The sequence below is a fragment of the Pristis pectinata genome, chromosome 11 (assembly GCF_009764475.1).
Source record: "Pristis pectinata isolate sPriPec2 chromosome 11, sPriPec2.1.pri, whole genome shotgun sequence".
In the NCBI taxonomy this organism is placed as follows: domain Eukaryota; kingdom Metazoa; phylum Chordata; class Chondrichthyes; order Rhinopristiformes; family Pristidae; genus Pristis; species Pristis pectinata.
Window position 1 is genome coordinate 3642167 of NC_067415.1, and position 55455 is coordinate 3697621.

General features: G+C 47.2%; 2 protein-coding genes across 2 annotated transcripts; both read left to right on the top strand.

Annotated features, from left to right (window-relative positions):
- The first annotated feature begins 13361 nt into the window (after positions 1-13361).
- On the top strand, positions 13362-14306 carry LOC127576116 (olfactory receptor 52E2-like). The gene has a single exon (XM_052026501.1). The coding sequence runs from the start codon at positions 13362-13364 to the stop codon at positions 14304-14306; it is 945 nt and encodes a 314-aa protein (XP_051882461.1).
- Positions 14307-34625: 20319 nt separating this feature from the next.
- On the top strand, positions 34626-43813 carry LOC127575721 (BTB/POZ domain-containing protein KCTD14-like). The gene is made up of 2 exons (XM_052025721.1): positions 34626-34762; positions 40905-43813. Exons 1-2 carry the CDS (start codon positions 34706-34708, stop codon positions 41574-41576), a joined length of 729 nt encoding a protein of 242 aa, XP_051881681.1. The 5' UTR covers positions 34626-34705; the 3' UTR covers positions 41577-43813.
- Positions 43814-55455: the final 11642 nt, after the last annotated feature.

Genomic DNA, 55455 nt, shown 5'->3' on the forward strand with positions numbered 1-55455 from the left:
CCTCGCTAAGTGCGAACTATGACTGTGAGATTCAGGACGGGATCCAGCGCAGATCATTCCTGGAGGAGACTGCTCTGGAAAGCCTTCACTGAGTGTGTCCCATGCCAGAACATGATCCACTATCGTGACGTCACTCCTCCTCTCTGGATGTGGCATTTCACAGCACTTCAAGAGTCTGGAGGAGTAGCGCCAACAATGATCATTTTTGTTCAGCTTAGAGGCACAGTAGTGTAGCGGTTAGCATAACGCTATTACAGCGCCAGCGACCCAGGTTCAATTCCGGTCACTGTCTGTAAGGAGTTTGTACGTTCTCCCTGTGTCTGTGTGGGTTTCCTCCGGGTGCTCCAGTTTCCTCCCACATTCCAAAGACGTACAGGTTAGGAAGTTGTGGCCATGTTATGTTGGCGCCGGAAGCATGGCGACACTTGCAGGCTGCCCTCAGAACACTACATAAAAGATGCATTTCACTGTGTGTTTCGATGTACATGTGACTAATAAAGATATTGTAGCGGCTAGCTACACACTACAAAATGAAGACAGAGAGTCGCTGGTTCAAAATCAGAAGTCGAATGAACGACAGGGGCGCAGTACACCTTTAATATCCCAAAACTTCCCGCACTACAGTTCCTGCGCTGACGTCACGTGCAGGCTTTCCTAGCCCGATGATGGGGAAGAAGGAGGGCCCCGCGCCATCTTGGACCGGGGCCTCCGACGACGTTCGCAATGTCGGGAGCCGGCTCGATTCCGGTGAGGTGAGTTGCTACAATATCTTCTCTCTATCTTCTTCTTCATAGAGTAATACAGCTCAGAAACGGGCCATTCGGCCCAACTTGTCCATGCCGACCAAAATGTCTACTTGAGCTGGTCCCATTTGCCCACGTTTGGCCCATATCCCTCTATCCCTGTACCTGTCCAAATCTCTTCTAAACATTGTAATTGTACCTGCCTGAACCACTTCCTCTGGCAGCTTGGTTCCATACACCCACCACCCTCTGCGTGAAGAAGTTGCCCTTCAGGTCCCTTTTAAATCTTTCCCCTCTCACCTTAAATCTATGCCCTTAAATTTAGACTCAAGGAAGATCCTCAGGAAGGATCCTTGGCATCAAGCAGGAGGACCACAGCACTGATGGCAGTGCCCTCGTTGAGGTCAGTATCACCTACACCGAGACAATGATCCCATCCGCCAGCGGGCAGAGTGAGTGGGTGCCACACTGTCATCAGAACACAAAAGCGGAGGAGGATGAAGGGTTTGTAAAATCACGAGGGGCATCAATAAGGTGGATGGTCACGGTCTTTTCCCCAGGGTAGGGGAGTCTAAAACTAGAGGGCACAGAGGGGAAAGATTTAAGTGGGACCTGAAGGGCAACTTCTTCACGCAGAGGGTGGTGGGTGTATGGAACAAGCTACCAGAGGAAGTGGTTCAGGCAGGTACAATTACAATGTTTAGGAGAGATTTGGACAGGTACAGGGATAGAGGGATATGGGCCAAACGTGGGCAAGTGGGACCAGCTCAAGTAGACATTTTGGTCGGCATGGACAAGATGGGCCGAAGGGCCTGTTTCCGAGCTGTATTACTCTATGACTCTGAGCTGAAAAGAAAAATGATCAGTTGTTGTAAAAAGAAAATCTGATTCCCTACATCTTCCAGGGAAGGAAACTTATTACCTTGACTATATGTGACTCCAGGCTCACACCAAATGGCTGACTCTTGGAAAAGCTTGACAGTAAATTGATAAACTGGTTCATTATTGTACTGAGATACAGTCAGAAACTTGTCTTGCATACCGTTCATACAGAACATTGTATTACAATAATCCATTGAGGTAGTACAAGGGAAAACAATAACAGAATGCAGAATAAAGTGTTACAGTTACAGAGAAAGTGCAGTGCAGGCAGACAATAAGGTGCAAGGTCACAAGGAGGTAGATTGGGAGGTCAAGAGTCCATTTTATCATACTGGGGGACTGTTCAATAGTCTTATAACAGCGGGATAGAAGCTGTCCTTGAGCCTGGTGGTACGTTCTTTCAGGCTTTTGAATCTTCTGCCCGATGGGAGAGGGGAGAAGAGAGAATGTCCGGGGTGGGTGGGGTCTTTGATTTTGTTGGCTGCTTTACTGAGGCAGAGAGAAGTGTAGACGGAATCCGAGGAGGGGAGGCTGGTGTCTGTGATGCGCTGGGCTGCGTCCACAACTCTCTGTAGTTTCTCGCGGTCCCGGGCAGAGCAGTTGCCGTGCCAAACAGTGATGCATCCAGATAGGATGCTTTCTATGGTGACTTCATAAAAATTGATGAGCGTCAAAAGGTTCAGGCCAATTAGGAATTGGCAATAAATGCTGGTCTGCCGTTTCCCCAATCCCTTCACTCACTCTCCTGGTCTGGATTCAATTTCCTCTCCATGGCTAGTTAGGAACATCTCCCTCCTCCGATCAGCTGTCTCCACACCATTGGTCCATCGCGACCGCTCTCTCTTCAACCCTCGTTCTCTGCCTCACCCCTGGTTATATTCCCCAGTGTACTGTTGAATTCGCTGTCCGCGGCTCCGAGAACTGATGTCAGAAGCTTTCAGTGCGTTTGAACCCAGTCCGTGTCACGGTCAGGAAGCGGAACGGCTCTGCCTACCGCTTGGACAACAACCACTAACGTGAAGCAGCCCCGGCTTTAAACCGGATTAATCGCTCCAAGTCACGGTTTGAAGGTGAGATTACTGTTTGCCCAAGTGTGCGTAAAAACAGGAAATTGGTCTAAACATGCCTTAGAAAAGTAGCAATGAGAACATTTCTGTTGCATCACTTTCTCTGTGAAGACGTTGTCTGTGTTAAAGGAATTGTCGAAGATTTAACAGATCTTTTGTTTTAAAATGTATTTATGTTAAAAAAATATATACAAAATAGTTTCGGGAACGGAGTGTGAGAAGTTGCTTTCAACAAAGCAGCTGACAAACCGGTTACTTCGTTTTAACTGAGTGAATGTTGCAGGTGTTAAGTATTAGTCAATATCTCTGCAGTTCATATTTAGCACAGAGCCGTGAGTGTAACCTGGACTCGACCAGCAGACACTGAGTTCCACGCTGGAGCAGATCTATAGAACGTAGAATGGTACAGAACCGGACAGGCCATTCGGCCCACAATGTTGTGCCAAGCTAGATGCCAATTTATACTAAATGTCCTCCTCCTGTGTATCATCCAGACCCCTCCATTCCCTTCAAATTCATCTATCTAAAAGCCTCTTAAACTCCACCAAACTGCCTGCTTCTGCTACTACCCCTGGTAACCCATTTACTCCTTTAACCCAGTTAACCCATGATTTATAGAACATAGAACACTACAGCACAGTACAGGCCCTTTGGCCCGCAATGTTGTGCCGACATTGAACACTCTACACAAAAGATGCATACCACTGTGTGTTTTGATGTACATGTGACTGATAAAGAGATCTTATCTTATAAGATCTATTCAACCCTTCCCTCCCGCATAGCCCTCCATTTCTCTACCATTCATGCGTCTATCTAAGAGTCTTTTAAATGCCCCTAATGTATCTGCCTCCAACACCTCTGCCGGCAGCGTGTTCCACGCACCCACTACTCTCTGTGTAAAAAATAACTTACCCCTGACATCCCCCTTATACCTTCCTCCAATCACCTTAAAATTATGTCCCCTTGTGTTAGCCATTGTCGCCCTGGGACAAACATTACTCCTGGATAGTTTGTTAATTCCCCTACTGATTCATTTCACTACTGGTTAATCTCACTATTTCTAACCAAATAACTAATGCCATATGAATATTATTTTTGTCAGTTTGGCTCAAGTTTTGGAGCTGGGGGTTTTGTTCTGGTTCATTGACTCTGGCCTTTATCACCACCTCCTGTGTGTTCACTTATCATCTTCCAGCCTCTGTCTCTACCTGCACACTCCCCTGCCCCCACCGGGTTCCATCTACCCATCATCTCCCTCCTCTCCTGCTTCCACTTATCAGCGACTGGCTGCATCCTCTCCGGATGCATCACGGCTTGGTACGGCAACTGCTCTGCCCAGGACCGCAAGAAACTGCAGAGAGTTGTGGACACAGCTCAGCGCATCACGGACACCAGCCTCCCCTCCATGGACTCTGTCTACACTTCTCGTTGCCTTGGTGAAGCAGCCAACATAATCAAAGACCCCCACCCACCCGGGTCATTCTCTCTTCTCCCCCCTCCCATCAGTCAGAAGATACAGGAGCCGGAGGGCACGCCCACCAGGCTCAAGGACAGATTCTATCCCACGGTGATAAGATTATTGAACGGTTCCCTTGTACGATGAGATGGACTCTTGACCTCACAATCTATTGTCTACCTGCAATGCACTTCCTCTGTAGCTGTGACACTTTACTCTGTATTCTGTTATTGTTTTACCTTGTACTACCTGAATGCACTGTGTAATGAATTGACCTGTACCATTGGTATGCAAGACAAGTTTTTCACTGGACCTCGATATAAGTGACAATAATAAACCGATACCAATCCCAATACCTCTGCCTCACCCCTCCCTCTCACCTCACACATGGTCCATGTCTCTCTGTTCCCTGCCTGTTCATGCATTTATCTGTAAATCTCTTAAACAAAGACGTTCGGGTCAGTGGGTTACTTGGATGCTGTAAGTTGCCCCCTGGTGTGCGGGTGAGGGGTAGAATCTGGGGGGAGTTGACGGGAATGTGGGGAGAATAAAATGGGATTGGTGTGAATGGGTGCTCGATGGTCAGCACGGAATTGATGGGCTGAAGGGCCTGTTTCCATGCTGTGCCTCTCTGTGACAATAATATTGAGAAGATAGGAGCAGGAGTAGGCCATTCAGCCCTTCGACATGGCTCTGCCATTCACCTAGACCATGGCTAATCTTCTGATTTAGCGCCACTTTCCTGCACTATCCCCATATCCCTCGAGATCCAGAAATCCATTGACTTTTCCACTGACTGTGCCTCCACAGTCCTTCAGAGAAATCCAAAGATTTGCCAGCCTCTGGTGAAGAAACATCTCCGTCCTACATGGCCTAACCCTTTTCCTGACACAGTGATCCCTGGTCCCAGGCCCTCAGCTGGAGGAAACACCCTCCCTGTATCCAGCCTGTTGAACCCTGGAAGAACTTTGTAAGTTTCATTGAAATTTCTACTCATTCTTCTAACTCTTGAGCATACAGTCCCAGGAGGTAATGTTGCAGCTCCATAGAACTCTGGTTGGACCACACTTGGAGTATTGTGTTCAGTTCTGGTCACCTCATTATAGGAAGGATGTGGAAGCTTTAGAGAGGGTGCAGAAGAGATTTACCAGGATGTTGCCTGGATTGGAGAACATGTCTTATGGGGATAGGTTGAGTGAGCTGGGGCTTTTCTCTTTGGAGAGAAGGAGGATAAGAGGTGATTTGATAGAGGTGTACAAGATGATAAGAGGCATAGATCGAGTGGACAGTCAGAGACTTTTTCCTGGGGCGAAAATGGCTAACACAAGGGGGCATAATTTTAAGGTGACTGGAGGAAGATATAAGGAGGATGATAGGGGTAAGTTTTTTTTACACAGAGAGTGGTGGGTGCCTGGAACGCACTGCCGGCAGAGGTGGTAGAGGCAGATACATTAGGGACATTTAAGAGACTCTTAGATAGGCACATGAATGATAGAGAAATGGAGGGCTATGTGGGAGAGAAGGGTTAGATAGATCTTAGAGCAGGACAAAATGTTGGCACAATGTTGTGGGCCAAAGGGCCTGTACTGTGCTGTAATGTTCTATGTTCTATTAGTCCACTCAATCGCTCCTTGTGTGGAAAACCCACCAACCCAGGAACCATGGAAACACTATGGACTAAACCAAGGAGTAGAATAAGAAACCAAGGTCTAGGATATAAAAGCAAGGATGTACTGCTGAGGCTTTATAAGGTGTTGGTCAGACCGCATTTGGAATATTGTGAGCAATTTTGGGCCCCGTATCTAAGGAAGGATGTGCTGGCCCTGGAGAGGGTCCAGAGGAGGTTCACAAGAACGATCCTGGGAAAAACTTAACGGATGAGGAGCGTTTGATGTCTCTGAACCTGTACTTGATGGAGTTCAGGAGGAGGGATCTCATTGAAACCTACCAGATACTGAAAGGCCTGGATAGAGTGGATGTGGAGAGGATGTTTCCATCAGTGGGAGAGTCCAGGATCCAAGGGCACAACCTCAGAATAAAGGGACGTCCCTTTAGAACTGAGATGAGGAGGAATTTCTTCAGCCAGAGGGCGGTGAATTTGTGGAATTCGTTGCCACAGAGAGCTTTGGAGGCCATCATTGGGTGTATTTAAGGCAGAGATTGGTAGGTTTCTTGATTGGTAAGGGGGTTAAAAGTTACGGGGAGAAGGCAGAAGAATGGGGTTTAAAAAGAAAAATCAGCCATGATTGAATGGCAGAGCAGACTCGATGGGCCGAATGGCCTAATTCTGTTCCTATGGTGTTATGGACACGAGGGACTGCAGATGCTGGAATCTGGAGCAAAAACAAACTGCTGGAGGAACTCCGCAGGTCGAGCAGCATCCGTGGGGGGAAACAAACAGTCGGCAGTCTGGACCAGATGCAGGGTCTCAACCCAAAATGGTCGACTGTCCATTTCCCTCCACAGATGCTGCCCGACCCACTGAGTTCCTTCAGCACTTTGTTTTTTTTTAATCCCAGGAACCGGTGTGTTGAACCTTCACTGCACTTCCTCCATGGCAAGGACATCCTTTATTAGGAAAGGGAACCAAAACTGTAGACAATTCAAATGCGGTCTCACCAAGGTCCCACACAACTGCAAAGGAGATTACTCATACCTGTAGTAATACCATTTGCCTCCTTCCTTGTCTGCTACACCTGCATGTTGGCTTTTGGTAACTTGTTTACAAGCACACCCAAGTCCCTTTAACCTGGAAATGGTTTATTGTCGACCCTTGTATCGAAGTACAGTGAAAAACTAGTCTTGTATACTTTTCATACAGATCAATTCATTACATAGTGCATTGAGGTAGTACAAGGTAAAAGAATAACAAAATGCAGAATAAAGTGTGACAGTTACAGAGGAAGTGCGGTGCAGGCAGACAATGAGGTGCAAGGTCACAATGATCAAGAGTCCATCTTACCATACTAAGGAACCATTCAATAGTCTTATAACAGTGGGATAGAAGCTGTCCTTGAGCCTGGTGGTACGTGCTTTCAGGCTTTTGTATCTTCTGCCCGATGGAAGAGGGGAGAGGGGAGAAATGTTGACACTATCCAATCTCTCACCAGTTACCAATTTACCAGTTAACAAACATTCTGATTTTCTGTTCTGTGCATCAAAGTGGATGATCTCACACTTTTCCATATCACCTTTTACTTTATTGAAGAACACAGTCAGATTAGTCAGATACAATTTGCCTTCAGATAATTAATGCTTGCTGTCTCTTTTCAGCTGAAGCTTCCAATTGTCCTTGACAATGGTGTCTGGTAACTTACCCAACACTGGCATTAGATTAACTGCCCTCCAGCTACTATGTTATTCCCTCTCCTTTATCAAAAGGGTATAAATTTGCAATCTTCTAATTCTCTGGCACTATGCCCAGATCTGGGGAGATTAGGGCAGGCGTGGTAGTGTAGCGGTTAGCATAATGCTTTACAGCGTCAGTGACCTAGATTCAATTCCAGCCACTGTCTGTAAGGAGTTAGTACGTTTTCCCCGTGTCTGCGTGGGTTTCCTCCGGGTGCTCCGGTTTCCTCCCACATTCCAAAGACATACAGGTTAGGAAGTTGTGGGCATGCTACGTTGGCGCCAGAAGCGTGGCGACACTTGCGGGCTGCCCCCAGAACACTCTACGCAAAAGATGCATTTCACTGTGTGTTGTGATGTACATGTGACTAGTAAAGATATTTTACCTTATCTTATCTTATTGTTCACCTGTCTTGCTCACTCACTCAGCTTCTCATCCCATTCTCATTCTTACTTCCTCCTCTCCACTACCAACCCACCAACCTTGTTATCCTCAGCAAGCAAAGAAATGTGACATATGACCCCTTCGACCTAAGTTGCCGATATCGTGAATATCAAGGCCTCAGGCACTAATCCCTATGATACCCCCACCTGTCAATCTGAGAAGGATCCATTTACTCCCACCCTTTGCGTTCTGTCTAATAACCAATTCTTAATCCATTGCCCTCAATTCCACGAGCCTCGTTAACCACTCTCCTATGCAGGACCCTATCGAATGCCTTCCAGATACCCAGATACACCACATCCACTGGTTTTGGGCGGTCAGTCAGATTTCTTAATAATCAGACTTCAGATTCAGATGAGTTTATTGTCACATACACCAGGGTGCAATGAAAGTCCTTGCTCATGTGAAGCCCACAGAGTAAACTGCATACATAGTAATGCAACAATAGGTACAGTGACGAGTGCAAAACTCACCTGGAACCCACCCACCTCTCTTCCCCCTCTCACCTGGACTCACCTGTCACCTACCAGCCTCTGCCCCTCCCCGTCCTCCCACCTTCTTATTCCAGCTTCTGCCCTCTTCCTCTCCAGTCCTGATGAAGGGTCTTGACCTGAAACGTCGACTGTTTATTTCCCTCCATAGATGCTGCCTGACCTGCTGAGTTCCTCCAGCACTTTGTGTGTGTTGGTGCAAAGTATCGTAGCACAAACTGAAACAATGCAAACACAAATACTAAAGTGACAATAACGAAAAGGTTGAGTGAAGAGTCCAAGACCGTGGCAGCACCACCAGGAAGGGGATGTGAGAGAGGTGATTGGTTCAGGAGTCCGACAGCAGTGGGGAAGAAGCTGTCCTTGAGTCTGGATGTCTGGGCTTTCAAGCTCCTGTATCTTATCCCAGAAGGTACATTACTAAATCTAGTAGACCGCTTCCAGACCTCTGCAAGTAAGCCCCTACCCCCAACCTCTGGAATTCCCTCCCTAAATAACTCTCCCTGTTAAAGGTGTGCTAAAAACCTTTCAAACGCACCTCCCTCTACAGCTGCTGCCAAATGATTTGTTATTTGCATTCTTGTGAAGTGCCTAAGTGCACATTCCTTAAAAGTAGAGTTGTGTAGAAAGAGATGTTCAGGAGAGAAATTGGGATTTGATTTTGAATTGTAGAACAATTTTCATTTCAAGGAATTGCTGGTCATTTCAATGCAAATTGGGCAAAGCTGTCGCATTCCATTGGGTGTGGTGAGGCTGCACTTGGAGTATCGTGTAGAGTTTTTTTTTGTCACCCTTTTATAGGAAGGATGTCATTAAGTTGGAAAGAGTGCAAAGAAGATTTACGAGGATGTTGCCAGGACACAAGGGCCTGAGTTATAGGGAGAGGTTGATCAGGCACGGACTTTATTCCTTGGAACATAGGAAACTGAGGGGTGACCTTACAAAGGTGTGTAAAATCATGTGGGGCATAGATAGGGTGAACGCACACAGTCTTTTTCCCAGGGTGGGGCATAGGTTTAAGGTAAGAGGGGAAAGATTTACTTGGAACCTGAGGGACAAGTTCTTCACATAGAGGGTGGTGGGTGTATGGAATGAGCTGCCAGAAAAAGTAGTTAAGGCAGGTACATTAACAACATAAGACAGTTGGACAGGTAAGAATGGATAAGATAAGATATCTTTATTAGTCACATGTACATCGAAACACAGAATGAAATGCATCTTTTTGTGTTACCGAGAATGTGCTAGGGGCGGCTCGCAAGTGTCGTCACGCTTCCGGCGCCAACATAGCATGCCCACAACTTCCTAACCCGTACGTCTTTGGAATGTGGGAGGAAACCGGAGCACCCGGAGGAAACCCACGCAGACACGGGGAGAACGTACAAACTCCTTACAGACAGTGGCCAGAATTGAACCTGGGTCGCTGGTGCTGTGACAGCATTACGCCAACCACTACACTACCGTGCCTGCCCACACACTACCGTACCTGCCCAGGAAAGGTTTAGAGGGATATGGGCCAAATGCAGGCAAATGGGACAAGCATCTTGGTTGGCACAGATGAGTTGGGCTGGATTCTGTGCTGTATGACTCTGATAGGTGATGTAATGGTTCCCCCAATGATAAATCAAGCCTTTGTTTAACAGATTCTTAAGTCGGTTTATGGCGTCCCCACCCACCTGTCATTTCTGTGGCTGGGAGGAGTCAGTGTATCGTGCACTTACAGAGGGTGAGAGGTTGCAGCCTCTATTTGAGTATCTCAAGGGGCTGCCTCTCAGGTTCTGGCTACACTTCAGCCCCACGCTCCTGATCTTCCACCACCCTGTGCTGAGGGAGGGGGGGGGGGGGTCGCTCGAGGGACCTCATTGGTCAGTTTGCTCCTGGGCCTGGCCAAAGTGGCCATTCATGGGTCCAGGCAGCGTCCAGTCGAGGGTTCTGCCTGAGGTGATTGCCTGCCCCTCTGGGGTTAGATCAGTGCCCGTGTGTCCCTGGAGAAGGAGCATGCGGTATCCACGGATACATTGGGGGTACCTCAGGGGCTCGAGTGCATTCTGGATAGTGATGACCATTTTTGTAATTTGAAACTGTGCATAGTGTGTATCGTGAAGTACTGTAATATTATAGTAAAGTGATTCTTGTGATCACTGAACAAACCACCTTTGGAAAAGAAAAAAATACTTCAGTATGACACCAACTGACGCAACGCTAATCACTACAGTATAGCAACACTATGACCCCTTTGGTCACATTGCACTAAAATGGACTTTTTTTGTTCCAATTGTGTTCTTTCTTGTAAAAATTGTGTATAATTTATGTTTAATTGATGTTTTTCTTGTGAATGCTGCTTATCTGATGCTCTGTGCCTGTGATGCTGCTGCAAGTAAGTTTTTCATTGCACCTGTGCACACGTGGACTTGTGCAGATGACAATAAACTCGACTCTGACTTAAACTTTGTTGTAAGCAGGAGCTTTATTATAATCGGGGACAATATCACTCAGAGGGGACATAATGGCGGGCTCGTCCATTGAGTCTATATGGGTAGAACTCAAAAATAAGAAAGGTGCACTCACTCTGATGGGATTATACTACTGACCCCCCCAATAGTCACCGGGACATTGAGGAACAGATATGCAGGCAGATTAGGGAAAGGTGTTAAGCTAACAGGGTTGTTGCCGTGGAGGACTTCAACTTCCCCAATATAAACTGGGAGCTCCTTAGTGTAAGAGGTTTAGATGGGGCAGAATTTGTTAGGTGCATCCAGGAGGGTTTCTGAAATCAATGGGTCGATAGTCCAACGAGAGGAGGGGTCGTACTGGACCTGGTGTTGGGTAACGAGCCTGGCCAGGCGACCGACCTTTCAGTGGGGGAACAGTTCGGGGACAGTGACCACAGCTCCTTAAGTTTTAAGATAGCTATAGATAAGGATAAGTATGGACCTTGTGGGAGAGCATTACATTGGAGCAGGGCAAAGTGCGAGAGCATTCAGCAGGAACTAGGGAGAGTTAATTGGGAACAGCTGTTTTTGGGCAAGTCCACATCTGACATGTGGAGGGTATTTAAAGACCAACTGCACAGAGTACAGGACAGGGATGTTCCAGTGAGAAGGAAGGACGAGGATGGCAGGATAAGAGAACCTTGGATGTTGAGAGAGGCGGTGAATTTAGTCAAGAAGAAAAAGGAAAAGTATGTAAAGCTCAGGAAGCCAGGATCAAACTGAGCACTTGAGGATTATAAAGAAGCCAGAAAGGAACTCAAGAAGGGAATTAGGAAAGCCAGGAGGGGCCATGAAAAGTCCTTGGCAAGAAGGATTAAAGAGAATCCCAAGGCATTCTACACCTACAACAAGAGCAAGAGGATAACTAGGGAGAGGGTAGGACCACTCAAGTATAAAGGAGGGAACATGTGCTTGGAAGCGGAGGAAGTGGATGAGATCCTTAATGAGTACTTTGCATCAGTGTTTACCAAACAGAAGGACGTGGGGGACAGGGAGATCAGTGCGGAGCATATTAATATGCTAGGGCATTTCGAGATAAAGGAGGAGGTGGTCGTCATCGTCGGGGCTATCCCTCGAGGTCGAGGATGATGGTCTTCATTCCATTGATCTATTTATGGGCTCTCAAGTGGCTTATGAGTCCAATCTTGGCTCTGAAAGTTCTTCCGCATTCAGGACAGGTAGTTCCAGACGGCAGATCGGGCTTCGGTTGCTGCTGCCTCACTTCCCATTTTCTTCTCTTTTCCTCTAATTCTGCACATCTGTTGGCTTCGAAGGTTGCTGTTCCTTCTCAGATGCTGGTTTGCCAGAGTTTCCCGTCCTTGGCATTGGTTTCCCAATTGTTGATGTCAATGTTACATTTCTTCATGTTGGCTCTTAAGATGACTTTGAATCTCTTTTGTTGTCCGCCTCTTTTACGTTCGCCTACTTTAAGCTGGGAGTGGAAGATTTGTTTCAGCAGACGTTCATCTTTCATCCGAACAACATGACAACATCTTGGTTCTTGATAACGTAGGCTTCAATGCTTGTTGTTTTTGCTTCATTTAGCACGCTGACGTTGGTTCTTTGTTCCATGTAATAATGTGATAGAACAGTACAGCACAGGAACAGGCCCTTCGGCCCACAATGTTGTGCCAAACTAATTAAATTAGTAATCAAATGCCCAACTAAACTAATCCCTTCTGCCTACACAACGTCCATCTCCCTCCATTCTCTGCACATCCATGTGCCTCAGAGCCTCTTGAATGCCTCTATCGTATCTGCCTCCACCACCACCCCTGGCAGCCCATTCCAGGCACCCACCACTCTCTGTGTGAAAAACTTGCCTCACACATCTCCTTTGAACTTATCCCCTCTCACCTTAAATGCATCCCCACGGGGAATTATTGGTATTGGTATTGGAATTGGCTTATTATTGTCACTTGTACCGAGGTACAGTGAAAAGCTTGTCTTACAAACCAATTGTACAGGTCAATTCATTACACAGTGCTGTTACATTGAGTTAGTACAGAGTGCATTGATGTAGTACAGGTAAAAACAATAACAGTACAGAGTAAAGTGTCACAGCTACAGAGAAAGTGCAGTGCAATAAGGTGCAAGGTCGCAACAAGGTAGATCGTGAGGTCAAAGTCCATCTCATTGTATAAGGGAACCGTTCAATAGTCTTATCACAGTGGGATAGAAGCTGTCCTTAAGCCTGGTGGTACGTGCCCTCAGGCTCCTGTATCTCCTACCCGATGGAAGAGGAGAGAAGAGAGAATGACCCAGGTGGGTGGGGTCTTTGATTACGCCGGCTGCTTCACCAAGACAATGAGAGGTAAAGACAGAGAATTAGACATTTCAACCCTGGGATACTGTAATCACTGAATAAACCTCCTTTGGAAAAGGAAAACAAAATAATTCGAGCCTTTGTTAATTCTCAATTCCAGACCCCCCGGAAACCATGAATGATAGCAACAGAAGTCATGTTGAGTTCATCTTACAAGGAGTGCCCAACGGCGATGAATACCACCTGCTGATATTCATCATCTTTCTGTTGGTTTACATTGTCATCCTGGTTGCCAACCTCACCATCATGTACCTGATCAGGACAGAGCCCCGGATGCACGGACTCATGTACTACCTGCTCTGCCTTCTGGCCGTCATTGACATCATTCTCAGCAACGTGACCATCCCCAAGCTGTTGGCCATGTACCTCTTCCAATCCATGGCCATCTCACTGGAGGGCTGTGTCACCCAGATGTTCTTCGTCTACTGCACGGCGCTGAGTGAGTCAACGCTGCTGGTGGCGATGGCGTACGACCGCTACGTGGCCATCTGCCACCCCTTCAGCTATCACAAGCTGACCTTCCGCCGCATCATACTGGGCGTGACGCTGATCATTTTCCTCCGTGCTATGTGTTTTGTGGCGGTCGCGGCTCTGCTGACTCAAGCCAGTTACTGCGGCTCCAACTACATCCAGAATTGCTACTGCAACTATGGGTCTCTGTCCAAGCTGGCCTGCCGCGGGGTGATGGCAAGCGACGCCATCACCTACCCCTTGTCCTTCCTCATCACGTTGCCCGACAGCTCCCTCATTGGCTACTCCTACTTCAGGATCTTCAAGGTGGCGGTCAACAGTGGGCAGGGCGAGGCACGCACCAAGGCCCTCAACACCTGCACCACGCACGTCTGCGTCCTGATGTTGTTCTACACCAGCGCCCTGTTCGAGTTCGTCATGTACCTGGTGCCCAGTCTCTTCTCAGCCGAGCTGCACTTTGTGGTCGCGGTCACCTTCGTCATCTTCCAGCCGATCTTCAATCCCATCATCTATGGCGTGAGGACAAAAGAAATCAGGAATAGTTTCCTGAAGCTGCTGGGCAGGAGGAGAGTCGCCGACGGATCTTGAGATGCTCTCACTGTGGGGAAAGTTGTCACCTAAATTCAAGTGGTATTCTTCTGTACGTTCCCAATTTCCCCTTATTTTGGGCCTTTCCGATATCACTGTGAGCTCATCTTGGAATCAGAGGGATAAGCAGCCCAGATAGAGGCCCTTCAGCCTGGTATGTCCATGCTAACCATCGTACCCATCCATACTAATACCATTTAGAATCATAAGAGTCATGGAGCCATACAGCATGGATACAGGCCCTTCTGCCCAACCAGTCCATGCTGACCACGGTGCCCACCCAGCTAGTCCCAACTTCCTGTGTTCAGCCCATATCCCTCCAGGCCCCGCCCCTCCATGTACCTAACCAAGTGCTTCTTAAATGATACCGTTGTACCTGCCTCGCCCACTTCCTCTGGCAGCTCGTTCCATACACTCACCACCCTCTGTGTGGAAAAAGTTTCCCCTCAGGTCCCTTTTAAATCTTTTCTCTCTCACACTCAACCTATGCCCCCTAGTTTTGGACTCCCCTACCCTGGGGAAAAGACTGTTACCGTCCACCTTACCTATGCCTCTCATAATTTTACACATTTCTATAAGGTCGTCCCTCCTACGTTCCAAGGAATAAAGACCCAACCTGGCCAACCTCTCCCTATAACACAGGCCCTCGAGTCCTGGCAACATCTTCTCTGCACTCTTTCCAGTTTAACCACGTCTTTCCTATAACAAGGCAACCCAAACTGTACACACAGCGCTCCAAGTGCGGCCTCATCAACAACTTATACAACTGCAACATAACATCCCAACTCCTATACTCAGTGCCCTGACTGATGAAGGTCAGCGTGCTAAACGCCTTTTTCACCTCCCTGTCTACCTGTGACGCCACTTTTGATGAACTATGCACTTGGACTGCTAGGTCCCTCTGTTCCATTACACTCCCTAGTGCTCTGCCATTCACAGTACAAGTCCTGCGCTGGTTTGACTTTCCAAAATGCATCACCTGTTACCAGCAACAAACAAATAACTGGAGGAGCCGTCTGTTTGTTTGTTGGTCCAGGTTCCAGCATCTGCAATCTCTTGTGTCTCCATTTACCGGCACTTGGTCCATAATCTTCTCTGCCTTGGTGATTCAAGTGCTCATCTGGATGTTTAGATGTTGTGGGAGTCTCTGCCTCCACCACCCCTTCAGGCAGTGCATTCCAGATTCCAACCCCCCTCTGGGTGAAAAAATTCTCCCTCAGATCCCCTTGAAACCTCTTATCCTGGCCTTAAAACTAATCGGATATAAGACCATAAGACAAAGGAGCAGAAGTCGGCCATTCGGCCCATCGAGTCTGCTCTGCCATTCTATCATGAGCTGATCCATTCTCCCATTTAGCCCCACTCCCCTGCCTTCTCACCATAACCTTTGATGCCCTGGCTACTCAGATACCTATCAATCTCTGCCTTAAATACACCCAAAGACTTTGCCTCCACAGCCACCCATGGCAACAAATTCCACAGATTCACCACTCTCTGGCTAAAGAAATTTCTCCGCATCTCTGTCCTGAATGGGCGCCCTTCAATCCTGAAGTCGTGCCCTCTTGTACTAGACTCCCCTACCATGGGAAACAACTTTGCCACATCTACTCTGTCCAGGCCTTTTAACATTCGAAATGTTTCTGTGAGGTCTCCCCTCATTCTTCTGAACTCCAAGGAGTACAGCCCAAGAGCCGTCAAACATCTCTTCTATGGGGGAAAAAATTATTTCTATCAAACCTAGCTGTGCCGCTCATAATTTTGTAAATCTCCAACAGGTCCCCCTTCAGACTTAGCAGACTTAGGTGCCCCTTGGTTTTAGACCTCCATTACGGGAATAATTTCTCACTGTGGTGTTCATAATTCTGTATATCTCTGTCAATTCCCCCTTCAGGTCTCCTCCGCTCCAGGGAACACTGGCTCATCCTCTCCAGTCTCTCCTTGTAACTGAAACACTCCATCCCAGGTAACGTCCTGCTGAATCTCCTCTGCACCCTCTCCAATGCAGTCACCTCCTCCCTATAGTGTGGTGACCAGAACTGTGCACAGTGCTCCAGCTGTGGCCTGACCAATGTTCTATAAAGTTATAACCGCCCTGCTCTTATATTCTATATCCCACCTAATGAAGTTTAAGAGATATCTTTATTAGTCTCACGTACATCAAAACACACAGTGAAAGGCATCTTTTTCATAGAGTGTTCTAGGGGCAGACCGCAAGTGTCGCCACGCTTCCGGCGCCAACGTAGCATGCCACAACTTCCTAACCCGTACGTCTTTGGAATGTGGGAGGAAACCGGAGCACCTGGAGGAAACCCATGCAGACACGGGGAGAATGTACAAACTCTTTACAGACAGCGGCGGGAATTGAACCTGGGTCGCTGGCGCTGTAATAGCGTTACGCTAACTGCTACACTACCGTCATGTATCCTGTGTGCCTTCTTCATAAGAACATAAGAAATAGGAGCAGGAGTCGGCCGTCTGGCCCGTCGAGCCTGCTCCGCCATTCAATGAGATCATGGCTGATCTGGCCGTGGACTCAGTTCCACCTACCTGCCTTTTCTCCATAACCCTTAATTCCCCTCCTATGCAAAAATCTATCTAACTGTATCTTAAATATATTTAATGAGGCAGCCTCCACTGCTTCCCTGGGCAGAGAATTCCACAGATTCACTACTCTCTGGGAAAAGTAGTTTCTCCTCATCTCTGTTGCAAATCTATTCGCCCGAATTTTGAGGCTATGTCGCTTAGTTCTAGCCTCGCCTACCAGTGGAAACAACCTTCCTGCCTCTGTCTTATCTTTCCCTTCCATAATCTTATATTGATATTGGAATCGGTTTATTATTGTCACTTGTCCCAAGGTACAGTGAAAAACTTGTCTTGCATACCGTTTGTACGGATCAATTCATTACACAGTGCATTGAGGTAGTACAGGGTAAAAACAATAATAGAATACAGAGTAAAGTGTCACAGCTACAGAGGAAGTGCAGTGCAGGTAGACAATAAGGTGAAAGGTTATAACAAGGTAGATTGTGAGGTCAAGAGACCATCTCATCGTATAAGAGAACCATTCAATAGTCTTATCACCATGGGATAGAAGCTGTCCTTGAGCCTGGTGGTACGTGCTCTCAAGCTTTTGTATCTTCTGCCTTACAGGAGGGGAGAGAAGAGAGAATGTCCGGGGTGTGTGGGGACCTTAATTATGTTGGCTGCTGTCCCAAGGCAGTGGAAAGTGTAGATTCCATGGAGGGCAGGCCGATTTGTGTGACAGACTGGGCTGTGTTCACAACTCTCTGCAATTTCTTGTGGTCTTGGGCAGAGCTGTTGCTGTACTGAGCCGTGATGCATCTGGATAGGATGCTTCCTGTGGTATAATGATATCTTGCATCCCCTTGTGCCTTGTGGACCTCCCTTGGCTGAGAAAAATCTAAGGGCGAGTACACAGCAAGGATGAGCTGACAAGCAGCTCTCTCCAGGAGCTCCCTGACAGAAGATGCACGTAGATGGAACAATGTGTTGGGTGAAACCCACACTGTATAGTGCAGGGGCTACACACTCCGAGCTGTGGTGATCACGCAGATATAAAACTCAGTCTTTACTGTGGTGACAGCACATGTTGGAGCAGATAACCAATGATTGTACACCTGCCAGATTCACTCCCATATGATTTAGATAACCAACCACATTCTAACAGAACTGCAAATGGTATCGTGTACGGTTTTGGTGACCCTACTTTAGGAGGGACGTCATTAATCTGGAGGATTTACAAGAATTTACAAGTTTGGCGTTCACTAAACCTGGAATTTAAAACCCTTTGATGTAGTACCATAAGGTGATCACTAAAAGATGAACTCTTAATCTCCCAATCTACCTCATTGTGGCCCTTGCACTTTCTCTGTAACTGTAACGCCATATTCTGCATTCTGTTTTCCTTTTGTACTACCACAAAGTACATATGTGTGGAATGATCTGTCTGGATGGCACGCAGACAAAAGCTTTTCACTGCATCTTGTACCAGGTCTAATACCAGAGGGCACGCATTTAAGGTGAGAGGGGGTAAGTTCAAAGGAGATGTGTGGGGCAAGTTTTTTATACACAGAGAGTGGTCGGTGCCTGGAATGTGCTGCCAGGGGTGGTGGTGGAGGCAGATACAATAAGGCCATTTAAGAGGCTCTTAGACAGGCACGTGGATGTGCGGAAAATGGAGAGAGATGGACATTGTGTAGGCAGAAGGGATTAGTCTAGTTAGGCGTTTAATTACTAGTTTAATTAGTTCAGCAAAACATTGTGGGCCAAAAGGCCTGTTCCTGTGCTGTACTGTTCTATGTTCGATGTTACAATGATAAATCAATCCAGCAAAACACAGCTGAATAAATATGAATATTCCACAAAATTTAAAGTAAAGCTAATGATTAACACAGGAGTAACAGAATGATGCAAGGCTTCCGCTTAATATGAACTAATTTGATTTTCAGGACAACTGACGTCATAACTGAATATACTGGAAATTAATTGCTGATTAATATACAGTAAAGTGCACTGAATGTAACTGTCTGCGGTAACTGAGATGCACCCCAGGAAGTGGGTATTATATTGCTCAGTGGGTGGTATGACTTCGTCTGTGTTTCTTGCTGAGAAATTCTAGTATGCCTCATATGGTCAATTAAATAAATTGGTTTATTATTACCGAGGTACAGTGAAAAACTTTGTTCTGCATGCCATCCATACAGATCGTTTCATCACGTCAGTGCATTGAGGTAGTACAAGGGAAAAGAGTAACAGAATGCAGAATAAGTAGTGACAGAGGCTGGGAGGTGAGAGGTGGAGGCAACAAAGTGCTGCAGATGATTGCATCTGATAGGAACGGAAGGTGGAGCATAGAACCAAACAAGGGGTACCTTGCAATGACTGTATAAGATGACTTGTTATAGACCTGCACCTTCTCTGTAGCTGTAACACTCTATTCAGCATCTTGTTCCTTGCTCCAGGTTCCAACATCTGCAGTCTCCCGTGTCTCTGACACCTTCTATGGTCATTGCAAGGCAAGGGCCCAACTCTGTTGAACTGCAGTTAACAGAACCCTTCCTCCTGTTCTGGGATGAGCTTGGGTTTGGGGGTACTGAGAGAGGACCAGGCTGGGTCAGTGGTCTGGGGCCATTGAAGGGTTTGGGAGTGAGGTGGGGTGGGAAAGTCTGGGCTAATCAGTGGGGGGAGGCTCTGCCTCAAGAAGGTAGCATCTATCATCGAGGATCCCCACCATCTGGCCCATGCCCTCGTCTCGCTGCTACCATCAGGCAGGAGGTACAGAAGCCTGAAGTCCCACACCACCAGGTTCAGGAACAGCTACTTCCCTTCAACCATCAGGTCCTTGAACCAACCTGCACAACCCCAACCCTACCTCAGCAACGGGACACCATGGACCACCTCTTGCACTGCCGTGGACTTGTCTCTGAATGTGTCTTTTTTGTACTAATGTCTTATTTGTACAGTCTTTTCCTTCACTGTCTTGTATAATTTACGTTCTGTGTGTTGTCTGTACCTACGTGCCTGTGATGCAGCTGCAAGTTTCTCATTGTACCTGTACCTCACCGTACTTGTGCACATGACAATAAATGCAACTAAAGACTAAAGACTAAATCTGTAGATGGGTTTGGGGGGCTCAATACCTTGGGATGGAAACCCTGAAGGACAAAATAAGTTGGGGAAACCCCAGTCTGCTCCTGCACCACGGAGACCTTTTGTTTAGACAGTACCCTGGCAACGAGGGTGATTTGCTTCCACTCCAGTTGTGTAGGTTCTGAGGTAAATTGGTAAGTTGGTTTATTCTTGTCACATGTACTGAGGTACAGTGAAAAACTTTGTTCTGCATGCCATCCATACAGATCATTTCATCACATCAGTGCATTGAGGTAGTACAAGGGAAATCAGTACTTGAATTTTTATTAGTTTCTATTTTAGGAGCTCCACTCCCTTTTGCACTTACCAAATTAAGTAAACATATCATTAACCCAATTGTTAAACATACAATATGAATATGGTTTCAATTTTGTAAATTTTTTGGATTGAATAAATTTAATCTATCATGTCCCATTCAATCTAATTTTTTCTTTCATCCATCCAGAGTTGGCTCAGCTTTTTCCATACGGAAAAGGAAGGGAATAGTATGTTTTCATGATCTATTCATTAATAACTGTTTCTCATCTTTTGAACAATTGTCTAATAAATATAATTTACCTAGATCACACTTCTTTTGATATTTGCAAATTAGAAATTTTTTAAAAGCTACTATACCCTCTTTTCCCACACCTCACAAAACTGAAATTCTGGAAAAATTTTTTGGTTTTAATCCCTGTCAGAAGGGCTTGATAGCAACAATTTATGATTTAATTATGAAAATTCGTTCAGAACCACCGGACAAAATTAAGGATGAATGGGAAAGTGAACTCCAGACATCTTTACCTACAGAGACTTGGAAGAGAATTCTTCATTTAGTTAATACATCTTCAATGTGTGCCAGACACTCTTTGATACAGTTTAAGGTTGTTCACAGGACCCATATGTCGAAAGATAAGCTAGCTCGTTTTTATCACCATATAAATCCTATATGTGACAGATGTAAATCGAATGTGGCTTCTTTGACACATATGTTTTGGTTCTGTCCTCTTTTGGAAAAATATTGGAAAGATATTTTTAACATTATTTCAAATGCATTGAAGATTGATTTACAACCTCACCCTATCACTGCAATTTTTGGTTTACCAAGGATAGAATCTGGCCATCTATCTGCCTCCGCTAACCGTATGATTGCCTTTGTTACATTAAAGGCCAAACGATCCATTTTGCTTAAATGGAAGGATCCAATACCCCCTACTACTTTTCAATGGTTCTCTCAAACTATATCATGTTTAAACTTGGAAAAAATTAGGAGTGGTACTGTGGATCCTTCGCTTAAATTTGAAGATATTTGGAGTCCATTTATTCAATATTTTCACATGATATAGATCCCCTTATAATAACCTTTCGATTTAGAGGAACGGAGTTGATGACATAATATTGCTCTGTTTCTATTGAGAAATTTTAGTCCTTTTTTTTGAATTATTTTTTTCTTTAGCTTAGTTTGGTTTGATATATGGTTTATAATTTTTCTTATTGTTTTGGGGATTTTTTTCTTTCTTTTATATTTTATAATAAATCATTTTCCTTTATATTATGTTCAATCACTAACAGATCATTGGATCTACAGATTTTTTTATACTTTATTGTTCTTTATGATTATCCAGGTCATGATTGTTCTCCTGATCTCTTTGTATTACATGTAGAAACATTGATATATTAATCTGTATTAATTTGAAAACTAATAAAAAGATTGAAAAAGAAAGAGGTAATACAAGGGAAAACAATAACAGAATGCAAAATAAGGTGTTAGTTACAGAGAAAGTGCAGTGCAGGCAGACAATAAGGTGCAAGGCCATAATGAGGTAGATTGTGAGGTTAAGAGTCCATCTTATTGTACGAGGGAACCATTCAATAGTCTTATAACAGTGGGATAGAAGCTGTCCTTGAGCCTGGTGGTACGTGCTTTCAGGCTTTTGTATCTTCTGCCCGATGGGAGAGGGGAGAAGAGAGAATGTCCGGGGTGGGTGGGGTCTTTGATTATGTTGGCTGTTTTACCAAGGGAGAGAGAAGTGCCGATAGAGTCCATGGAGGGGAGGCTGGTTTCCGTGATGTGCTGGGCTGTGTCCACAACTCTCTGCAGTTTCTTGCGGTCCCGGGCAGAGCAGTTGCCGTACCAAGCCGTGATGCATCCGGATAGTAAGAATCAGTGTGGTCATCCATGTGTGGAGCCACAGGAGATGAGTGAGATCTTAAATGAAATCTTCTTGTCTGTATTTACCGTGGATAAGATCATGGAAACTAGGAAATTCAGGGAAAAGAACAGTGATGTCTTGAAACATATCTACATTACAAAGAAGGACGTGTTGAGGTGCTTAAAGGTAGATATAATCCCACTGCCTAATCAGTTGCACCCTTGGACATTATTGGAAGCAAGTGAAGCCACAGATGAAGCATCAGAAGACTGGAGGGTGGCTAATGTTGTGACTTTATTTAAGAAGGGCTGCAAGGACAAGCCTGGGAACTACAGGCCGGTGAGCCTAACATCAGTGGTGGGAAAATAATTGGAGGGGATTCTGAGGGACAGGATCTATCTGAATTTGGAAAGTCCAAGGGTGATTAGGGAAGGTCAGCATAGCTTAATGGGTGGTAAATGGTGTCTCATGAATTTGAGTGTTTGGAGAGGTGACTGAAAGGATTGACAAGGGAAGGGCAGTAGATGTTATCTACATGGACATTAACAAGGCCTTGGACAAAGTCCCGCATGGTAGGCTGGTCTGCAAGATTATATCACACGGGTGAGCTAGCCAGTCGGATGCAGGATTGGGCTGGTGGAAGGAGTCAGAGGGAGGTAGTGGAGGGTTGTTTACCAGACTGGAGGCCTGTGACCAGTGGTGTGCCGTAGGGATCGGTGCCGGGTCCCCTGCTGTTTGTCATCTATATGAACGATTTAGAATGTAGGTGGCACGGTCAGTAAGTTTGCTGATGGCACCATAGATAGGGCACCTTGGTCAGCACGGACCAGTTGGGCCAAAGGGCCTGTTTCCGTGCTGTATGACTCAATGGCTCTTATGTGCAGTGGACAGTGAAGAAGGTTGTCTAAGGTTACAACAGGATCTCGCTCAACTGGGAAAGTGGCAAAGGAACGACAAAGGGAATTCAACTCAGACAAGTGCAAAGTGATGTATTTTTGGAAGTTAAACCAGGGCAGGACACACGCCGTGAACGGCAGCGCCCCAGGGAGTGTCATAGAACAAAGACACCTAATGGCACAAGTACCTAGTCCGCTGAAAGTGGCGACACAGGTAGACAGGGTGGTGAAGAAGGCGTTTGGCACACTCACCTTCACCTGTCAGGGCAATGCGAACCAGAGTTGGGATGTCATGTTACAATTGTACAAGACATTGGTGAGACTGCACTTGGAGTACTGTGAGCAGTTCTGGTCGCCCAGCTATAGGAAGGATGTCATTAAGCTGGAGAGGATGCGGAAGAGATTCACGGGGATGTTCCTGGGACTGGGCTTGAGTTATAAGGAGAGACTGGACAGGCTGGGAATGTTTTTCCTGGAGCGAAGGAGGCCGAGGGGCGACTTTATAGAGGTTTATAAAACCATGGGGGGCATCGATAAGGTGGACGGTCACAGTCCTTTCCCCAGGGTAGGGGAGTCTAAAACTAGAGGGTATAGGTTTAAGGTGAGAGAGGAAAGTTCTAAAGGGGACCTGAGGGGCAAGGTTTTCACGCAGAGGGTGGTGGGTATATGGAAGGAGCTGCCAGAGGAAGTGGTAGAGGTGGGTACAATTACAGCGTTTAAAAGAGATTTAGACATATACATGGATAGGAAAGGTTTAGAGGGAAATGGGACTCCCTCAGGTAAGAACCTTGGTCAACATGGGCAAGATGGGCCTAAGGGATTGCGAGGGTGATTCGGGAGGGTTTAAACTAGTCTGTGAGGGGGATAGGAACTGGAGGAGTAGGTCAGAGGAAGAAGGGGATGGGTAAAAGTCAGATCTAACAGGTAGAGAGGCTTTGAGGAAGGAGAAGCTGAGTACAGGCTACAAAAGTAGGAAGGTCGATGGGCTAAAGTGCATTTAAATGCAAGAAACATCAGGAATAAGGGAGATGAACTGAGAGCTTGGATAAGCACATGGGACTACGATATTGTGGCTATCACAGAGACATGGCTGACACCAGGGCAGGAATGGATATTGAATATTCCTGGTTTTCAATGTTTTAAAAAGGATGGGGGGGGGGTGGGGGGAGAAGAGGAGGAGGGGTGACGATACTGGTCAGAGACGCTATTACAGCTGCAGAAAAGGTGGATAATGTAGAAGGATCCTCTCTAGTGTCAATATGGGTGGAAGTTAGGAACAAGAAAGTAGCAGTTAGTCTACTGGGAATATTCTATAGGCCCCCCGGTAGCAGCAGGGATGCTGAGGAGCAGATTGGGAGGCAGATTTTGGAAAGATGCAAAAATAACAGGGTTATTATCATGGGAGACTTCAACTTCCCAAATATTGATTGGAACTTGCCTGACCAACCTATTGGAGTTTTTTGAAGAAATCTCAGGTAGGGTGGATAAGGGAGAGGCGGTAGATGTTGTGTATTTAGACTTTCAAAAGGCCCTCGACAAGGTGCCGCACAAGAGACTGATTAATAAGATGAGAGGTCATGGAATTACGGGTAGGATAACAGAATGGGTGGAGCATTGGCTGGTTGGTAGGAAGCAAAGGGTGGGAATAAAAGGATCCTATTCTGGTTGGCTACCGGTTACTAGTGGTGTGCCGCAGGGGTCGGTGTTGGGGCCGCTTCTTTTTACCTTGTACATTAACGATTTGGATGATGGAGTAAATGGTTTTGTGGCTAAGTTTGCAGATGACACCAAGATACGTGGAGGAGTAGAGAGTATTGAGGAGACAGGAAGGTTGCAGAGAGACCTAGATAGTTTAGGAGAATGGGCAAGGAAATGGCAGATGAGATTCAATGTTGAGAAATGTGCCGTTGTCCACTTTGGAAACAGAAATAAACGGGCAGATTATTATCTAGAAGGGGAGAAAATTCAAAGTACAGAAGTACAAAGGGACTTGGGGGTACTCGTGCAGGATACCCTTAAGGTTAACCACCAGGTCGGATTGGTGGTAAAGAAAGCAAATGCTGTATTGGCATTCATTTCGAGAGGTATAGTGTATAAAAGTAAGGAAGTGTTGATGAGGCTCTACGGGGCACTAGTGAGGCCTCATTTGGAATACTGTGCACAGTTTTGGGCCCCATATCTTAGGAAGGATGTGTTGATGTTGGAGAGGGTTCAGAGGAGATTTACAAAGATGATTCCCAAAATGAAAGGGCTTACATATGATGAGCATTTGTCGGCTCTTGGACTGTACTCACTGGAATAAAGAAGAATGAGAGGGGACCTCATAGAGACATTTAAAATGTTGAAAGGACTGGACAGAGTAGATGTGGCCAAGCTATTTTCCTTGGTGGGTGAGTCCAGGACCAGAGGGCACAATCTTATAATTAGAGGGTACAGGTTTAAAACAGAGATGAGGAGAAATTTCTTTAGTCAGAGGGTGGTGAATTTATGGAATTCCTTGCCATGGTACAGCAGTGGAGGCCAGATCATTGGAGGCGTTTAAGGGGGAGATAGATAGATATCTAATTAGTCAGGGTATCAAGGGATATGGAGATAAGGCCAGAAATTGGGGTTAGATTAGTTTTTTTTCCCTCATTTGCCACCCCCCCCCATTTCTCATTTCTTTTTCTTTTTTTCCCCTTTTCTTTGGAGCAGACTCAATGGGCCGAATAGCCTACTTCTGCTCCCTTGTCTTGTGATCTTGTGATCTAGACGGGGCGGAGTTTGTTAGGTGTGTCACAGCAATGTTGACAGGCCGATGAGAGGGAATGCCATATTAGATCTAGTTTTAGGTAATGAACCGGGTCAGGTGACAGATCTCTCGGTGGGTGAGCATTTTGGGGACAGTGATCACTGCTCCATAGCCTTTAGCATTGTCACGGACAGGGATAGGAGCAAAGAGGACGGGAAGATATTTAATTGGGGAAAGGCAAATTATCAGGCTATATAAGGCGAGAACTTGAGAGTGTAAATTGGGATGACATTTTTGAAGGGAAATGTACTATAGAGGTGTGGTCGATGTTCAGGGATCTCTTGCAGGATGTTAGGGATAAATTTGTCCCGGTGAGGCAGGGAAGGAATGGCAGGGTGAAGGAACCGTGGGTGACGAGAGAGGGGGAACAACTAGTTAGGAAGAAGAAGGCAGCATACATAAGGTGTAAGCAGCAAGGATCAGACAGGGCTCGTGAGGAATATAGAATAGCAAGGAGGGAACTTAAGAAGGGGCTGAGGAGAGCGAGAAGGGGACATGAAAAGACTTTGGCGAGTAGGGTTAAGGAGAAACCAAGGCTTTTTACTTGTACGTGAAGAGCAGAAGGATGGCTAGAGTAAAGGTAGGTCCGATTAAAGACAAAGGTGGGAGGATGTGCCTGGAAGCTGTGGAAGTGGGTGAGGTTCTCAATGAATACTTCTCTTCAGTATTCACCAAGGAGAGGGGTCTTGATGGCGCTGAGGACAGTGTAGGTGAGGGTAATGTTCTAGAGTATGTAGATATTAAGAGAGAGGATGTGTTGGAGCTGTTAGAAAATATTAAGACAGGTAAGTCCCCGGGGCCTGATGGAATATTCCCCAGGTTGCTTCGGGAGGTAAGGGAGGAGATTGCTGAACTGTTGGTTAGGATCTTTGAGTCCTCATTGTCCACGGGGATGGTACCGGAGGATTGGAGGGTGGCAAATGTTGTCCCCTTATTCAAAAAAGGTAGTAGGGATAGTCCAGGGAATTACAAACCAGTGAGCCTTACGTCTGTGGTGCGTAAGCTGTCAGAAAGGATTCTAAGAGATGGGATCTATGAGCATTTAGAGAATCATGGACTGATTAGGGACAGCCAGCATGGCTTTGTGAAGGGAAGATCTTGCCTCACAAGCCTGATAGGGTTCTTTGAGGAGGTGACCAGGAAGATTGATGAGGGTAGTGCAGTAGATGTGGTCTACATGGATTTTAGTAAGGCGTTTGACAAGGTTCCACATGGTAGGCTTCTTCAGAAGGCCAGAGGCCAAGGGATCCAGGGAGGCTTGGCCGTGTGGATTCAGAATTGGTTTGCCTGTAGAAAGCAGAGGGTTGTGGTGGAGGGAGTGCATTCAGATTGGAGGGCTGTGACTAGTGGTGTCCCAGAGGGATCGGTTCTGGGACCTCTATTTTTTGTGATATTTATTAATGACTTAGATGAGGGGGTGGAAGGGTGGGTTAGCAAGTTTGCAGAGGACACAAAGGTCAGTGGTGTTGTGGATGGTGTGGAGGGCTGTCGAAGCTTGCAAAGGGATATTGATAGGATGCAGAGCTGGGCTGAGAAGTGGCAGATAGAGTTCAATCCAGAGAAGTGTGAGGTGGTACACTTTGGAAGGACAAACTCCAAGGTGGAGTACAAGGTAAATGCCAGGATTCTGGGCAGTGTGGAGGAGCAGAGGGATCTGGGGGTTCATATCCACAGATCACTGAAAGTTGCCTCACAGGTGGATAGGGTAGTTAAGAAAATTTATGGGATGTTAGCTTTCATAAATCATGGGATTGTGTTTAAGAGCCATGAAGTAATGATGCAGCTCTACAAAACTCTGATTAGACCACACTTAGAGTACTGTGTCCAGTTCTGGTTGCCTCATTATAGGAAGGATATGGAGGCGTTGGAAAGGGTGCAGAGGAGATTTACCAGGATGCTGCCTGGATTAGAGAGTATGGATTATGAGGAGAGACTAAAGGCTTTACTCATTGGAGAGGAGGAGGATGAGGGGAGACATGATAGAGGTGTACAAAATATTAAGAGGAATAGATAGAGTGGACAGCCAGCGCCTCTTTTCCAGGGCACCAATGCTCAAGAGGGCATGGCTTTAAGGTAATGGGTGGGAAGTTCAAGGGAGACATCAGAGGGAGGTTTTTCACCCAGAGAGTGGTTGGTGCGTGGGATGTGCTGCCTGGGGCGGTGGGGGAGGCTGATACGTTGGTCAAGTTCAATAGATTGTTAGATAAGCATATGGTGGAATTTCAGATAGAGGGATATGTGGGAGGAAGGGGTTAGATAGTCTTAGGTGTGGCTTGAAGGTCAGCACAACATGGTCGACCAAAGGGCCTGTATTGTTCTATGGTTCTATGGGCCTGTTTCCATGTTGTATGACTCTCTGACTCTGTGAGTGTTCACCGGTCACTTTCAGTAAACACGATGCCTGGTATCAGTCCTGTACCCTGGGCGAATTGTCCACCATCTTCCCTACATAACAGCTGTTTCATTGGTGGCAAAGCAGTTCAGAAAAGGCTGAGGATGTGTTAGGCGCCGCAGAAATTTTCTTTACGACAGTTAGCTGGACAGACCTAAAGCCAACACCACCATCTACTGGTCGGTGTTAGTACTTCAATTCCAGCATGACATCCAACAACAATGCCGGTTCATGCTCTTAGTGCAAAGACCATAAGACAAGACAAAGGAGCAGAAGTCGGCCATTTGGCCCATCGAGTCTGCTCCGCCATTCTCTCATTTAGCCCCACCCCTACCTTCTTACCATAACCTTTGATGCCCTGGCTACTCAGATACCTATCAATCTCTGCCTTAAATACACCCAATGACTTTGCCTCCACAGCCGCCCGTGGCAACAAATTCTGCAGATTCACCACTCTCTGGCTAAAGAAATTTCTCCGCATCTCTGTTCTGAATGGGCGCCCTTCAATCCTGAAGTCGTGCCCTCTTGTACTAGACTCCCCTACCATGGGAAACAACTTTGCTACATCTATTCTGTCCAGGCCTTTTAACATTCAAAATGTTTCTGTGAGGTCCCCCCTGATTCTTCTGAACTCCAAGGAGTACAGCCCAAGAGCCATCAAACGTTCCTCATATGTTAACCCTCTCATTCCTGGAATCATTCCAGTGAATCTTCTCTGAACCCTCTCCAACGTCAGCACATCCTTTCTTAAATAAGGAGCCCACAACTGCACACAGTAAGATGGGCATTTCCGCAGCACATCCCAAATAATTTGGCAGCCCAATGAACTGTATCTTCGCTGACATATCACAGCACAGAGGAAGCCATTCATTCCATCCAGTTCATGCTAGCTCCCAGCAAAGCAAACATCTTGCTTTAAATTATATTGGTAAATCGGTTTACTATTGTCACATGTACTGAGGTACAGTGAAAAACTTTGTTTTGCATGCCATCCATACAGATCATTTCATAACACAGTGCATTGGGGTAGTACAAGGGAAAACAATAACAGTATGCAGAATAAAGTGTTACAGTGACAAAAGAAATTTTGCAGACGCTGGAATCTGGAGCAATACACAAAAAGTGCTGGAGGGACTCGGCAGGTCAGGCAGCATCCGTGGAGGGAAATAACCAGTCAACGTTTCGGGCCGAGACCCTTCATCAGGACTGGAGAGGAAGAGGGCAGAAGCCAGAATAAGAAGGTGGGGGGAGGGAGAGAAGCCCACGCAGGCAGGGGACAGGTGAGTCCAGGTGAGAGGGGGAAGGTAGGTGGGTGGGGTGGGGGAGAAGATGTAATAAGCTGAGAGGTGATGGGTAGAAGAGGCAAAGGGCTGAAGAAGGAGGAATCCGGTAGGAGAGGGCAGTGGACCATGGAATAAAGGATGGGGGAGGGGAGGGGAGGGGATGGGCAGCTCATCGAGGAGGGGGAAGGGAGCCCCAGGAATGAGGGAAGATAAAGGAGGTGGGGGGAGGGGAAGAAAAACAAGGGGAGGGGTTACAGGAAATTAGAGAAATCGATGTTGAGGCCGTCAGGTTGGAGACTCCCAAGGCGGAATGTGCTGTTGTGTTATAGCTACAGAGAAAGTGCAGTGCAGGCAGACAACAAGGTGCAAGGTCACAACGAGGTAGATTGTGAGGTCAAGGGTCCACCTTAACGTACCAGGGGACCATTCAACAGTCTTATAACAGTGGGTTAGAAGCTGTCCTTGAGCCTGGTGGTACATGCTTTCTGGCTTTTGTATCTCCTGCCCGATGGGAGGAGGGAGAAGAGATAAAGCCCTTCAACCTACTCTCTCTCATGACTCACCATCTCCCCCGGATATTCCACCCCTCACCCACACACTCACAGCAGCCACTTAACCCACCATCCCCGCACGTCTTTGGGATGTGGGACGAAACTGGAGCACCCGGGGGAAACCCACGCGGTCACAGGGAGAATGTGCAAACTCCACACACAGACAGCTCTGGAGGTCGGGATCGAACCCAGGTCTCTGGAGCTGTCTCTGGAGTTAGCGGCTCTACTGGTCGCATCATTGTACCTCTTCTTTGCAGAATTATCATTAAATCAGAGGAATTTACAGCACAGAAGGTAGGTTTCAACAAAGTCCAAAGAAGTATAAGAGGGGCTTGAGCAGGGATAGAGGCAGTGAACAGTGGGGACAATTCAATCCCCTAGTTCCCAAATGAGTTTGCACCTTCTCCCTGTGACTGCATGGTTTCCCCCGGGTGCTCCGATTTCCTCCCATATCCCAAGGACGTGCGGGGTCGGTGGGTGAATCGGCCGCTGTAAATTGCCCCCTAGTGTGTGGGTGAGGGGTAGAATCTGGGGGGAGCTAATAGGAATGTGGGGAGAGAATAGGTTAGAGGAAAACGTGGGGAGGGATGGGATTGATCTGAGAGCAAGCACAGTTTTGATGGGCAGAATGGCCTCCTTCTGTGCAATGGGGAAATATGAGAAAAATGGAATGATTATTCATCTATCCGGATGCATCACGGTTTGGTACGGCAGCTGCTCTGCCCATGACCGCAAGAAACTGCAGAGAGTTGTGGGCACAGCCCAGACCATCATGGAAACTGGCCTCCCCTCCATGGACTCTGTCTACATTTCTGGCTGCCTCGGTAGAGTAGCCAGCATAATCAAAGACCCCACCGACCCCGGACATTCTCTCTTCTCCCCCCTCCCATCGTACAGAAGATACAAAAGCCTGAAAGCACGTACCACCAGGCTCAAGGACAGCTTCTATCCCGCTGTTATAAGACTATTGAACAGCTCCCTAGTACAATAAAATGGACTCTTGACCTCACAATCTACCTCATCATGGCCTTGCATAGTATTGTCTGCCTGCACTGCACTTTCTCGGTAACTAACACCTTATTCTGCATTCTGTTATTGTTTTCCCTTGTATTATCTTGATGTACTGATGTGATGAAATGATCTGTATGGATGGCATGCAAAACAAAGTTTTTCACTGTACCTCAGTACATGTGACAGTAATAAACCGATTTACTAATTTACCCCATTACAGGAAGGATGTAGAGGCTTTGGAAAGAGGTTCGGCAGGATGCTGCCTGGTTTAGAGGGTATGAGCTATAAGGAGAGGTTGGACAGACTGAATTGTTTATTGTGGAGCATTGGAGGCTGAGGGGAGACCTATCATAAAATTTATAAAATTATGAGAGGCATAGGAAGGGTAATTAGAGTCTTTTTCCCAGGGTAAAAATGTCAGTCACTAGAGGGCATGTATTTAAGGTGAGAGGGGGAAAGTTCAAAGGAGATGTGCGGGGCAAGTTGTTTTACACAGAGAGTGGTGGGTGCCTGGAACAGGCTGCCAGGGGTGGGGGTGGAAGCAGATACGATAGTGATGTTTAGGAGGCTGTTACATAGACACATGAATATGCAGGGAGTGGAGGGATGTGGATCATATGCAGGCAGAAGAGATTTACCTTAATTCAGTATCGTGTTCAGCACAGACATGGTGGGCTGAAGGGCCTGTTCCATGTTCCACCACAGTCTGCAGGTGAAGGTTCTTCCACAATGTTTTGAATCAAGAGATTTGGCATCTTAATACAGCAATGATGAAAGAACAGTTAAGTCGTGAATCTAGATGCCTTGGAGAGGAACTTGGTGCTGATGTTTCCATGTACTCAACGTTCTCGTCCTAGGTTCAATGTTATTAAGCGGCGTAAGGGTACACACAGGTAAACATAATAGATGAAGATTCAACGTATTCCGCCAAAAGCAGACAGATTTCAAATTCTGATCTCTCCACAGCCAATCTGTATGTGGGCAGATTGCACAAAGTGAGGGATAAACATTCCCATCCTTCCACCAATACTCTCCCTGATATTCCAGGTCACTACTGGGAAGACCAGTGGTATATCTGTTGCATCCTCTTGACAGGGAAGCTATGGTAGTGTAGCGGTTAGCATAACGCTATTACAGTGCCAGCGACCCAGGTTCAATTCCGGCCACTGTCTGTAAGGAGTTTGTACGGTCTCCCCGTGTCTGCGTGGGTTTCCTCCGGGTGCTCCGGTTTCCTCCCACATTCCAAAGACATACAGGGTTAGGAAGTTGTGGGCGTGCTATGTTGGCACCGGAAGCGCGGCGACACTTGCGGGCTGCCCCCAGAACACTCTATGCAAAAAGATGCATTTCACTGTGTGTTTCGATGTACATGTGACTAATAAAGATATCTAAGCTGTCGGTTTAACAGCTCATCCCTGAGAGATGAGTTTACAAGGGTCTATAAAATCATGAGAGGCATACACAAAGTGAATTGTCACAGGGTGGGGGAGTCTAAAATTAGAGGGTATAGATTTAAGGTGAGGGGCGTAAGATCAAAGGAGATGTGTGGGGCAAGTTTTTCTTACACAGAGAGTGGTGGGTGCCTGGAATGCGCTGCCAGGGGTGGGGGTGGAGGCAGATACGATAGAGGTATTTAAGAGGCTCTCAGACAGGCACGTGAATGTGCGGAGAATGGAGGGGTATGGACCATGTGCAGGCAGTAGGAATTGGGTGTCATGAGATTAATTAGTTCAGTCAAAGGGCCTGTCCTTCTGCTGTGCTGTTCTATGAGATCATGAGGGGGTGTAGTTAAGGTGGATGGTCACAGTATTTTTTCCAGGGTAGGGGAGTCTAAAACTAGAGGGCATAGGTTGAAGGAGAGGGGGGAAAGATTTAAAGGAGACCTGAGGGGCACAGAGGGTGGTGAGTATATGGAACAAGCTGCCAGAGGAAGTGGTTGAGGCAGATACAATAACAATATTTAAAAGACATTGGGACGTGTACATGGAAGGGAAAGGTTTAGAGGGATGTGGACACAATGCGTGCAAATGGGACCAGCTTAGATGGACATCATTGTCAATGGGACTGTTTCCATATTGTATAACTCTGTGACCCACCCACCCCAGACATTCTCTCTTCTCCCCCCTTCCATCGGGCAGAAGATACAAAAGCCTGAAAGCACGTACCACCAGGCTCAAGGGCAGCTTCTATCCCGCTGTTACAAGACTATTGAATGGTCCCCTAGTATGATAAGATGGACTTTTGACTTCACAATCTACCTCGTTACGGCCTTGCACCTTATTGTCTGCCTGCATTGCACTTTCTCTCTAACTGTGACATTTTATTCTGTATTCTGTTATTGTTTTACCCTGTACTAGCTCAATATGAATGGCATGCAAGACAAAATTTTTCGCTGTATCTCGGTGCATGTGACACTAAAAAACCAATTCCAGGAGATTGTATTATTGCATTACAATTCCAAATTTGTACTAGAGAACCGTTCAATAGTCTTATAACAGCGGGATAGAAGCTGTCCTTGAGCCTGGTGGTACGTGCTTTCAGGCTTTTGTATCTTCTGCCTGATGGGAGGGGGGAGAAGAGAGAATGTCCATTGGGATATTTAACTACAGCAGGCATCACAAACCAGCTCCAATCCCATTTTCCTCGGACATGTTCAGAGTATGGTGACTGTTGGTGATGGAGAGCAGAAAGCCTTTGTTTAGGGGTGTTGGTACCTCAGTGGATGACACAGGAAGGGAGGGAATGAACCTGGCCCTCTCCACATATTGGGATGCAGGACATCAGCTCAGTCATCATCAGGAGTGCTGGGAGGTAACCGATCACTGGCTCTTTTAGGGGTTTCTGGACCACATTAAAAGCCTAGAAACATGGAGCCAGCCAACAGCTCTGCCATTCAACAACATCGTATCCGATCTGATCCAGGCCACAGCTCCTGCTCCCTGCCTGGTCCTCACAGCCAATAACTGTAGACAAAGAATCTATCTCTGCTTGGATATATTCAGTGACTCTGTCTCACAGTGCTCTAGGGTACTGAATTCCATCTTAAATAGGTAACTGATCTTGCTGTTATATTGAACGGTCCCCTATTACGATAAAATGGACTCCTGACCTTACAATCTACCTCAGTATGACCTTGCACCTTATTGTCTGCCTGCACTGCACTTTCTCTGTAACTGTAACACCTTATTCTGCATTCTGTTATTGTTTTCCCCTGTACTACCTCATTGCACTGTTGTAATGAAATGATCTGTATGGATGGCATGCAAAACAAAGTTTTTCACTGTACCTCGGTACATGTGACAATAATAAACCAATTACCAATTTACCATTTTACCAAATTTATTTAGTTTTATAATCTTGAATAGATCCATACAGATCTCTTACCAACTTGTGCTGCCACAGTTAGGGATGTGACAATGGACACTGACTTCTCCCACCTATTCAAAGTGCTTGGTGAATGATGAATGCAGGTTATGTCTTTAAGTTAATCAGTACCTGGAACTGGGAGGACACGGCATTCTCTGACTGAACTACCTGTCACTGTACACGTGTTGCTCTCCCCGCCCTCTTCCACCTGACTACATACGCAGAAATTCCTCGGCAGCTGAAGCAGTCTGCCTGCCACACTCGACAGCCGGGACACTGGCAGACACACACACACAGGGAGAGAGGCATGAGTTCCACCGGCTCGAGGGGCACTGTGAAACCCAGCGTGAGCAGCCCCCAGAACGTGAGTGTGAGCTGTGCAAAACAGGTTCATGTTTAATCTTGTAATGGAGAGACTCTCAACTCCCACTTCCTCCTACTCCTCCCTCTCTCTCTCTCCTTCTCTCTCTCTCTTTCTCCTCTCTCTCCTTCTCTCTCTCTCTCCTTCTCTCTCTCTCTCCTTCTCTCTCTCTTTCTCCTTCTCTCTCTCTTTCTCCTTCTCTCTCTCTCCTCTCTCTCTCTTTCTCCTTCTCTCTCTCTCTCTCTCCTTCTCTCTCTCTCTTTCTCCTCTCTCTCTCCTTCTCTCTCTCTCTTTCTCCTTCTCTCTCTCTTTCTCCTTCTCTCTCTCTCCTTCTCTCTCTCTCCTTCTCTCTCTCTCTCCTTCTCTCTCTCTCTTTCTCCTTCTCTCTCTCTTTCTCCTTCTCTCTCTCTCCTCTCTCTCTCCTTCTCTCTCTCTCCTCTCTCTCTCCTTCTCTCTCTCTCTTTCTCCTTCTCTCTCTCTTTCTCCTTCTCTCTCTCTCCTCTCTCTCTCCTTCTCTCTCTCTCCTCTCTCTCTCCTTCTCTCTCTCTCTCCTTCTCTCTCTCTCTCCTTCTCTCTCTTTCTCCTTCTCTCCCTCCCTCTCCTTCCCTCTTTCCTCTTTCTCCCCTTCCCCTTTCTCTTGCTCTTTCTCACTCTCTCCTTCCTTTCTCCCTCTTCCCATCTCTCCCTCCCTCCCTCCTCCTTTATCTCTCCACCTCTTTTTGCTCCCCTTTACCTCTTTCTCTTTTCTTTCTCTCTTTCTACCTCTACTCTCTCTACCTCCCTCTCTCTACCTTTCCCTCTTTACCTCTTTACCTCTCCCTCTCTACTCTCCTCATCTCTACCTCTCTCTACATCTCCTACCTCTCTCTCCTTTCTATCTTTCTCTCTCTCCTCTTTCTCTCCCTCTACTTGTCTCCCTCTCTTTCTACCTCCATTTTTTTCTACCTCTCTCTCCTACTTCTCTCTCTCCTGTCTCTCTCTACCTCTCTCCCTCTACTCTCTACTCTCTCTCTACTTCTCTCTCTCTACTCTCTCTCTACCTCTCTCTACCTTTCTCTCTTTCTCTACCTCTCTTTACCTCTCCCTCTCTACTCTCCCCATCTCTACCTCTCCCTCTACCTCTCTACATTTCCTACTTCTTTCTCCTCTCTCGTTCTAACCTTCCCTCTCCCTACCTCTCTCTCTCCACTCTCTATCTACCTCTCCCTCTACTTCTCTCCCTCTCGCTCTTTCTACCTCCCTTTTCTCTACCTCTCCCCTACCTTTCTCTACCTCCTTCCTACTTCTCTCTTTTCTCTCTCACTCTACCTCTTTCTGTCCCTCTCCACCCCTCTCCCTACCTCTTTCTCTACTCTCTCTTCCCCTCTCTCCACATTTCCTACTCTCTCATTCTCTTTCTCTCACTCTCTCTCTATCTACCTACCCCTCTCCTCTCTCTCTCTTTCTCTCTTACCCTCATCTCTCACTATCTCTTCTCTCCTAACCAAAACCCCCAAATCCCTCCCCAGGCGTTTATCAGCTGAAGCTTCTCCCGAGAAGAGTTTACTGACACTGGAGACCGGAGATGGCAGAGAGATCAGAGTCATAGAGTCATACAGCATAGAGACAGGCCCTTCAGCCCAACATCCATGCTGGCCAAGATGCCCATCTAATCTAATCCGATTTTCCCATTCTTGGCCCCTACTCCTCCAAACTTTCCCTATCCCTGCCCAAATGCCTTTTAAATGTTGGTATTGTACCTGCCTCAACCACTTCCTCTGGCAGCTCATTCCATATACCCACCACCCTCTGCGTGAAGAAGTTGCCCCTCGGGTCCTGATTAAGTCATTCCCCCCTCACTCTAAACCTATGCCCTCAGCTGTGTGTTCCCTGGTAGGGGATGGGTGCAGGGTCTTTATTCCGATCTCCATTTCCCTCTTGCTTGGACTTCTGTCTCCGAGATAAGACCCAGGACTTCTAATCCAACTGGTTCACCCTCCAAGTGAAGTCAACAGATGCTGGGCTAGGGGACCTGAATGAGGGTGGTCCCAAAGGACACAGAAAGAGGCCACTCAGCCCCACCCTCCTCCACAGTAGTACCCTAATCCCACATCCCATCCCACTTCCCATATCCACAATCTCCAGTAATTCAGGGTACCAACAACCTCCTACAAACCCCGCACTGCAAAACCGAGGGAAAGGGGAGCGTGTGAGAGAGAGAGAGAGAGAGAGAGAGAGAGAGAGAGAGAGAGAGAGGGGGGGGGGGAGGGGCTAGAGGAGAGGGAGAGCAAGATGGAGGAGAGGGAGTTAGAGAAGGAGAGAGAAAAGGAATGTGAAAGGGATATACGTCCACTTGAGATGATGTCAGCTGTGGCTAACTTCAAAAGGTGGTGGGTTCGAATCCCACTCCAGGGACGTGAGCCCTGAAATTTGGGGAGATATTCAGTGTAGTGTTGAGGGTGTACTGTCTTTCAGATGAGGTACAAACTCCCTCAGGAGGCTGCTGTACCAACGAACACAGGAAGTTCATCCTGAGGCCAATATTACTCCACAGTCGATATCACCAAAATAGATTGCCTGGTCGCTTTTGCAATTCTGTTTGTGGGATCTTTCTGTGCACTAGCTGGCTGCTGCGTTTCCTGCATTACAACTGCCTGAGGGGGTGGTGGAGGCACTGACTCTCACAACATGTAAGAAGTATCGGGACAAGCACTTGGACTACCAAGGCATCCAAGGCGCTGGACCAATGGGAGATGGGATTAGTATAGGGGGCTTCTTGATGGTCGGCATGGACCTGGTGGGCTGAAGGGCTTGTTCTCCCCGTAATCAGAAGGCGTACGGCATACCTGCCTTCATCGGTTGGGGCATTGAGGGTAAAGTCAGGAAGTCATGTTGCAACCATGTAAAAACTGGTTAGTCTGCACTTGGAGTATTGTGTGCAGTTCTGGTCGCCCCGTTACAGGAAGGATGTGGAGGCTTTGGAGACGGTGCAGAAGAGGTTCACCAGAATGTTCAGAAACAGAATCAGCTTTATTATCACTGACATATGTTGTGAAATGAGTTGTTTTGCGGCAGCAGTACAGTGCAAGGCATAAAATTTACAATAAGTTACAAAAATAAATAAATAGTGCAAAACAGGAATAACAAGGTGGCGTTCAGGGGTTCATGGACCGTTCAGAAATCTGATAGCGGAAGGGAAGAAGCTGTTCCTGAATCATTGCGTGTGCGTCTTCAGGCTCCTGTACCTCCTCCCCGATGATAGTAATGAGAAGAGGGCATGTCCCGGGTGATGAGGGTCCTCAGTGATGGATGCCGCCTTCTTGAGGCACCACCTCTTGAAGATGTCCTCGATGGCGAGGAGGGTTGTGCCCGCAATGGAGTCTGGATCAGAGAGTATTGACTTTAAGAAGAGGTTGGAAAAACTTGGGTTGTTTTCTCTGGAGCATTAGAGGCTGAGGGGAGAGGTATAAAATTTATGAATTAATATGAGAGGCATAGATAGGGTAGATAGTCTTTTTCTCAGGGGAATCTGTCCCTCACCATGTTTCCCCCACTCCTCTCAACTCTGCCATCCACACCTCTTTCTATTCATCTCCCCCTCATGTGTTTCCTCAACTGCCCCTTCAGCCCATCCCTCCTAATCCCCTCTACCCATCCATATGGATGTCAAGCCCACATAATCCCCTATCTCTCACCAGCCTCTTCTGATAACCTCCAGTTTTTTTTTCCTTGAGAAAGGGGTTGTTTTAACCCATGAAATCTTCTGTCTGTGCCCTCCTTGCGATAGAGATCGCAATCCCTGGATACACTCGTAGTGATTAAAGTACCCTGAAACAGTGGCCAAAGTGTACCATAAAGCCACCGAATTAATACCTAATCCTAAAGTAGTAGCAGGAAATTTAATTTTAAATCAGAAATTATGGGATTGGTGTTTTGGTGACATTTTTAATGACTGTTTTTGCAATGCTGTTTCATCTCTTGCTGAGGTGGGACTTTATAACATTGAAGAGAATGACGCAATAAGGAGAGGTTGGACAAACTTGGGTTGTTTTCTCTGGAGCGTTGGAGGCTGAGGGAAGACCTGATAGAAGTATATAAAATTATGAGAGGCACAGATAGGGTCAACCGTCAGAATCTTTTTCCCAGAGTAGAAATGACAAATACTAGAGGGCACAACTTTAAGGTGAGAGGGGGGAAGTTTAAAGGAGATGTATGGGGCAAGTTTTTTACAGAGCAGTGGGTGCCTGGAACGGGCTGCCAGGGGAGATGGTGGAAGCAGATGTGATAGTGACATTTAGGAGGCTTTTGGACAGGCTGTGAATGGAGGGAGATGGACCACGTGCAGGCAGATGGGGTTAATTTCATTTGGCATCATGGTCGGCACAGACATGATGGGCCGAAGGGCCTGTTCCTGTGCTGTACTGTTCTACATCCTATGTTCCGCGGTGCAGGGGAGGCCATTTGGCCCATTGTGTCTGTGCTTGTATTAAAAGCAATGCCGCCTAATGCCACCCTCTCAAACTGGGTCTGTGGGTCATGGCTCTTTAAGTACACATCCAGGTACCACTCATGTGAGTTGCTGCCTCTTCCACCCTCTTGGGCACTGAGTTCCAGCCTCCCACTGGCCCTCTAGGTGAAGAAAATGTCCTTATTTCCCCTCATCCTCCTCCCAATTATTTTAAGTCCATGCCCTTTGATTTTCAGCTCCTCTGTCAGGGAAATAACACTTCTGAGTTACTCTGGGCCCTTGATAATGTTATCCGCCTCTGCATGTCCTTCCCTCAGCCTTCTCTGTTTCCAAAGGAAACAATCCAGCTGATCCTAAAAGCAATCTGCTGGAGGAACTCGGCAGGTCGAGCAGCATCTGTGGGGGGAGAGGCATTGTCGATGCTTAAGGTCGAGATCCTGCATCAGGACTGAGAGTGGAGAGTGAAGGTAGCCGGTATCTCCCCTCTCCACACTCAGTCCCGACGCAGGATCTCGACCCGAAATGTCGACCGTCCCTCTGCCTCCACGGATGCTGCTCGACCCGCTGAGTTCCTCTAGCAGCTTGTGTGTTGCTCCGGATTCCAGCATCTGCAGTCTCTTGTGTCTCCAAGCTGTTCCTTATAGATTCCAATCTTCCAGTCCTGGAAACGATTCCAGTGCCATCATCCATGACCAAGGTTGAACAGGCTTTAAGAGTTATGTAACTATGGCACAGCCGTAAGCCCCCACTAACATAACATTCCAATGGGTCACACGTCTTCATTTTCTAATGGGCGTTCACAAATAATGGCACGATAACACTGTATGCACAACAATTAATTGTGTGTTCCAAAGGAATTTCTTGAGCTCTGCCCTGCCCTCGAAATGACTTATTCATCAAGTATTTCCAGAATCTTTCTTCAATGCTCAAAATACCATCGAACCACCTCGCTCACTCAATCCTTTCATAATGTAACTGTCTTTTTGCAGTATTGCTGAGGCTCTTTGGAGAACTTTCAATGATCCGACATAAGGATGTATCTCAAATGGTTTCCATTCTTCTGTCAGTTTCTGAGATCTGAATGATTAGTTGCTGAGGGAGTGCTGCGCTCTTTCAGTATCGCCCCTCCCACAGTGTGACCCTCCCTCAGTATCGCCCCTCCCACAGTGCACCGCTCCCTCGGTACTACGTGAGTGGATTTTTTTCCCAGGTTTCTCCCATGCAGATCTCATTGAAACCTACCGGATACTGAAAGGCCTGGATAGAATGGACGTGGAGAGGATGTTTCCATCAGTGGGAGAGTCCAGGATCTGAGGGCACAGCCTCAGAATAAAGGGACGTCCCTTTAGAACTGAGATGAGGAGGAATTTCTTCAGCCAGAGTGTGGTGAATCTGTGGAATTCGTTGCCACAGACGGCTGTGGAGGCCAAGTCATTGGGTGTGTTTAAGGCAGAGATTGATGGGTTCTTGATTAGTAAGAGGGTTAAGGGTTACAGGGAGAAGGTGGGAGAATGGGGTTGAGAAAAAAAAATCAGCCATGATTGAATGGTGGAGCAGACTCGATGGGCTGAATGGCCTAATTCTGCTCCTATATCTTATGGTCTTACATTACAAACTTTCCCAATTTTCTTATAATTCCCAGAGATTCCTTCTTTACTCCATTAACTCTCTCTCTCCCTGTTGGGCTCGTTGCTTTAGGCATCGTCAGTGGTTAGTTTGAACATCGGCGGCCACATCTACTGGACCACCCTCAGCACGCTGAAGAGGTTCCCGGGCTCCAAGCTGGCCGAGATGGTCAACGGACAGTCCAGGGCTAGGACGGATGCGGACGGGAGATACTTCATTGACCGCGATGGGACCCACTTCCAACACGTGCTGGACTTCCTCCGGGGCAGAGATCCGCCACCCCACCTGGCCGAGGAGGTCTACCACGAGGCGTTGTACTACGACATCGAGCCGCTGGTCAAGCTGCTGGAAGACTCGCCCAAGCTCTTTGGTGAGGTGGTGGGACGCAGGCAGTTCCTGGCCAGAGTGCCCAACTACCAGGAGAACATTGAGGTGATGGTGCGGGTGGCCAGGGCAGAGGCTGTGGCCTCACGGCACTCCATGGTGACGGTGTGCGTGGTGAAGAATGAGGAGGAAGTGTCCAAGTGCCACGAGGCGGTTAACAGCCTGGACACCAACAGGGAGTCGGTGGTGCAGTTCGGACCCTGGAAGGCGTCCCCCTCTGTCTCTGACCTCTTGCACTGCATCAAACTGGACATCGAGAGCAAGGGCTACCGAACCTCCTACCAACCTCTGGAGATGGGGAAAGGGTTCCTCATGAGGCCCTGCGAGTTCCTCTACAAGTTCACCTTCACCTGGTGGTGAGACTGCCCTTCACCTTCTCCTAAGTGTACCGTAGGAGCGCCAAGTGAACGTTTGATGGGACACCACTGAAGCTTGTGGCCTAGGGGAAACGAGGAGCCATGTTAAACCTGCAGGATGATACAGTTGAAGAAGGCCATTTGGTCCATCGCTCCTGTGCCTGCTCTTTGAAAGAGCACTCCAATGAGTGCCATCTCCTTCTCATTCTCCACCCCCCCAGACATCTTCCCCTCCAAGTATTTCCCCAGTTTTCTTTGGTGTTGCTGTTGAAACCACCTACACCAGCAGCCTGATCCTGAGCACATCATTGCTCTGGAGATATAAGATCTCCTTTCTCAAACCCTTTGTAACCAGTTACCTAAATTCTCCAACCTTCCCTGGGAAAAAGACACGGACTATCTACCCTATCCATGCCCCTCATAGTTTTATAAACCTCTATAAGGCCATCCCTCAGCCTCCTACATTCTATTGAGAACAATCCATAGAACCATAGAACAATACAGCACAAAACAGGCCCTTCGGCCCACCATGTTGTGCTGTCCATCAAACCACCCTGACACTATCTAACCCTTTCCTCCCGCATATCCCTCTATCTCACATTCCTCCATGTGCCTATCCAACAAACTCTTGAACCTGTTCAATGTATCTGCCTCCACCACCATCCCAGGCAGTGCATTCCATGCACCAACCACTCTCTGGGTGAAAAACCTCCCCCTGACATCTCCCCTGAACCTCCCACCCATAACCTTAAAGCCATGCCCTCTCGTCTTGAGCATTGGTGCCCTGGGAAGGAGGCGCTGACTGTCTACTCTATCTATCCCTCTCAATATTTTATATACCTCCTCTCATCCTCCTCCTTTCCAGTGAATAAAGCCCTAGCACCTTAAGCCTCTCCTCATATTCCATACGCTCTAATCCAGGCAGCATCCTGGTAAATCTCATCTGCACCCTCTCCAACGCCTCCACATCCTTCCTATAATGTGGCGACCAGAACTGAACACAGTAATCTAAGTGTGGTCTAATTAGAGTTTTGTAAAGCTGCATCATCACTTCGCGGCTCTTAAACTCCCAGCCCATCCCATCTCTCCTTATAATTACAGGCCTCCATTCCAGGCACCATCCTGGCGAATCTCTTCCACACTCTCTGTATTGCTCCCACATCCTGTAGTTTGGCGACCAGAACTGCACGCACAATGCCTTGATTCACTTAACGTCCGAATGATCCTATGAAACACTGGCCTCCATGTGGAAATATGAGAAACCAAGTTGGTGAACAATTCAATTGGTGGGCATAGTGGGAGCTGATGATGGGTGATTGGCAGGTGCCAATCTAATTTTCTGCTCTCTATAAACCAGTTCTAGTCCAGTGAGATCTGGGCTGCAAAGTTGGCTCTGTCTTCTTGCCTACTGGAACCAACAGGTTGGTTAGCGTTTGACCCTAAGTTCCAGACCCTTTCGCCTGTCCCCAAATGGCGTGGTATTTCCTTTGTGAACCTTACTTTCATTGCACGTTGTCCGATTGTGGTTGGGAGTGAAGCAATTCTGGACGGTTGCTCAATCCCATTGGGAAGCATACAACGTGCCTCTTGCTACTAATTTAAGGCTCCTTAGCACCTCATTGATCAAGTCTGCAGCGACATTTGAAGAAGCAACCATACAGCTTTCATCAGAGACTTTGGCATCGTTTTGGTCATGAATTCTGTCTGCTGCAGTTCACAGATACTCTACTCAATGAGACTCTGATTAGTAAATAAGACTGCTTTATGTTTCAACTAAATTTTTCATATAAAATAGATTGATGCACTTTCTCCCACCTTCAGAACACATTGGAAGTCTGGTAGTGTCAATGCACAATACACGTAGGCGACTCCCTTGTTACGGACTTTCATGTTATAGAAATTCGCCCTTACAGAATTTACAAGTCATTGCCCAAAAATTTGAGATATGGAATAAAATTCACTCTTACGGAACTTACATGGAAAAAAGTAAATAAATAAACACAAAATTTATCTTTTTTCAACTCGCGCTTCTTGACACATGCACAGATGACGCAGTTTCACGTTACGGAAAATCGCGACACGGACTGTTTTCCAGGAACACAACCTACTCCCATAATGTGGGGCTCTCCGGTATTGTTTTCACAAGGACCTTGGCAAAGAGTCTCTTCTGGCCCAGGGCAGCACCAAGACTGACCGCAGTGGAAGAGGGGATAGTGAAGTGGGGGAAATTAGAGGTGTCAATGGGAGAAAATACCTGAAAATAACAAAATAACAACGTGGAATGGATTTATGCTAAATGTGAATGTCCACTTCTGCTGATCATACACAGTGCCCTGATCAGTATCAGCAATCTCCTTTGTTATATAGAGTCATAGAGTCAGGCAGCACAGAAACAGGCCCTTCGGCCCAACTGGTCCATGCTGACCAAAATTCCCACCAAGCTGGTCCCATTTGCCCGCATTTGGCCCATATCCCTCTGAACCTTTCCTATCCATGTAACCTGTCCAAGTGTCTTTTAAATGTTGTTAATGTACCTGCTTCAACCACTTCCTCTGGCAGCTCACTCCGTATACAAACTAACCTCTGGATGAAAATGTTGCCCCTTAGGTTCCTGTTAAATCTCTCCCCTCTTACCTTAAACCCATGCCCTCTAGTTCTTGATTACTCAGCCCTGGGAAAAAGACTGTGTGCTATGCCTCTCATGATTTTATACGCCTCTGTAAGGTCAACCCTCACTTTTCTACGCTCCAATGAAAAATGGCCCAACCTGCTCAACTTCTCTCCATAACTCAGTCCCTCAAATCCTGGGAATATCCTCGTAAATCTCCTCTGCCCTCTTCCCAGCTTAATGATATAATTCCTATAGCAGGGTGACCAAAACTGAACACAATATTCCAAATGCAGCCTCACCAACGTCCTGCACAACTGGAACTGAACATCCCAACTTCTATACTCAATGCCCTCAATGATGAGGTTAGCTCATTTACAGCTGCAGTTCAATGGACTGCATTCTTGGCTAGGAATCAGATGACGATGGGTACAAATCCCACTTCTGGTATTCCCAGTGTGGTATCGAGGGAGTGCACCACTGTTGGAGGTGTTTCCTTTCAGGTGAGATATTAAACTGACTATTAAACCCTCTGCCCTGTCTGGGTGGAAGAGACATAATTATAGACAGACATAGCGCAGAAACAGGCCCTTCAGCCCATCGAGTCCACACTGACCGTCAACCATCCATTTGCACTAATCCCATGCTAATCCCATTTTTTATTCTCCCCATGTTCGCAATTACTCCCCCCCTTGACTCTACCACTCACCTACACACTAGGGACCTATTTACAGTGGTCAGTTAACCCACCAACCCACACATCTTTGGGATGTGGAAGGAAACACTTGGAGTATTGTGTTCGGTTCTGGTCGCCTCATTACAGGAAGGATGTGGAAGCTTTAGAGAGGGTGCAGAGGAGATTTACCAGGATGCTGCCTGGATTGGAGAGCATGTCTTATGAGGATGGGTTGAGTGAGCTAGGGCTTTTCTCTTTGGAGAGAAGGAGGATGAGAGGTGAATTGATAGAGGTGCACAAGGGGAGTAGATCAAGTGGACAGTCAGAGACTTTTACCCAGGGTGACAACGGCTAACGTGAGGGGGCATAATTTTAAAGTGATTGGAGGAAGATATAAGGGGCATGTCAGGGGTAAGTTTTTCACACAGAGAGTGGTGGGTGCGTGGAACGCACTGCCGGCAGAGGTTGTGGGGGCAGATACATTAGGGTCATTTAAGAGACTCTTAGATAGGCACATGAATGATAGAGAAATGGAGGGCTATGTGGGAGAGAAGGGTTAGATAGATCTTAGAGCAGGATAAAATGTCAGCACAACATTGTGGGCCGAAGGGCCTGTACTGTGCTGTAACGTTCTATGTTCTATGAAACCCGTGAGTCACAGGGAGAACTTGTAAACTCCACACAGACAGCGCCAGGATTGAACCTGGGTCTCTGGCACTGTGAGGCAGTGGGTCTACCGGCTGCGCCACTGTGCCAGCTGCTCACTTTTCCAGTGCTGGTGAAGCATAATGAACCTTGAAACGTTGATGTTTCTCTCCCCACAGATGCTGCCTGACCTCCCGGATATCCCCAGCGTTTTCTAGTTTAATGCAAAACCCTTGTCCCTCACTTTCCAGTCCCCGTTCAGTTGCAGTCTGGAATCTCCTTATAATTCAATCTCTGATCACAGTCAAGCAAACACATTTGCTTTTCACAAAGGAATCTGGCTAAAGACAACATCCACTTGTTTACTCCCTCCTTTGTTTGTTCTGTGGGTATAGGAGAGTATAACACAAGTCTCAGAACTGTGATATAAAACCTCACCAAGCTCAATAGAATTTCAGGGCTGGAGACACAAGAGACTGCAGACAGAGTCATAGAGTTATACAGCATGGAGACGGGCCCTTCAGCCCACAGAGACTTCCCAGTTTGGCTTGGCAGTCTGGGTCTGTATTATTAGAAGTTTAGAAGAATGAGTGTAGATCTTATTCAAGCTTATAAGATCCTAAGGGGGCACGGTAGTGTAGCGGTTAGCGTAACACTTTACAGCGCCAGCGACCTGGGTTCAATTCCCGCCACTGTCTGTGAGGAGTTTGTACATTCTCCCCGTGTCTGTGTGGGTTTCCTCCTGGTGCTCCGGTTTCCTCCCACATTCCAAGGACGTACGGGTTAGGAAGTTGTGGGCATGCTATGTTGGCCCCGGGAGCGTGGCGACACTTGCGGGCTGCCCCCAGAACACTCTACGCAAAAGATGCATTTCACTGTGTGCTTCGATGTACATGTGACTAATAAAGATAGCTTAAATCTTGTCAGGGTTGAGGTGCTTCCATTAGTGGTAGGCACAAACAAGGGGACAGAGTTTTTCTTTTATTCATTGAAGGGGATACAGGCTTCACAGGCTGAGCCAGCATTTAGTTGCCCATCCCTCATTGCCCTTGAGAAGGTGGTGGTGAGCTGCCTTCTCGAACCGCTGCAGTCCTTGAGGTGTGGGTGTACCCACGGTGCTGTTAAGGGAGGAGTTCCAGGATTTAGACCCAGTGACGGTGAAGGAACGGTGAGATATTTCCAAGTCAGGGTGGTGTGTGGCTCGGAGGGCAACTTCCAGGGGGTGGTATTCCCCGTGCTTTTGTTTGCCTTGTCCTTCTAGCTGGTATAGGTGGTGGGTTTGGAAGGTGTTGTCTAAGGAGCCTTGGTGAGTTGCTGCAGCGCCTCCTGTAGATGGTACACACTGCTGGCCCTGTGTGTCGGTGGTGGAGTGAGTGAATGGTTGTGGATGGCGTGTCTATCAAGCAGCATGCCGTGTCCTGTATGGTGTTGAGCTTTTGAGTGTTGTTGAAGCTGCACTCACTCAGGCAAGTGGAGGGTGATCCACCACACTCCTGACCTGAGCTGTGTAGATGGTGGACAGGCTTTGGGGAGTGAGGAGGTGAGTTACTCATTGCAGGGTTCCCAGCCTCTGACCTGCTCTTGTGGCCACACTGTGTATGTGGCTACTGCAGTTCAGCCTCTGGTCAATGGGAACTCTCAGGACACTGATGGTGGGGGATTCAGTCGTGGTAATGCCATTGAATGTCAGGGGGTGAGGGCTGGATTTTCTCTTGCTGGATACCATCATAGTCTGGCACATGTGTGGCATGAATGTTATCTGCCGTCTGTCATTTCAGGCCTGGATATTGTCCAGGTCTTTCTGCATTTGGACGTGGACTGCTTCATTATCTGAGTCATGAGTGTTGCCGAACATTGTGCCTCGCTTGCTACCAGCCTGAAATGGGTACACTGCTTGATGGAGCAATAAAGACAGAGGAGACTTCATTCCACAGCTCTTGAGAATGTTGCTGTCAGCGTCAATGGAATGTATGATATGTTGACCCACAGCAGGTCTGACAGCTTCATAGGAGGAGCACAAGCCACGGTAGCATTACCCTGAGTCAGAACCACACAAACAGCTCTGTGTTACCTTGGAGCAATTTTTATTTTCTGCATTAAAGTGTACGATAACATGCTTCACTGCACAATTATATCAAAGGTATGACACCAGAAACTGGCCAGATTGAAAGAGTGCAGAGAAGATTTACTAGAATGTTGCCGGGTCTTCAGGAGTAGAGTTACAGGGGAAGATTGAACAGGTTAGGACTTTATTCCTTGGAGCGCAGAAGAATGAGGGGAGATTTGATAGGGGTTTACAAAATTATGAGGGGTATAGACAGAGTAAATGTGAGTAGGCTCTTTCCACCTAGATTAGGAGAGATAAGTATGAGAGGACATGGCTTTAGGGTGAAAGGGGAAAGGTTTAGGGGGAACATTAGGGGGAACTTCTTCACTCAGAGAGTGGTGGGAGTGTGGAACGGGCTGCCATCTGATGTGGTAAATGCGGGCTCACTCTTAAGCTTTAAGAATAAATTGGATAGATACATGGATGGGAGAGGTCTGGAGGGTTATGGACTGGGTGCAGGTCAATGGGACTAGCGGAATAACGTTTCAGCACAGACGAGAAGGGCCGAATGGCCTGTTTTCTGTGCTGTTGTGTTCTATGGTTCTATGGTCTATGTTCCTCCATGCTGGTGTTTCTGCTCAAAACCATTGTCTTCCCACCCCCTCTGTCTTCCCCGTGCCACCCCCACCTCACCCTTCCCTTTACCCAACTTTTCCTTGAAGGTACCAAAAGTATCTGCCTCCACCAGGCCCCACATTTCCTCCCCGCTCGCGAACACTCTCAGTGGGACACAACATTCAGAATATTCAGGTTTATTATCGTGGACTTAGGTGACATGAAATGTGTTGTTTTGCGGCAGTGCAAAGCAATAAAATTACCATATAAAAGTAAATATATAGTGCAAAAAAAAGGAATAACGAGGTAGTGTTCATAGGTTCATGGACCGTTCAGAAATCTGACGGCGGAGGGGAAGAAGCTGTTCCTGAATCGTTGAGTGTGGGTCTTCAGGCTCCTGTACCTCCTCCCTGGTGGTAATAACGAGAAGAGGGCATGTCCCGGGTGGTGAGGGTCCTTAGTGATGGATGCCGCCTTCATGAGGCACCGCCTTTTGAGGCATGTCCTCGATAGCGGGGAGGGTCGTGCCCATGATGGAGCTGGCTGGGTCTACAACCCTCTGCAACCTCTTGCAATCCTGTGCATTGGAGGCTCCATACCAGGCTGTGATGCAACCAGTCAGAATGTTCTCTACTGTACACCTATAGACATTTGTAAGTCTTTGCAGACATACTGAATCTCCTCAAACTCCTAACGAAGTAGAGCCATTGGCGTTTTCCAATCTAGTCATCCAATGGGAGGTAAGTCTGTGACTGAGTTGCCGTCACCTCGCCCAACGTTATGAGGGACACAGTCATGCATTTGTTAGACCCACTGCCTCACAGCTCCAGAGACCCTGGTTCGATCCTGATCTCCGCTGCTGTCTGTGTGGAGTTTGCACGCTCTCCCTGTGACCGCGTGGGTTTCCTCCTGCGTGCTCCACTTTCCTCCCACATCCCAAAGACATGCGGGTTGGAACCTGAGGTCATCCAGTTTGGTCAGAAGAATTAGCAACTAAGGCAGAGTTAAATGGAGAAGGGCTGCTGGTGTCGGAGTGCGAGAGGTTGCAGCCCCTCTTCGAGTATCTGCGGGGGCTGCTGCTGAAGTTCTGGATGCACTTCAGCCCAGCGCTGTTGGTCTACTGGCACCCAGTGCGGCGCGGGGAGGGGCGTGTGGCGGATCTCCTGGTGGGTCTCCTGCTGGGCCTGGCCAAGCTGGCCATCCACGGGACGCGGCGGCGGGCGGCCGAGGGTACCGGCAGGTCGGCCTGCCTGCCCGTCTTCCGCGCTTATGTGCGCGTGCGTTTAGAGAGGGAGCACGTGGTTTCTGCGGGCACCCTAGCTGAGTTCCGCGCTCGGTGGGCCCCTCAGGGGATCGCGTGTGTCGTGGATGGTATGAACGTGATTCTTATTTGAAGTGTCGTGTGTCGCGTTAACGGGTGTAGCGTTGCGTGTGTGTTTGGTTAGTATTAGTTTGCATTCTCTACCATAGTATGTCGTTGCGTAGTTTCTTCTTTTCTGTATTGGATGCAGTGTATTGACACTGGTTGTCTTTTGTAGTGCTTTTAGTGAATAAACGTTTATTACTAAAAAAAAAGGCTGCTGGTGAAAATCAAAAAAATCTGCAGAAGGTGGAAATGGGAAATAAAAACAGAAACTGCTTGAAATACTCAGCAGGTCAGGCAGCATCTGTGGAAGGAGAAGCAGTTGACAGTACAGATCTGTGATGCATCATCAGAATGCAAAAAAAAGGTGAGTTTATGTAGGTGGAAGAGAGGGCCTGTGTTTGATGGGGTGAAATAAGCTGTGGAATGGCACTGTACAGAGGGATGCGGGTGTCCTTGTACATGGAACAGAGAGAGCTAGTAGGCAAGTGCAGTGAGTAACCAACAGTCTGCTGGAGGAACTCAACAGGTCGAGAAGCATCTGCGGTGGGAAAGGAATTGTCGACGTTTCAAGTTGAAAGCCTGCGTCAGTGCAGTGAGTAATCAGGAAGGTTAATGGAATGTTGGACTTGGCTACCAAAGTAGGGAGGTCTTACTCCAAATGTACAGGTGTTGGTGAGCCCACACCTGGAGTACCACACGTTATTTTGGTCTCATTACTTAAGGAGGGATTGACTGCCTTGGGGACAGTTTATTATTGTCAGATGTACCGAGGTACAGTGAAAAACTTTGTTTTGCATGCCATCCATACAGATCATTTCATCACATCAGTGCATTGAGGTAGTACAAGGGAAAACAATAACAGAAGGCAGAGTATTGGTATTGGTATTGGTTTATTATTGTCACTTGTACCGAGGTACAGTGAAAAACTCGTCTTGCATACAGTTTGTACAGGTCAATTCATTAGACAGTGCAGTTACATTGAGTTAGTACAGAGTGCATTGAGGACAGAGTGCAGTTCCAGAGAAAGTGCAGTGGAGGCAAACAATAAGACAAGATATCTTTATTAGTCACATGTACATTGAAACACACTGTGAAATGCATCTTTTTTGCGTGGAATATTCTGGGGGCAGACCGCAAGTGTCGCCACGCTTCCAGCGCCAACATAGCATGCCCACAACTTCCTAACCCATACGTCTTTGGAATGTGGGAGGAAACCGGAGCACCCGGAGGAAACCCACGCAGACACGGGGAGACCGTACAAACTCCTTACAGACGGCAGCCGGAATTGAACCCGGGTCGCTGGCGCTGTAAAGCGTTATGCTAACCGCTACACTACCATGCCTGCCATAATAAGGTGCAAGGGTCACGACGAGGTAGATTGTGAGGTCAAGAGATGGACCTCAAGAAGAGAGTCAAGAAGGTTCACTAGTTTGATTTCTGTGTTGATGTAATTCCCTAATGAGAAAGGCCTCCAGCGCTGTCTGTGTGGAATTCGCACACTCTCTCTGAGATCGTGTGGGTTTCCCCCTTGTGCTCTGCAGGTAGTATAGCGGTTAGCATAACGCTTTACAGCGCCAGCGACCCGGGTTCAAGTCCAGCCGCTGTCTGTAAGAAGTTTGTACATTCCCCGTGTCTGCGTGGGTTTCTTCTGGGTGCTCCGGTTTCCTCCCACATTCTAAAGATGTACAGGTTAGGAAGTTGTGAGCATGCTATTTGGCACCGGAAGCGTGGCGACACTTGCGGGCTGCCCCCAGAACACTCTACGCAAAAGATGCATTTCACTGTGTGTTTCGATGTACATGTGACTAATAAAGAAATCTTCTCTCATCTCACCCCAATGTAAAGTAGCTCTTGTAAATCACACCTGGTGTCAGTGGGTCAGAGGGTCTCAGGAGATCTGAGGGGAGATTTGATATTTGGGATTGGTATTTTGGAGGTTTGTGGGCTTATGATGGAAGAGGTTACAGGGAAGTAAGTGGAGCATCAGGACTGATGGAAGTGGTCTGAGAGCCAGTATAGCAGATAGGCTGAATGACCTCCTTCAGAAAATATGAAATACTCTTTGGAGACACAAGAGACGGCAGATGTTGGAATCTGCCGCAACACACAAACTGCTGGAGGAACTCAACGGGTCGGGCAGCATCTGTGGACGGAAGTGGACAGTCGACGTTTCGGGTCGAGCCCCTTCATCTGGACTGGGAGAGTAGAGGGGAGATGGCCGGTATAAAGAGGTGAGGGGAAGGGGTGGAGCAAGAGCTGGCAGGTGATACGTGGATCTAGGTGAGGGGGGGGGGGTGAGAGGAGACGGAGGGGATGGGGGGAGAGTGGGAATAGCGAGAGGCTGGGAGGCAACAGTCAAAGGGCTGCAGATGGAGGAAGCTGATAGGAGAGGAAAGTGCAGCATGGAACCAAATGAGGGAGGTGGGGAGGGCAGATGGGAACACTGGGGAGAGGGGACGCTCCCTCAGGGCCTCGACCCGAAATGTCGACTGTCCATTTCCCTCCATAGATGCTGCCTGACCCGCTGAGTGTCTTAAGCGTTTTCTATGTTGCTTAACATTATTAATGTCGTCTGACCCCAGAGATGGTTACTCTTCTTACTGGCTGTGCAGCCTCTGCTGTCACCTTCCTGAATGCCACAACCCTACATAGCTCTCATTCTTTGGTACTCAAACAAGGTGAACTAGATTTACCAGTCCGAGTTGGCTTGGATACGGACGGGGCAACGTGGAAGGGTGAATGAATTGGGCATGTGAGTCATGGTTCAGATTTACTCAACAGAAGGCGACCTAACGCTGAAGAGAAACAGCATCATGTGGCACCCATTGAAGGAATACAGTATCACATGACCCTCTCTGTGGGAATGTGCAGTCATATGATTCTATGGGAATGTGACATCATTATGTCACATTAATGATCATTACAGCACATTATTACCAGCTGTGGTCATTGCAGCACCGACTATTACCTTCAATTACCATTCCAGCCCTGTCATTACTCAACCGCCATCTCCAAATTTGCCAATGACACCCCTGTTGTTGGCAGAATCTCAGACAGCGACGAGGAGGCGTACAGGATGGAGATAGATCGGCTGGTTGAGTGGTGTCGCAACAACAGCCTCGCACTCAACGTCAGCGAGAACAAGGAATTGATTGTGGACTTCAGGAAAGGGAAGTCGGGAGAACACGCACCGGTATAAAGAGGAGGAGGGGATGGTGGTGAGACAGGGGCCAGCAGGTGATTGGTATACTAAGGAGGGTCGAAGGATGACAGGCAGATGGAGCCCTCCTCCTCTTTATACTGGCTAGCTCGACCTCTCCATTCTCAGTCCTGATGCAGGGTTTCGACCTGAAACATTGACAATTCCTTCCCCCCACAGATGCTGCTTGACCTGCTGAGTTCCTCCGGCAGATTGTGTGTTGCTCCAGATTCCAACGTCTGCAGTCTCTGGTGTCTCCATGTTTATTAATGCACAGGTCAATATACCAGTAATTATTACAGCAATTCTCATTACAGTACTGATTATTCCTGCACTGGTTGTTGCAATGCCAATCATTACAACATTGGTCATCACAGCACTAATTATTACAGCACTGATTATATGGAGCAATAATCATCTAATACCTAACTAAAGAGAAATCAATGTTGATAAACTGTGCACAAAATGTCTAAAAACTCTCCATGCCAGTCCTGCTCAATCAGTAGTGGAGGATGTGCTGACTACCACCACACCCTTTGCAACAACACAGAGAAGCTGCCATCTTCTCCCAAGAGCTGTGGCGGCAGAGTTATTCAAAGTTGAGGCACTGAGTTCAAGAGTCTGGGAAGTTATGTTGCAGCTTTATAAAACTCTGATTAGGCCACATCTGGAGTATTGCATTCAATTCTGGTTCACCATTATAGGAAGGATGTGAAGGTTTTGGAGAGGGTGCAGAAGAGGTTCACCAGGATGCTGCCTGGATTAGAGGGCATGTGCTATAAGGAGAGATAAGATAAGATACCTTTATTAGTCACACGTGCATTGAAACACACAGTGAAATGCATCTTTTGTTTAGAGTGTTCTGGGGGCAGCCCGCCAGAGTCACCACGCTTCCGGCGCCAACATAGCATGCCCACAACTTCCTAACCCGTACGTCTTTGGTATATTGGATGAAACTGGAGCACCCGGAGGAAAACCACACAGACACAGGGAGAACGTACAAACTCCTTACAGACAGCAGCCGGAATTGAACCTTCACTAGGGCAACTAGGGATGGGCAATTAAATGCTGGCTCAGTCTAAAAAGCCCACTCTGCTGAATCTCTCCTCACAGGACAAACCCACCATCCCAGGAATCGATCTGGTGATTTAAGGATGACGTTCTTACTCCAGTCTGGGCTGGGAAAGATTCCCCCCTGCACCTGGGCCGTAGACTCAGCCAGCTCCATCACGGGCACAACCCTCCCCACCATCGAGGACATCTTCAAGAGGCGGTGCCTCGAGAAGTCGGTATCCATCACTGAGGACCCTCACCATCCGGGACATGCCCTCTTCTCGTTACTACCATCGGGGAGGAGGTACAGGAGCCTGAAGACCCACACTCAACGGTTCAGGAACAGCTTCTTCCCCTCCGCCATCAGATTTCTGAACAGTCCATGAACCCATGAACACCACCTCGTTATTCCTTTTTGTTTTGCACTACATATTTATTTTTATAATTTATAGAGTTTTGTGTCTTTGCAGCTGCAAAACAACAAATTTCACGTCATATAAGTCAGTGGTAATGTCTGATTCTGATTCCCCTTGGCATTCCACACTGATCACAATGTCCAATTTTCTATTTAAACACTGCAACTCCACTGCAGCAAATAGACAAGAGTTCGAACTTCATCTTTAAGTCACCAGATGTTATGGTGAGGTTGTATAATACACTGGTGAGGCCAAATTTGGAGTATTGTGTGCAGTTCTGGTCACCCAACTATAGGAAGGATGTCAGTAAGATTGAAAGAGTGCAGAGAAGATTTACTAGAATGTTGCCGGGTCTTCAGGAGTTGAGTTACAGGGAAAGATTGAATGGGTTAGGACTTTATTCCTTGGAGCGCAGAAGAATGAGGGGAGATTTGATAGAGGTTTACAAAATTATGAGGGGTATAGACAGAGTAAATGCGAGTAGGCTCTTTCCACCTAGATTAGGAGAGATAAGTACGAGAGGACATGGCTTTAGGGTGAAAGGGGAAAGGTTTAGGGGGAACATTAGGGGGAACTTCTTCACTCAGAGAGTGGTGGGAGTGTGGAACAAGCAGCCATCTGACGTGGTAAATGCGGGCTCACTCTTAAATTTTAAGAATAAATTGGATAGATACATGGACGGGAGAGGTCTGGAGGGTTATGGACTGGGTGCAGGTCAATGGGACTAGCGGAATAAAAGTTTTGGCACAGACTAGAAGGGCCGAATGTCTTGTTTTCTGTGCTGTAGTGTTCTATGGTTCTATGGATTTCTGAGCACAAGTTTAGAACCCAAATCATCACTTTTTAAATACAAAGTTGGCAACTCCCTTCCCAAAAAGAAGTTTATTTGAACCATAGTACAATACAGCACAATACAGGCCATGTTGTGCCGACCTTTAAATTTTTTTTAAATTTAAAATTTTTTTTAAAAATTTTATTTACAGCGTGGTAACTTCAACGAGTCCGCGCTGCCCATTCTTAAACCCAAATTAACCTACCCGTACGTCTTTGAAATATGGGAGGAAACCGGAGCACCCGGAGGAAACCCACGCAGACACGGGGAGAACGTACAAACTCCTTACAGACAGCGACGGGAATCGAACCCCGATCGCTGGCGCTGTAATAGCATCGCGTTAACCGTGTGGAAGTAATTGTCAAGCTGCAAACAGCCATTAAGCTAATGCAATGGAGCAAGATACACCAAGGCTTTATATAGAAT

Excerpts from the sequence above, each read along its gene's own strand:
- LOC127575721 (XM_052025721.1), top strand. The coding sequence starts at position 34,706 with ATGAGTTCCACCGGCTCGAGGGGCACTGTGAAACCCAGCGTGAGCAGC. Across the intron at positions 34,763-40,904 it reads GCGTGAGCAGCCCCCAGAAC|GCATCGTCAGTGGTTAGTTT; the intron begins GTGAGTGTGAGC and ends TCGTTGCTTTAG.
- LOC127576116 (XM_052026501.1), top strand. The coding sequence starts at position 13,362 with ATGAATGATAGCAACAGAAGTCATGTTGAGTTCATCTTACAAGGAGTG.